Source organism: Parasteatoda tepidariorum, chromosome 9, assembly GCF_982258835.1.
Source record: "Parasteatoda tepidariorum strain Cologne lab strain chromosome 9, Ptep-v5.0, whole genome shotgun sequence".
Lineage (NCBI taxonomy): Eukaryota > Metazoa > Arthropoda > Arachnida > Araneae > Theridiidae > Parasteatoda > Parasteatoda tepidariorum.
The window spans coordinates 34,978,892-35,050,980 of NC_141763.1; the positions used below are offsets into that span (position 1 = coordinate 34,978,892).

A 72,089-nucleotide genomic window follows, 5' to 3' on the forward strand; every position below is an offset into this window, starting at 1 on the left:
AGGTTATTAAAAAAATTTTATGAGTTGCCAACTGAATTAAGTATTATAAAAAATTCGTGAATTTCTAGGTTGCTTTTATGTAAGCAAACATACATATTTAAAACTTTAGTTTAAAAAGTGACACTTGCAGTTATTTAAATGGAAGAAAAATCAATTATCTTAACAACAAAAAATAATTAATTACTAATAATAGATAAGATAAACAGTTATCTATCTATATATATCACAATTTTATTAATTATTATCACCGATTGGCATTCAGCATTTTATTTTTATCTTGATAAGTATTGCAGGTGGGAAACTGATATTTTTATTTGACAAGCATCGACAAAATCTAAAGATACAATTACATGCCGATCCATTTATTCTCTAACATGTGACGTAATTATTGTTTTTTTCCATTTGCTGTAACGAATCGTAATCACGCAATTAAGTATCGTATCGCTCGTGAAGAACTTGTTCAACGACTTGAGCTTTCATGACTTCAGATCTTTCAAATAAATTGAAAGGGGGCGGAGTGATAGAAATAATTACTTGCCGATGACCCAAACCAGTAATTTACACATTTATTTTAAAATAAGGTTATATTTTACAATCAATGAAAATGTATCATACATATTAATGTGAAAGCTTTCAAATCACCTAACGACATTTTTTTATTTGTCTAAAGGTTGCTTTGAAAAATAAATTAAAAAACATTTCAGAATTGATTAAAAGAAAATTTCAATTAAATAGGGCTCTATCAAGTAATTAATATTTCAAAATGGTTCTTTTAATAATCAGTCATGTGTTTTCTAACAAAACAGTATTTTAAAATCATATTAAAACTTTATTTTAAAGAAATTGTTATTAATCAATTAGTAACGATAGATCGTTGTCTTAATATAAATCAAAAGTTGTTTTCAATACCGAAATTTTAAGATAACTATTTTAAGTTGTCTCTTGAAATAGTTAAATAGCTTTATTATAGCTTGATTCATAATGCCATCAATAAATACATATCTACTTTATCTTGATGCAAGACCTCTGATCCATAATATATTGAATATTGGCACTACCGCCATGTTTAACTGTTCCAACTAGGTTCTAAGCCTTAGAACCTAGTAGATTAAAGTTCGTCCTTTTTTCTGCTCCATCCAAATTAAAACCTAATATGTTAAACTTACTTTTATCAGTCAATAATAAGACGCTTTTGATACGTTTGGTATTTATCTGTCATTGATTTTGTAAGATGAAGCCTACAATGTTAGACAATTATTTGTCTAAAAAAAGCAGGAAACGTAAGCTAATACTTTTTGCAATTAGTACGCCCATTTATTCCAGACTCTCTGAAAACTTGTCGAAAAGTTTTATGCGAAATTGACCACATAGAATAACTTTTGATCTAATGATTGGATTCTCACATCCCAGGACTCATTCTTAATGGCTTGAGCCGGTTACCTCCAATATGCTAATTAATAAGTGCAGGCGATATTTTAAGTTACGAAATCGGACAACAAAAACGTACTTTCTCTCAATAAATATACCTTTTTTTCTCAACGGATTCAGATTTTTGATCGACGGATTTGATTTTTGATAGGGGTAGCCACAATCTGGGAAATAAATTCCCAATAGTTTGGTCAGTAGAGGATCTCCAAAGTTTGGACCCCTTTATGTTAATTTTATTTTTGTAAGTTCCGCTTTTTAAGCGAATTGAAAATTTTTTACACACAAGTATGAAAATCGTTATAGCGAAGCTATAAGCCATTTGTCCATTATTGTGAAGCTTAGCAGAGGGGCTACAGCTTCTCAGCCCTCTCGTGACGTGTATGCAGCCACAGAAACCCGTGTATCAAGGGTGACTGTTTCCAAACGACTTCATGAGAGAGGTTGTTTGCAAGAACTGCTGTTCGCGTTCCGCTCACTTCTACGAAAGGAGAGTGCGTGCAGCATGGTGCAAAAAAAATAGAGATTGGAATAAGGATCAATGGGCGACCGTTCTCTTCACTGAAGAGTCCCGGTTCAGCCTAAACGCCGCTTCTCGCCGTAGAGAGAACCAGGGACCCTGCAATGTCCGTGAAATTGATTATTATGGCAGAGCAGGTTTAATGATCTGGGCAGACTTCATGTAGGTTGGCCGCACACCTCTCCATATCTTTGAAAGAGGCTCTCTGACTAGTGTGAAGTACAGGGATGAGGTCTTGGAGTCCTATGTTTGCTTTTTCAGGGGTGCAGTTGGTCCCGAGTTCATTTTAATGGATGATAACGCTGGGCCACATGAGCTCTTCTGGTCGACGAATTTCTAGAGAGTGAAGATATTCACCTTATGGATTGGAAAGCCCGATATCCAGACCTCAACCCTGTAGAGCATGGCTGAGACGCTCTAGGGAGTGCAATTGCAACTCGCTATTCACTCCGAAAACCATCCAGGTGATAAAAACAGCGTTGCTGAACGAATGGAACCGATTGCCACAAGAAATGATAAACTGCCTTATTCAAGTTTCAAGTATGAAATCATGCTACAAGGCCTGTATATCTGTAAGAAGGGACCATGCTAACATTTTGTTTTGTTTATTCTGCAAACGCTGTTTCATACCTTCCGACGCCAACGAGTATTACGCACGATCATGCTGGTGTATTACAATTGTTGAATGGTTATTTGTTTTGTATTGTATCAATGTATGTACATATCAAATTTCATTAAAATCAGTGCAGTAGTTCTAGAGATAATCACCCAAGTCTGAAAATTCTCTTAATTTCAAACACCAGTGTATATTCGTATTGAATTCTTTTTTGTTTTGCTTTGAGAAGGGAATTGGTTGCAGGTAAAATTCTATAAAACAATAAAACATTGATAATATTCCATTGATTTCATATACTGAGTATTATTTATTAATTTAATCATACAAGTAGTTTATTCAAGACGAAATCAAAGTGCGTTAAATATTTTATAGAATTAAAGTTTTATTACATAAGATACAGAATATATGACATTCTCGTAGAATTTAAATTTATTCTTTTCAAGTTTTTTCACATGGTTCTTATAATATAAGAGAAACTTCACAAAATTTTTTCTTTCTTTTATCGAAATAACAATGAGTGGATACATATTAAACTAAGTCAGTCACATTTATAAAAAGGAAAAGAAAATTCAAATCTTTTCGGAAAGACACGTTAAAATACTCACTATTCATAGAAATGTCAACTACAATAAAAAAGAGGAAAAAAATTTATCGAACCTTACAATTGAAATTCGAACAAATCTTAATTTTTGATTTAATTCGTTGCTATAGTAACTGTACGTACATTGTGTTCCGATAGAAATGTTTAAGAATGGAAAGAAGTAGAACATTAAAAAAAACTTGTTAGATGTTTAACTAAATCAAAATGTTACATTAAGAATAATTTTAAATGGAAATTTTACCATTCCAACATTTAATATAAAAAGAAACGTAGTTTCGTGATTCGTATGGAATAAAAAGTTCTTTCCAATTCGGAATTGATTATTTCTAGCAGCAAAAGTTTCGTATATTATTTTTTTTGTCTAATTACCATTTTCCATACTGTATTTTATGAAATTAAAAAACGAAGATGGAGCTGGCTCGGACATATCCTTAGAATGCCCAAAGAAAAAATTTCATCTGTTGCGCTTACATGGGCCCCTGATGGTAAGAGAACAAGAGGAAGACCCAGACTTACCATCCAGCGCATGTTTTTGGGCGAATTAAAAGAATGTGGAATATCTGGCTGGGAGGAAGCAAGATCTATTGCTAAAGACAGGAGGCGTTGGAGGGATATGCTGGAGGCCTTAAGTGCCCAAGGCACGTAGAGGATAAGTAAGTAAGTAAGTATACTGTATTTTAGTTGCCGATGCAACTTCCTTTAGAAAATGAGCTAAAAGTAATCCCTCTTGAAAAGATATGTGTAATGTTTACTAGTAAATGTAACGTTATTTTGAAAATATTGGTGTTCAAAAAAGTACTAAAGCTTTTGAACATCGGCTATTTTCCTTTACAGACTACTAATACCGGATCTGTTTGTATCGTTTTCGGTCTAGTTTGCTAGTAAAAAAATACGATCGTGAAGATTTTCCACGAGATCATGTGACCAGACATATTGCATTCGTAATATGGTAGGAAAGCACAACTTGCTGCCCGCTGGTGCTCTGAGCACGTTTTCTTTCTTCTTTTTTTTTGAAAATAAATTTTTATCGAATTTAAAAATTTACACACAAGTATTTGTAGTTGCTTCTCCTAAGTCCTTACCTATTATTTTAAAGGAAGTTTTAAACAAACTTTTAAGTTTTAAGCAATCTAATAAGCAGTCTGACCTCTACTATAAAGCTATAACCGCAGTATGTGAGTTAAATAAAATTAAATGTTATTGCTATCATTGCTTTTGTTTTCACACTAGAACAACATTGCAGCATGTTCTTTCTCTTTTAAGATCTGCTTCTATTAGAAATTAAATTCTCAAAAATGGAAACATGGTTAGATGAAGGTTTGCATGGTCGATAACTCCGCCCCCACATTGGTGACTTTCGGAAGTGATTTTGACAACTCAATTGCAACCGTTGAAAAAGCTATGCCGATTACTGGAGATACAGAGCTCGATAATCCAAGTACTTCTAAATATATTGAAGGTGTCTCAGTAAAGCCTCCTCCGTTTTGGAATGAAACTCCGAAATTATGGTTTGCGCATATTGAAGTTCAATTTAAGAATTGTCAAGTTTCGGCTGAAATCACAAAGTACAACATCACCGTTGCTGCCATGGAACAGAAAATTTTGAATACCGTAAGTGATATAGTTTTGTCACCTCCCGAAGAAAATCAATATACCGCATTAAAGGAAGCACTTATTGCTCGTTTGAGTGATTTCGAATTTTCAACTAAAAAAACTCTTCTCCGAACTAGATTTTGGCGATGGGTAAAATAAATGACAATGTCTTAAAACTACTTTGGTTACAACAATTGTCGCAGCAAGTTCAAGCCATTTTAGCTGTCAGCACTGAAGCTTTTGATGAACTAGCTGAAATGAGCGATAAAATCTTAGAAACTTGCGGCAGGTACCAGTGCGTTGGCGGATTACCTCTAAAAATAGGAATCATTTTAATCGCCAAAGTTCCAATTATGGGAACCGATCAAAATCTAGAGAAGGTATTTGTTGGTACCATCGTCGTTTTGGTAAAAAGTCAACCAGATGCACTAAACGCTGTTCATTTGTTGCTGATTTCGAAAAATCGGAAAACTAATTAGGCCATCGTAGACGATGGTAGCCAGAATTCAAGTCGCCTTTTTATTTATGATCACTCTAGTAAACGAAATTTTCTTATCGATACTGGAGCTAATGTATCTGTTTTACCCATTTCTTCAAAACAGAAAAAAATTCCTGATCCAAAACTTTACTTGTATGCTGCTAACGCTTCGCAAGTGCACACGTTTGGGACACAGCGAGTTTTCCTTGATCTGGGCTTACGAAGAAAATTTTGTTGGACCTTTATTGTTGCCGATGTTTCGAAAGCAATAATAGGTGCTGATTTTCTTAAAGAATACGGTCTTTTAGTTGATATTAAAAAAAGAAAGTTGATAGATCCTTCTACATCTTTAAAATCCTTTGGTCGACTTGTCCATGTTGACCATGTCCATGTCCCTAATTTGACTACTGTGTTTTCTAAAACTACTGATCTTAGAATTTACCAACTGTTGAATGAATTCAAAGATACTAGGAGGCTTTGCTCCCTGCTCGCTGGCGCTCGCCAATCCCCGGAACTGCTTTCGCAGTTCATTTCGGATTGCTTCGCAATCCGATGCTCGCTTTCCTCGCTCATTGGATACGTTCTTAACGTCTAGCTTTTGTATACTTTTTTGAACACTGAAGTTCCGAAAACTTTTCATTGCAGAAAATTCTAAACCTGAGCATTTCAATATTAATTTGAAATTGCAAACAGTTCACATATTTTTCTTAATCACACTATAATAAATTTCAGTTGTTGAGAAAAGTAACTGTTGTAAGTTTTGTTTTAAAGTCTTTCCCACCAGAGGGCTAAAACCATGTGTTGTAAAACAATATGAAATAATAGTGAACGCCGGATGTAAAGCATAGGCTTCGATGAAGATAATTTTGTGAGAATTTTTTTGATAATTCGGTGAGAATTCATCCGATTAGACATATGATATGCTCACTTCGTGCTCTTGCGCGCCGAAGCCTATCAATTAAAACGTATTAGCGTTTTATATAATATAGATTAGCCATATGATGCTCACTACGTGCTCTTGCATGCCGAAGCCTATCAATTAAAAATGAAAACTGTTGCCAGCGCGAGAAAAGAAATATCATCTGTTTTATTGATACATACGTACGTATTAGCGTTTTATATAATATAGATAACTATAGAACACGACGTCACCCATCATATTATAACAACTGGTCCACCAGTTTTTTCAAAACCTAGACGTTTGGCACCCGATAGATTAAAAATTGCACGAAAGGAATTTGAGTACATGATTGAGCAAGGAATCTGTCGGCCATCAAAGAGCGCTTGGGCCAGTCGTTTAGACATGGTACCAAAGAAAAATGGAAGCTACAGACCATGCGGGGATTACCGAAATTTAAATGCTGTCACTATACCTGATCGATATACATTGCCACATATTCAAGACTTCAACAACCAATTACATGGTTGTAAAATATTTTCGACAGTGGACTTAGTCAGAGCTTATCACCTGATACCGGTCGAACCTATTGACGTTGAGAAAACAGCAATCTGTACCCCATTTGGTTCCTTTGAATTCATAAGAATGAGTTTCTTCAAAATTTTCCGAGAAGAAAGTTGCTAAATTTTCACAAAAAAACCACAATTCTAAAACTATTCAAATTTCACCAAAAAACTTTTAAAAGTGTTTGAAGAAAAGAGACATTTTCAGAAATATAGAAAAAGATAATCAGCTATACAAAAAGCCAATGATAATACTTCATAATAAGCTAATGTAATCATCGTACTTGATTCGAGAAGTTCATGCTCTAGCGAACCTGAAAATTTCAACATACGCTCAAAGTATTTTTCGTAATCTCTTTGAACTGAACTGAGATTCAAGAAATAAAATGTGATCATCGTAAAACTTCGTTACCATCGAAACCGATACTTTGCTCTTTTCTTTTCTCTTTTCGCAATCTGCTTTACGTTTTTCTTAAGTTATTACTTGCTCGATTATTCTTGCATGTTTTTAATTTTGTTGTTAAGTTTTCATTAAAGTTATGTTTAAATTTAGCATTTCTCCTTTTTGTTATCTTTAGCGACAGACTTAACTAATCATGCAGACTTATAATAAACGCAACCGATTTCTCGCCAAACTTTTATTTCTAAATTAGACAATCTCTTTGATATCGCACTTGCCAATGCACTCAAAACAATAAAATTACCTGTAAATAGAGAATTTTTGCTTGCACAATGATAGAAAGGCAGAAGCGGTACAATGATAGGCATTGGCAAAATCTCTGCTAAAACAGAACAAAAATCAGCTATAAAAAATGTTGCAAGAAAATATTACAGAAGGAAAGTTGGCGAAAAAAAGTGAAGTAACTGTTACATTCATATAATCTGATAATGATACAAATGAAAGCTGTAGTAATCACAGGAAAAGTTCTTCAGAAACAGACATTTCTAAAAGGGGAGGATTTAATATCTTGACAGCGCAATTGTCCTCTGCACTAAATTGTACAAATATTAGATGGTTAAGCAGTATTTATCATCGCAGAAACTTCCAAGAGCCTGGATCACAACAATGAAAATTTGTCTGTAAATCGATCGTCTGTTCAAAGATTATCAAATTAGCAGAGTTTTACCTGAAATAACTGGGAAAGAAAATGTAGATGTGTAACCTATTTTAGTTTCTAAAGGCGAAGTTTTTAAACATCTCACTGAACTCGAAAAGCGTCTGCTGTTTAAGGAGCTATTCACGATTGGGGGATTACAAAAACGTTTAGACGCAACAAGCTCAAACACAGGTTAAAATAATGGCGTCTGTGCTCTCCTGGAGAAAGAAGTTCGGTCTTCGCATGTCACCATTTTGTTATAGAATTAGTTATTCGGTCACTTTTGGCGTAAGTTTGGGATCAGCCCTTGATGCTCCAATTTTTAAAATATTTCAAAAATCACGAAACTTTATTGATGAGATTTCCTAACTGTAATGGATAATGAAATAGTTACAGATTCTATACTTGACACCAAGCTGAAATTTTATTATGAACACTTAAAAATTATTCATTAAGAAGTAATTATAAGGAGTTTCTTGACTTAGTTATATTTCTTGGAGAAGTTTTTCCACAGGATGTAAGTTCATAGCACTATAAAGTTTAAAAATATTAAAAAATATCTGGCTAACAAAAGCACGAATAAAAGAAACAAATCATATGACGAGGTAAATAAAAAAACAAAAGCACGAGATTTTATGGAACATCAGAGAGTTGTTGAATTTTTTGAAGATAGTTTTTGGAATTTGAAGTTCATACTGACCCGTTTTTCTATATTTTTTTGCAAGATTGTTGCTAACCCGTTATAGTTGCTTTAATTTTGTTACTGTATGCGTTGTTTTTGAATAAAATTGTGTTTTATATATAAAAAAAAGAACTGTTCTTAATATGGCTTGATACGTTACAGCTTTTTAATTGGGGGCAGCGTCGGGATAAACTTACCATTTTATTTTAAAGAAATTGTATTACAAATATTATTAATTATGGGTTTTTTGGAACGAGCAAAGAAATGTGATTTAAAAAAATCATGTGAGGAATGTTAGTTTGGTTGATAATGGCGTATGAGTTGATAAATCTAATTAAAATCTCTAAAAATTATGAAATTGATCTGGTAAAAGAAATGCTAGAAGTAATTAAAGAAAATCGTATTGAAGAGGAAGAAAAACGTCTATTTGAGGTAGAGCAATTAAGACTTAGTGCCCAACCGAGTGGTCCTTCAAATCGAAATATTAGTACTACTCAGCAGAATATATTGAATATCCACAAGTTAATGCAGATTTTTTTTCCTGAGGAAGATGAAATTAGTCTCTATTTAGTTATTTTTGAGCGTCAAGTAAAGCGAGAAATCCCAAAAGAAGAGTGAGTTACTCATCTATTATCCTTTTTTTCACCTGATACAACAAACTTAATAGCAAGAGAATCGGAAGAACAAACTATGACCATGTTATGGAAATTTTAATGAAATGGTTTAAGCTAAGTCTAGAAAAATTTAGGATCACGTTTATTCAGCACCAAAAAATGTTCGATAATAGTTGGAAAGATTTCGTTGGAAAGATTTACTTCCCGATGGTGTTCCTGCCTTGACGGGGCGGTGAGGCTTGAGCGCACCAATGTCCCGGAGGGCTATGCCGGAGGTAGCTTGCTACTGGTAGGGTCTCCCAAGCCGGACAGGCCGAAGGGTAGGTGCCAGACTAAAAAGAACACCACCAGGAGCTAAGACAGTCTTCTACCTCACGGTGCTCCGGTCTTTGGACAACAGAAGCTGCATACTCCCTCCCATGAATCAGTTGACATATCAACGGATTCATTGATCTGGTCTGACCCCGTCAGACCAGATGGGAATAAGAAACAACACAAGATTTCGTTTTTTGAATTAAGGAACTACTTAAATGAATGGGTTCAAGGATTAGGAATAAAAGATTTTAAGACCTTGCTGGATCTAATGGTTACCGATCAATCTAAACGAAGAGTTTCCAATGAAGTGCGTGATCATTTTACAGATACTTGGTCAAAAATAACCTCATCCACAAATCTGGCAGAAAAACTTGACAAGTACGATTGATTGATTGATTGATTGAATGTAGGGTTTAATGGCACAAAGTCCAAGGAAGGACATGCTGCGCCAAACAAACGGTTTTAAAATGAGGTAAATGTATAATACAAATTTTTTTCATTAAAAGTCACACAGAATTTATAAAACTAGGTACAACGTGTCAGAGTTATTCAAAAGTGAGTAAAAGTAGATAAAAAGGATAAAACAGTTATATACAGTATAAAAGACCAATCGCGCGTAGAAACGCAAAACTGTTAGGATGATGAGAGTCACCTAACAAATCCTGTAGAGTTAAAATAGAACTACCAAAAAAGGTTAGACGATGACGGTTAAAACATGGGCAGATGATTAAAATATGATGAATAGTTAGTAAAACTTTACAGGTGTTGCATTGGGGTGGAGGTTCCCCAAATAACAAATGTAAGTGTGTCAGCCGAGTGTGGCCGATTCGGAGACGATTTAATTTTACATCTGCATGCCGCAGACTCAATACAGGATAAGGGTTAAAATCTGTTTTTATTGAGTGCAACTTGTTATAAATTTTTAGATCCCATTGTTGTTGCCAAACAGATGTGATGAACTGTCGAATATAAGTTTTTGTGTCCGAGAAAGGTATAGATAGAGTTAAAACAGAGGTAGCAGATCGTGCAGCCGAATCAGCCAAGTCGTTCCCTGGAATACCGACGTGACTCGGTATCCAACAGAATAAAATATGAAATCTATTTTTGTGAAGGGTTATCAACAAGTGATTAATAAAACATAAAATCGGGTGAGTGTCACTGTTAAAATTTTCCAACTGCCTCAAAACACTCATACTGTCGGAGTATATGCAATATTTCCTTGCAGAGCGAGTGGAAATCAGCCGCAGTGCCAAGAGGATGGCAGCAGCTTCAGCAGTAAAGACGGAGCAAATACTCGGGATTCTGTTACTATAGGTATCATCAGCTATAATGACGCCACAGCCCACATATCCCGCAGATTTTGATCCGTCAGTAAACACAGGTACATACTCTGAATATTGGTGACGATGAGAAATAAATAGTTTCTGGAAGATAATGGGTGCAACATTAGATTTATTATGCATCATAAAAGGGGAATAAAATTGATATGGTATAATGTTCCATGGAGGTATGAGAAGATGATCCACTGATTGCGATGGTGATTTGCAAATGTCAAAAGTTTGAATGAGTAAACGCATGCGAGCATGAAATGGACGGACGTGAGAAGATCTAGCTGCATATAATCTCTCCAAGCTTGATGAAATTACATAATGCTTGAAGGCCTGGTTTCTTAGGACAGGACGCCGTCAGCTGGAAATCAGCGCTAACCTCTGATTGGTCCATTTGTGAGTTTGAAAGTATACGTCATCGAACGCTCATCTTGAACTACAATTACCGTCCAACTCAACTGCAGTTGAATTACAACGTGACGTTAACCACAGAAGCAATGGCGGACAACATCCTGGTGCACATTGAAATCAGACAAGTTTTTGATTTTGACATTAAACATAGCTTCTTCATTAAACATAGCACTCTTCATTTAGCTCAGCTATAATGTCTTTTTTCTTGGACAAAGTCATTATTTGTTCTCTAAAACACTGGTCGACAATAACAAAATCAATTCAAATTCAAAATAAATATTTGTTTACGTTATTAACGCATGCGCAATGAGAGATAATGTCTGCGTTGGACCGACTGCTCACGCTGAGCTAACAAAAAAGTATTTTTTTTGGCGTCAGATCTACGTCAACTTTCCGCTGACGCCCAGATAAGGCGCTAGTTCTAAGAAACCAGGCCTTGAGCTAACAAACCAGTATTTTGTTGGCGTCAGCGTGACGTTGACGTCCCGCTGACGCCCAGATAAGGCGCTTGTCCTAAGAAACCAGACCTTTAGTGGATGATATCTAGAGGACATGATACGAAAGTAATAACTGAGAGATAGCTTCATGCGATGTAAATCTAATGGTATTTGATTGCAGACAACGTATAAACTTTCAACGGGGGATGTACGAAAAGCTCCCGAACAAATGCGAAGAGCTGCATGGTGTACGGTATCTAAGATACGTAGATTGGAGGCGGTTGCAGAGCCATAAACTGCACATGCATAGTTAAGCCGTGAAAGTATCAGCGCTTGATATATGCGTAGCAGGGCTAAGCGATCAGCTCCCCACAATGTATTACTCAGTACACGCAAAATGTTCAGTTTCTGTTCGCATTGTTTACGCAGTAGCCTGATATGAGGTATAAAAGTCAGCTTACTGTCGAAAATGACTCCTAAAAATTTCGTGTGTGGCACGACTGGTATATTAATGTTTCGGATGGAGATGTCAGGGTCATTATGAAGCGAGCGTTTACGACAGAAATGGATACAGCAACTTTTAGATGGTGAAAGCGTGTGACCATTCTGATCAAACCAGTCTAAGATCTTGTTCACAGCTAATTGCAATTGTCGCTCGATGACTCTCATGTCGGATCCTGAACACGAGATGTGTAGATCATCGACATAGAGAGAGCCAGAGACAGTAGGGGGCAAGAAGTTTAAAACTGGTGAAATATGCATGATGAATAATGTGACACTTAAAACGCTGCCTTGTGGGACGCCTTCCGCTTGAACGTAAAGATCAGAAAATGTAGATCCTAGTTTAACACGAAAATAACGCCTCAGCAAGAAATTTTTGATGAAAATTGGCAAATGACCCCGGAGTCCAATGTCAAACAGTGTCTGGAGAATTCCATAACGCCAAGTCCGATCGTATGCTTTCTCAATATCAAAAAAGACAGAGACAAGATGATTCCGCCGGACAAAGGCGTTACGAATTCTGGATTCCAGTTCAATAATATTGTCTAAAGTTGACCGGCCCTTACGGAAGCCACTTTGAAAATCTGGTATGACACGCTTTTTTTCGATGTAATACACAAGTCGAGAGTTAACCATCCGCTCAAATGTTTTACCAAGGCAGCTGGTCAAGGCTATCGAGCGATAGTTGACTGGATCGTTAGCGTCTTTACCTGGTTTTAGAATAGGTATTACAATTGCTTCACGCCAGACAGATGGGTACGTTTGTTCCGTCCATATTCTGTTAAATAGAACAAGGACATTTGACAAAGACGTCCGATCTAAGTGGCGGAGCATGTGATATGTAATACCATCAAAACCAGGGCTTGTGTTTTTACTTCGATATAGGGCTCTCTGTAATTCGGCAAAACTAAAATCACTGTTATATTGGCAGAGACGACGCGATGCAAAGTTTATATTATTCCTTTCGACGGTCTGCTTATGGTGTTGAAATGCTGGGCTGTAACTCTCTGGACAAGAGACAGCAGCAAATGCATCACCAAGCATATTACAAACGTCTGCAGGAGAAGAATACATGGTATCGTTTTTCTTAAATATCGGAAGTCGAAATTCGCGATATATGCCATTAGCTCTCTTAACTCTCGACCAGACTTGTCTGGGAGATGTCGAAGATGTTATGGACGAGACATAACGGGACCAAGATTCTCTTTGACTTTTGCGTCTGATCTTTCGTGCTATAGCTTTTGCCCGTTTAAAGGCCAAAAGGTTAACAGTATTAGGATAACGGCGGAAGATGTTCCACAAGCGTCTCTGCTCTTTGTAGGCAGCTGCACATTCCTCATTCCACCACGGCTTGCGGTGGCGAGGAAGCGAACTTGACGACTTAGGAATACTTTCTTCTGTCGCTTGGAGAATTACAGATGTTACATTATTAATAGCGGCACCTATAGTATTGCGAGTTATCATATCCTCCGTAATCTGAGCAAGCATTGTAAATAGAGGCCAGTTAGCGCGATGAAATATGAAAGTTGATGGTCGTGAACTCATGAGAACAGAAGTAAAATATGAAACAATGAGAGGAAAATGATCACTGTTGTGAAGATTATCACTCACAGAAAAGTTTATATAAGGTAAGATATCGGGTGAACATAATGCTAGATCAATGGAGTGAAAGGTTCGAGTAGGTGAATGAAAATAAGTTTCTTCGTCTTTATTAAGCAAACAGAGATTATGGTCGTGGATGAGTTGTTCAATTTTACGCCCCCGGTCATTGGAGGCGGAACTACCCCACAATTCACTATGACCATTAAAATCTCCGAGCAAAATAAAAGGCGAAGGTAATTGAACTATCAGTGAGTTTAAATCTGTTTGAGGAATGGATGCATGAGGGGGTAGGTAAACAGAGCAAACTGTAATGAGAATATTGATGTGAATTTGAACTATGGTAGTCTGTAATGAGGTTGATAATGAAAGGTGAGTAGATGGAAAAGCTGAAGAAGTTAAAATTGTTACGCCGCCATGAGGTTGATTTCCATCATTAAAATCCTGCCGATGGCAAGAATAGTTGCGCAGTTTAAAAGCATTGGATGATGTTAAATGCGTCTCCTGCAAGGCAATGCATGCAGGTTGATATTTTGAAATAATGTCCTTGACATCAGAGACTTTATTTCGCAAACCGCGACAGTTCCATGATATGAAACATATGGACATTATGGAATAAAAAAAAGATGATTGAAAGTTAACATAATTATCCAGAGGTTAATCGAGTAGGCAATCGTCGTCAGAAGGATGCAAAGACAATTCTACCTCACAATCCATCTTCTGTAAAGCAGAAGAAGTGGATTGATTGGCAAGTTGAATGTACTTTACATCTTTTTTCTTCCTGGAATAGCCAGGCTTTTGACTAGGGGGTAGTTTATTTGAAGGGATTTGTTTTGGAAAAGGTCGAGCCTTTTCGGAATTATCTATTTTAGATGTTTTGCTAGGTGGAGGTGAGGTGGTCCTATTAGATGTTGATGGTATGGTAAAGTTAAAGTTCGGTTTTTGCGTTGGTGGTTTAATCTGCTTATTTTTAGTAGATGTTTGAGTCGGGGAATCAGTTTGAGTACCAATAGAACAATATGAAGTCTTAACAGCCGTTGAATACGACACACCCAGACGGGGTGTGCGGGCAGTAACGATTCGACGGGCTTCATTAAAGGTTAGGTTCTGCATCACTTTAACTGATTGAATTTCTTTTTCCTCTGACAATCTAGGACAACTCCTTGAGTAAGCTTCATGAGCTCCCTTGCAGTTAATACAAAGGGGTTGTAGCTCACAAGAAGTGTCTGAATGGCCAGGAGTAGAGCATCGAGCACAAACAGGTGTACCACGGCAAGATGCTTTTGAGTGCCCAAACCTTTGGCACTAAAAGCACCTCAAAGGATTTGGGATATAGGGTCTAACTGGGCAATTATACCATGCAAGTTTAACAGCAGATGGTAACGTTGGAGAGGCAAATGTAAGGATAAGATGTTTCGTTGGAATGAGTTGTCCATTCCTTCGAATCTTAATCCAACGGACCTCAACAACATGCTGGTCTTGCAGGTTTTCTAAGATCGTATTTTCTTCGTCTTCTATGAATTCCGCTTGGGAGATTACTCCACGACAGGTATTCAGCGATTTGTGTGGAGTGACAGTTACATTAAAAGTGCATATATTTGTACACTTAGATAGGGCAGTGGCTTGTTTTTCAGATGTCGTCTGCACTAAAAGGTCGCCAGAACGTAGTTTTCTCACAGAGGCTACTTCTCCCAGTGCGGAGAGAAGAGCTTTGTGTATTAAGAATGGTGAAACTTTAGAAAATGATGTGTTTGGTAGGACAGGATTCGTCAATGTTATTATGAAATAACGAGCGTATACATGCGGTATAAGAGTTGTTCCGCTGTTTTTGCATTGGTGTGCGGAACTCAACACCGTACTATCTTCAGCCATATAAAATAAAAAAACAGTTCTACTACCAGCGGCATCACCCACCACGGAGTCCTACAAAGGGGATGCAAGTAACAAAATTTTGTCACTTAACACCGATGCTAACCAATAGCTATACGTCCAGGAGTCACCCCTGAAGCAGCCTCCACCCTTAACGAGGTGCCCAGTAAGTGACCCCGGACTTGACCCTAGTCGACAGATGACGATTGTGACCAGCCGATTGATGCACACAGGCCAATATGCACCTCCCGTTTACCTGAAGCACGGGCCAAAGCAGTGTATTGGGGTACCAAGATGCCCCTCAACTGCCAGGATCCCGTTTTCCAGGGACACGGGTCTCCACGCACGGCAAACACGCAGGTGGTCTCTTCCCATCTGGGTTCGATACAACAGGGTGGTAATCGAACACAGACAAAAAGCCCTTACCAGTGAATTCGGCAACCACGACAAGGGGGAAGAGAAAGGAGAAAGTAGGAGAAAAGGGAGAGGAAACGGAAGGGAGGACAGATCACTAGGGTACCCCGGGGCGTGACTCCCTGTGTTTACCTAAAGAAGGTAAACCCCCTCAGGGGACTTGACAAGTACGAGGATATACTTGAAAGTTGAGGAATTTTTAGTGCAAGTAGCCAGCGTTAATCTAAGTGAAAATGTTGGATATCGAAATTGGAAATCTAGGAAAAGAAAATAATCGCTAAGACATAAAAGGAAACTAAATTTCTAAAGAGAAAAAAATTATTGTAAATTATGATGAAAATTCTCGCATTATAAAGAAAAGAACATTCTAAATCTGGAACCCGATTCTAAAATCAAACCTTCATTTATAATAGCGAGAAAAAAAATGGTGAAAGAATATTAGCATCTAGAAATCAACAGAAGTCATGGTATCTCGAAATTCGCCAATTGCCTTAAATTTGACTAAAGTGTAAAAGTAAATCTTCTTCAATTTACTGAGCTGGGTCGCTCAGCTGCCCATATCGCATCCATCATGTTTATTTAAATAGTTGTAGTGGAACTTTATGCGGTCAACAGACTGTGTGGTAGCTGTTATTTTAGTTCAAGCGCCTTGGTTGAGTAAATAAAACTAATGAAAATTATAAGGAGGAACTTGCTCTAAACTATGTGGAGTTGAATTTAGTTTGATCAGGTTTTCAGTATTGCTATTGAATTTAATGCTTTGAATGGATCTGTAAATAATTATTTATGTTGATAATTGTGATACGAGGCGTCGGATGTGAAGTGAGCAGTTATTGGTCTTAATTTTACATCTTTTTTATAGTTTACATAGTTGAATATCTGATTGAAGTTAACTGCGTTGCATATTGTGGCCTTGTCATAGAAATTTGCTTTTAATTTGTATATCTATTCTGATAAGGTTGGAATCTTGAGATCTACGGATATTTGAATTTCTGATGAACCATCTGGCACGGGTGATTTTTCTGAGTATTTTGTTCTGACAGTGGTTGAGTTTTTTCATGAGATGTTCCAGAATGGTTGTCCAGGCAGGTGAGACATATGTGAGAATTGGTTTGATCATTGATGTATATATGTTGTGATTTCCGAGATATTTATTTTGTATTTCCATGACAACGAGATATATAATGTTTGGTAATCTGGCAATAAGAAAATAGTTGTGTTCTAAATTTACGTTGCGTTAAAGAATTACGTTAAAATTTGCTACTCTCTGGAAATATGTGTTTACGTTCTTTATAATATATTAATTCTTCTGTAAATAACATTTATGTGCCGTAATATAGGCTTTAATAAACCATTGGAAAACGTATATCAGCTTCTTAGTTAGAACATTTGGCGTCCGTGACAGGACCCATCACTATTATTATTATTACGAATTTGGATTCGATTGTTACGTTTACTAAAAACTGTTGTACGTTTATTAAAAATTGATAAAATGGAAGCATTAAAACTACAGCGAAAAACTTTAAGAACGGCGTTTACGAAGGTACGATACTTTGTAGAAAGTATCGCTTGCCAAAGCTGGAACTTCAAAAAATTCAATGGCGATATTAAATCTTTATTGGGATTTTAGAGCCAGTTTTCTGGAATACATGAAGATAAGGAAATGCCATCGGAAGACAAATTCCAATATTTAATACAAGCTATAACTCCTGGCTCTAGAGCAGATAGTTTAATAGAGAGTTTCCTTCCAACGGCTCAAAATTATCCCAAAGTGATTGAGCTCTAAAGAAAGATTTGGTACAGATTATCTGTTAGTGCAGGTTTACGTTCGAGAGTTTCTAAAATTAGTTGTTAAGAATGCTGTCTGTGGCAAGAAAAGTGACGATTTAACAAATTTGTACGATCAACTTGAGTCACACTTACGAGCCCTGGACACATTAGGTAGATCTAAAGAAAAATTTGCTGATTTTTTATCACCTTTAGTAGAATCTTGTCTTCCTGAAGATGTTTTAAGAGCCTAGGAGAGACAGAATGTTTTCCACACCAGGTACTAAAGATGGTGTTTCTGAGAGCAGCCAAAGATCTCTTGAACAACTTATGAACTTTTTACGACAGGAAGTCAATGGCGAAGAGATGATAAAATTAGCTAGATTAGGATTTGGAGTTCAAATAAAAACTAAGAAAGAAAATTCAGATTTTATCAAGAATGATATGGGCTATTCCACGGTAACTTATGTTATATTCGCAAAAGCTTTATTACACTGAGTACTTAGAAGCAAACAAATAATACTAATACACACATTAAAATAAAGTAATTTATTAAAATTACAATCAAAACCTAAAGGAACCTAATTAGAGTAATTAATATTTTTCAATTTATACAGTGTAAAAAACTAAAATTAGTCAGAAAAAGGAATGGCATAATTTTGCAATATGCTTGAATGCAAAATTCTGTTCTTATACAAATGTTAATTGATTTAGATTATATGTATCATTTTACTGACTTTCTTAAATATTCTTATGCCTATATTTAAGATTTTATTTCAAAAGATAAATTAAATATAATTTTTTAAATGGGTAACTTACGTTACGAAATTCACTTTGCATCAAACTTTGATTCAAATAATGTACAAATGCAAATTAAGATATTTAAACAGTATAGTGCAAGGGAGAAAGAGTGTACATGAAGTAAATTCAGAAACTTTTGATTTACACACTTGATTCACACATTACGATGCACACTTATAACGCCCTCTGTTATTAACTAGTACAGGGGCTTAATTCTTTTTATCATGCTTTCTTTCTGGTGGAATATTTCATCTCTTTTTGCCTGAAGCAATTTTCAATAGATTCCCACAGCAATCATTAAGGTCTGGTTTCTTAGGACAAGCACCTTATCGGGGAGTCAGCGGGACGTCAACGTCCCGCTGACGCCAACAAAATACTGGTTTGTTAGCTCAAGGCCTGGTTTCTTAGAAATAGCGCCTTATCTGGACGTCAGCGGAAAATTGACATAGAGCTCTGACGCCAAAAAAATACTTTTTTGTTAGCTCAGCGTGAGCAGTCGGTCCAACGCAGACATTATCTCTCATTGCGCATGCGTTAATAACGTAAACAAATAATGACTTTGTACAAGAAAAAACACATTATAGCTGAGCTAAATAAATGTTTAATGAAGAAGCTATGTTTAATGTCAAAATCTTGGCTGATTTCAATGTGCTGTTGGATGCTGTCCGCCATTACTTCTGTGGTTAACGTCACGTTGTAATCCAACTGAAGTTGATTTGGACGGCAATTGTAGTTCAAGATGAGCGTCCGATGACGTATAGTATCAAACTCACAAATGGACCAATAAGAGGTTAGCGCTGATTTCCAGTTGACGGCGTCCTGTCCTAAGAAACCAGGCCTTAACATTGATTTTAAACTCTTGCTCTTCAACAGACATAACCACACCAGGATATAACATGTCCTCGTATCTAACCATATACCAATATCCAGCTTTTATCTTGGATTCATCATTTTGTTTTTCAACATCTTTCACTAAAAAAACCCCTCTGGTATGCCTTCTTGTACTTCTAAATGGTGGATCTGCTTAATGTTTTTAATCTGTGGAGCTTTTGAGACTAGATAGATGTAACTTTTTCTGACGCTTCTTAATATCTTCTGGTGTGATTTCAAACACATTTAATTTTGTTGAATGCTCTTGTGTTGCTACCGCAAACTCAGAGACATTGGTGACAATATGTTTTCTTCTCAATACGGCATTTCTCACACTCCTTTCAATAGATCCACCTTTCCCATCAACAGAACCTTTGCTGTGTGACGGGGCAAAATAATTCCACATCAATATTTTCCCATAATGAAGCTCAAGAACAGGTAAGACCGAGCCTATATATCGATTCTTGAACTGGCATTCTGGATTTTTTTCTATAAAAATTTGGTGCATTTCTCGAGCTGAATGAAGAAGATGCAGTGCTTTCTTTCTGCCACCTTTAGCATCTCGAATTATAATCACATCCTAAACTCCTGGTGCTTGTCGAGAGATTTCGTCCAACTTTGAAAACATATGAATGCGAAAACCCAATTAAATAACTTAATGCAAAGATTTTCAATAAAATTAATATCTTAAGGCAGTGTTTAATTATTTAAACTTCGTTATTGCAACGGGATACATCTTATTTAGTTTCAAAAGGAAGATAATGTTAACTTACTGATTTTCAAAATCTGACCATGTTTTTCCCCCAAATCAGAGCAAGCAAATGCCAATGTTCAATGGGTTGCCAACACTAAAAAACTAAAGTCTCAAGAAAAAATTATTATAAATTATCAAACTTCAAACCTTTCTAATTCAGAAAAAATTCAAAATAATAACATTATTCTTATTTAAATTTTCCGAAACTTTTCCCCTTTTTCATGGAATTGCCCAAATACTATCCGCTTCATCTCTTATATCTTCGACATACGAAAAACGCCAATGTGTCTTCTGTGATAATTCACATCTCAGTCAAGATTGTGGAAGAGCCAGTAAACTGACGAGAGAAGACAAGAAGATGGTTTTAATACATAAGGGACTTTGCTTAGTTTGTTTGAAAGGTGGACATATAGCCTGAAAGTGCCGCAGTAAAGTTCAGTGTATAATATGTTCAAAGAGACATTACGCAGTTTTATGTCCTGAACTGCCACTTGTAAATAATAATGCATCTTTTAAACCAATTAAGAAAGAAGAAATAAGGTCCGCCAATAGAGTTCGGAAGGAAGAGAGCGCATCGACTCCAAAGACAATTGATTTGAAAACACTCCTTGTACGATTACGAAATAAAGGTCGAAGCCAATACGTACGCATTCTGTTAGATGACGGCTCTCAACGATCTTACATTGAAAAAAGTTTAGCTCAAGAACTTGGTCTCTCTTCTTCAGGGAAAGAAATACTTTCACAGGGTTTATTTGGAGGACGGCAAACTCCTGAAGCAGTACACGGCCGTTATAATGTCAGTGTAGAAAAAACTGATGGAACTTTTTCATGTACAGTCTCTGTTTTAGATCAGTCAAAAATATTCTCTCCGTTGCCCAGAGTACGTGACAAAAATTTATTAGCAGGATATTGTTGCAGTCATAATATTGTTTTAACTGACATTGGGAAAGAGACTTAGACTGTTATTGGGAGCTGACGAAATTGGAAAACTGCTGACTGGAAGAGTCGAAGTTCTTAAATCGGATATATCTGCCATTGAGACTAGACTTGGTTGGAGCGTTTAAGGCAGTGTAAGGAAGAGTACTGTAATTGGTATGGTCTCTGTTTTGCCTACAAAACTCAGAAATTGGGGACTCGGATTTGGGAACTCGAATGTTTAGGTATAAAGAATCCTATCGAACGCCAAAACAGAAACTTGTTGGAAGAGGAGACTTATGCACTTTCAAGAAACCGTGAAGATAGTTGAAGGAAGGTATGAAGGGGCCTTACCGTGGGTGACTGGTCATCCTCCTGTTTATGCTAGACAAGACATTGCCGAATCAAGATTACGATCTGTGACGAAACGCCTCCGAAAAGAAGGAAATTATAAACTGTATGAAGACGTTTTCAAACAATGGCAATCGGAAGGCATTATTTAAGCTGTCACAAGTGAAGAAGTTTTAAATATTAGTCACTATTTGCCACATAGGCCCGTAATTAATTTATCTAGCAGTACTGCAAAAATTCGTCCAGTATTTGAAGCTTCCTTCAAACGACTGGGATATGCATCTTTAAATGAATGCTTAAGTGTAGGGCCAAGTCTTTCGCAGCAGATTCCACCATTGCTGCTAAGATTCCGCTTGGGCGCAATGGAGGTGATAGCTGATATTAAACAAGCTTTTTTGCAACTAAGTGTACGCTGTAGAGACATAAAATTTAAATAATTTATTTGAACGTGTTTTGAAAAATAATAAGTTTTAGTTTTGAATTCGTTTTGGCAACGGAGTTAGATGTATGAAAAATGTTGTTGTGTTCTAAAATGTTTAAGAAATAAAATATGTTATTTTTTGATAAAATTATTTGTAGTATCGTACTTGTTCATTTAATTTAGTTGGCACAAAGACCCAACAAATTGGTGACCCGGACGTTGATGTTAATGAAAGCCGCAAGTTTAGATTATTTGTTAAGGATAAAAATTCAGGATTAAGATTTTTAGCTGATTCAGGAGCTAATGTTAGTCTAATACCTGCAACTCATTGAAATAAACAGTAGAAGATTTTAAACTTCACGCAGCAAATGGAACGGAAATTCCTACTTTCGGAATTAAAATTTTAAATTTAAATTTAGGACTTAGAAGAGAATTTAAATTTCCTTTTATCATAGCTAAAGTTGATAAACCTATAATAGGAGCTGACTTTTTGAATAAATTTAAACTTTTAATAGATATTCACAATAAACAAATTATCAATGGGATAACTAATTTGGCTGTTCGACACCACTTAATGACAGTATCCGTGGATGAGGTTATCAGTACTTTGGATAAAAATTCTAAATATGCTAATTTGTTACAACAATACCCAAATTTAACTAAGCCTAATTTGACAGCATCTAAATGTGAACTTGATACTGAACATTTTATTACAACTAAAGGACAACCTACTTATTCAAAAACTAGACAACTGGATTAGAAATAGCAAAACAGGAATTCCATTATATGTTAGAAAATGATATCATTCGACCATCTAAATCTCAGTGGTCCAGCTCTCTACACATGGTACCGAAGAAACATGGTTCCTTTCGACCATGTGGGGACTACCGACGCTTGAACGCTCAAACAATACCAGATCGTTATCCTATACCTCGGCTAGAAGATTTCAACCACATTTTAAAGGGTACTAAAATATTTTTTAAAATGGATTTACATAATAAAACCCTTTGGTTTATATCAATTTAATGTAATGAGTTTTGGCTTGCGCAACACTTTATCTACATTTCAAAGATTTATTAATGAAGTATTCAGAGGACTAAACTTTGTTTTCCCGTATTTGGATGATGTTTTAATTGCGTCAACTACGGACGAAGAACACGAAACACACCTAAAATTAATTTTTGACAGATTACAAAAGTATGGATTAAGACTAAATATTTCTAAATCTGTTTTTGGAGTTACGGAACTGGATTTTTTAGGTTTTCTAATAACAAATGAAGGATCAAAACCCCTTCCTGAAAAATGTAAAGCCATTAGCAATATTAAACTGCCTGAAACTGTTCATCAGCTACGAACCTTCCATGGAATGGTTAACTTCTACCGTCGTTTCTTGAAAAACGCCGTTAGTACTTATTGAGGATTTATAGTAACAGATGGCGCTGAGCGCAAACAATTTTTTTATTATTTTTTCTTCACTTCTTAAGTTTCAGTTTGGATTTAACCACTGAACCACAATGAAATAAAATCCTTTTTATTATAACAATTTGTGTAATTATTGTTGAATTCGAATCAAGGTGCTACACCGGCCGAAAATAGGCCACCTGCATGAAATGTAAGTTAACATTTGTTTTGTTTGGTCTCCCTTAAGTCGGTAATTTATTTTGATATTTTATTATATTAATTGTATTGTATTTAATATAGTAACGTGCGAGCTGTTTATAATGGATGATTTTGGAAAATTAAAGTCCAAAAGAGCTGTAATCAGACAGCTGATTACAAAATTAATAAATAAAATTGATAAATTGTTATTAGAAATACTTCCTGATGAGACCTTGTATGATTCACTAAATCAGTTAAATGAAAAAAACGAAGCTTTAAAGGATCTTGATTTGAAAATTGAAAACTATTTTGATAAAAGCGATGAATTAGAGAGTGAAATCATACAAAGTCAAGAGTATCAAGATCGAGTAGTGGCTTATAAAGGCAAAATTGAAAGATATTTACTGAAATGCCAGACTACAAGACAGGAAGTAACGATTAATAGTGGTAACAATAATTTACAAGAAAATATAACTTATAGAAATATCTCGCACGTTGCTAACGTTAAATTACCTAAATTGGAGATAAACAAATTTTTTGGTGATGCTTGTGAGTGGCACAGTTTCTGGAATAGCTATAACATAGCTATACATAGTAATGAGAGTCTTAAAAAAATTGATAAATTTAATTATCTTAAGATGTATTTAGGGGGAGTTGCTTTAAGTGCAATTTCTGGATTCTCATTAACTGAAAGTAATTATGATTCTTCTATTAAGTTGCTTACCGAAAGATTTGGTAGGCAAGATTTAATTATTAGTAGTCATATGAATAAACTTTTATCAATTAATTCTGTAACAAATGGTTACAGAATTAATTGATAAAAGTTTACCGAAAGATTTGGTAGGCAAGATTTAATTATTAGTAGTCATATGAATAAACTTTTATCAATTAATTCTGTAACAAATTCATATGACATTAAAGCTCTACGTAAGTTCTATGATGAATGTGAAATCCACATTCGCAGTTTGCAATCAATGAATGTAACAAAAGGTAGTTATGGTAATTTACTCTGTCCTGTTATTTTACAAAAGCTACCAGAGGATTTAAATTTAGATTATAATAAAAATAGAAAATCAAGTGTAGATTTTGACATTGATGAACTAATTTCATTTATTAGAAAAGAGGTAGAATGTAGAGAAGCCTCACATGTGCTGTCTAATAGTTCTAAAAAACTAAGTGTTCATTTCGAAACTCAGCAACGGTCGGAGAGCCATAGTAAACATAATTATAATCGGAAGTTCTCATCTTCCTCAGCATTAGTTTCGGCATCTAACAGCATATTTTGTTTGTTTTGTAATTCCAAAAATCACGAATCGAAAGATTGTTCTCTGACCATCGAAGAAAAAAACAAACGCTAATAGATCAATTTCGCTGTTTCCGGTGCTTAAAGAAATACCACACATCCAAAAAATGTTGGAATAAATGTATTTGCACATTATGTAAGAAACCGCATAGCGAATTAATTTGTGATAAATCAGCAATAAATAATGAGTCGAAAGAGAAAAACGATACTTTGGCATCCGTTACCGCTTCATGTGTTTCGAAACGAAAACAAAATGAAATGATCTATTTACAGACTTCTTTAGCGTATTTGATTTGTGGTAATGTAAAGAAGTTGGTTAGAATTTTATTTGACTCTGGTAGCCATCGCAGTTTTTTGAAACGGGATATTTGTAATGAGTTGAACCTCAAGACCATTAAAACTGAACGGTTGCATGTTTTCGGTTTTGGAGAAAAAATTTCCAAGGGGTGTTCTTATGATTTAGTGAAAGTGAATCTTCAGAACAAAAACGATAAAAAATTAAATGTGTGCATTGTAGCATTTGTAGTAGAAAAAATAACGTGTGGGAAAATAGTCGCACCCCATGAGAGAATTAAACAATTAGCAAGGAAAAATAATATTTTTCTTTCGGATACCGGAGAAATTGCTGATATAGACATTTTGATCGGCGCCGATTTCCTACATGACGTAATCTCTGATACGTCTTTGAGGCTGAGAAAAGGGCTCGTTTGCAACCGATAGTTTATTTGGTTTTGTGGTTCAAGGGAGATTCATGAATAATTGCCAATTAAGTAGGATTGTAAACAATACTATAATATCTGATGTTGATTATTCTTTGTTTTGGAACCTTGAAGGATTAGGAATAAATACTATGAACGGAAAAAATGTTGATAATAAAAGTGAATTGTTAAAAGGTTTTAATTCTGATTTGCATTTTGAAAATAATAGGTATAGTGTGCGACTTCTCTGGAGACCAAATACAAAACATTTGTTAAATGATAACTTTGAGCTGGCTTTAGAGAGGTTTGACAAATTAAAAAGGAGATTTAAAAATGATAAATCCTTGTTTGAAGAATATAAAAAAGTTATAAAAACTTACGAAAATGAAGGGATAATTGAGAAAGTTAAAAACACTGATCCCCAAATTATAAACAATGTTATTTGCCTCATAGGGCGGTTATAAGAAACGATAAACTAACTAGCAAATTAAGGATTGTATTTGACGGTTCCGCGCATAAGAAAAATGAATTGTTTCTTAACGATTGTTTGTATATTGGGCCAAATTTATACCCTGATATATATGAACTTATGCTAGCGTTTCGGGAAAACAAGATTGCTTTTATAGGGGACGTTCAACAAGCTTTTTTACAAATAGGGATTAATGTAGAAGATCGAGATGTCACAAGATTTCTTTGGTCAGATGACCCCGATAATGATTCGTCTACAGTAATTTATAGATTTTGCCGCGTTCTATTTGGTATCAACTGTAACCCTTTTCTCTTAGCGGCTACTATTAAAGAGCATATTAAAAAGTTTGCAAAATCAAAGCCTCTTGCGTATGAATTACTAAATGAAAGGGTATATGTCGATGACGTCATAGGGGGAAGTGACAGTACAGATACAGCATTTCAAATAAGTTCTGTTTGTGTTGAAATATTTCGGGATGCGGGCATGGTATTGAGAAAGTTTCAAACAAATGATAAAAAACTACGTGAATTATGGAAGAATGCAGGTATAGATGTTCAGAATGAAAAGGAATCGTTAGGTCAATCAGGCTTTCCATTTAAAGTTTTGGGAGTTTGTTGGGATCCTGAAAAAGATCTATTTTACTTTGAGTCCAAATATCTGTTAAAATTGATAGACACAGGGCAAATAACAAAACGATTTATTTTGAAAATCATTGGGCGTATTTTTGATCCAGTAGGATTTTTGGGACCCTTTACAATGCTTCTAAAATCTCTAGTTCAAAGCATTTGGAAAAGCGGATTGGAGTGGGATCAAGAGCTACCCTTAGATATGGAAAATCAGTGGCGCGAAATATGTAAACAATTCGGTGAACTTAATGATATGAAAATACCGCGTTATTATTTTTTCGAAGCAGGTAACAAAGAAATTATAAGTTCACAGTTACATATCTTCTCTGACGCTAGCTTAAAGGGTTATGGTACAGTTGCATATATTAGATCAGAAACTAGTGATGGGCATATTTCTACATGTTTTGTTTCAGCTAAAAGTAGAATTGCGCCCCTCAAAATGATTACATTAACACGACTTGAGCTACTAGGTGCCCTCCTCTCTGCTAGATTATTTCGAACTATTACTAGAGCCATAAAAATTCCGTGTGACAGTTTCTTTTGGTGCGATTCCTCTATTGTGTGTTGTTGGATAAAAACTCCTGCCATTCGTTTTAAACAATTTGTGCGTAACCGATTGGAAGAAATTCAAGAAATTACTCAACCTAAGGACTGGTTCCACTGCCCCGGAATTGACAATCCTGCCGATCTTATTAGCAGAGGTGCTTCCATGAGTATATTGAAGAATTCCGACATTTGGTGGAAGGGGCCACCTTGGTTCTCGCTTCCGACCGAAATGTGGCCAGAATTGAAACTCTTCAAAGAAAATGAACAAATTGAGTATCGTAAAAATGAAATCACCGTTATGAAATGTGTAGATGGTGAAGAGCTTGAGTTGATAAATATCGCTGACTTTAGCAACCTCGAAAAAGTTGTTAGAATCATAGCGTGGGTAGTGCGATATTTGAACTGTTTAAAGAAAGTTAAGCCGAATATGGACACTTTGACTGCAGAAGAGCTCCGAAATTCTGAAGATATACTAGTAAAGCTTACTCAAGCAAAATTCTTTGAAAGTGAGATACGAGCTCTCCAATCTAGTTTGCCTATTCCAGCTTCTTCTACTATTTTCAATTTAGCTCCTTATCTTGATGAAAAAGGTATCCTGAGAATCACAGGAAGATTGGATGAAGGAGATTATTCTTTTGATGAGAAAAAGCCTATAATCATACCAAGACAGTCTAAATTTGCAGAGTTGCTTGTCAAGCGAGAACACGAAAATGTATTTCATTCTGGAGTAGAGAGCACTCTAGTACAAATTCGGAGAAGATTTTGGGTGCCTAAAGGAAGACAATTAGTAAAAAAGGTTGTCTCGAAATGTTTGATTTGTCGCAGATACACAGCCAAGCCTTCTACCCAAATGACTGGACAGCTTCCAAAAGATCGAATTAGTGAAACTCCTGCTTTTACTGTATGCGGAATTGATTTTGCCGGACCAATCTACATCAAGGGTGAAAATGGAATAAAGAAATCATATATAGCCTTGTTCACATGCGCAGTCACGAGAGCAATACATCTTGAATTAGTCACAGACATGTCTACTTCAAATTTTCTGCTCGCATTCAGAAGATTTCTCTCTAGAAGAGGTGGTTGTCATACAATCTACTCCGACAACGCCAAGACTTTTAAATGTACCGATAAAGAGCTTCAAAGATTATTTGATATTTTGGAAAATTCCGAGTTCAAAAACTTTCTTGCTGCTAAAAGAATATCCTGGAAATTCATCGTCCAACTTGCCCCTTGGTGGGGAGGATTTTATGAAAGATTGGTAAAAAGTGTCAAAGAAAGCCTCTAAAGAAAATACTTCGAAAAGCTCTCTTAAATTTTGAAGAGATGACCACTATATTGACTGAAATCGAAACCATCGTTAATCTTCGACCCTTGTCCTACGTCACTAACGAAATTGGTGAACCGGAAATTCTTACCCCTTCGCAATTTTTAACCCCTGGTAAAGAAAAGGCAGAGTATCCAGCCCATTTCATAGAAACCATCCATAGAGAATCCACCAAAAAGATTCTTATAAAAAGAAAAGAATACCAAGCTACATTATTGGCTAATTTATGGAAGCGCTGGAAGGAGCGCTATTTGTTTAATTTGAGATCTGCACACAACTTTACTTCTCCTAACCAAACAAAATGTTTGAAAGTGGGAGATGTGGTTATGATGGAGGGCACCACAAAATCAAAACTATTATGGGACATAGGTATCATAACAAAAGTATTTCAAGGGCGTGATGGACTTGTAAGATCTTGCCTTATTCGCAAATCCAACGGCGAGTATAAACGCCCTGTACAACTTATTTATCCTTTAGAACTCAATGACTGAAATGAACAATGATAATGTTTTTATTTTAATTTTCTTATTAGATTATGTTTTTTTTTATTTTCTTTCAAGTGAATATTTGCATCTCATTTCAAATTTATTTGCATTTAAATGTTATTTTTTTAAATATGTTTATGTTATTTTTTGTCTAATTTTTATGTTTAAAATTTTAGTGAACTCGGAGGAGTTCAAGTGGGGAGTGTTGAGGATTTATAGTAACAGATGGCGCTGAGCGCAAACAATTTTTTTATTATTTTTTCTTCACTTCTTAAGTTTCAGTTTGGATTTAACCACTGAACCACAATAAAATAAAATCCTTTTTATTATTACAATTTGTGTAATTATTGTTGAATTCGAATCAGTACTCAAGTCATTTTACATGAATACTTGAAAGGATCAAAGAAAAAAGACAATCGGAAAATAACTCGGAATAAGGAAGCTATTGAGCAGTTTGAAAAATGTAAAAATGATTTGGCAAATGTTGCTGTTCTGCCTCATCCAAATTCTAAATTACCACTTTTACAAATTCTGAATTACCACACGCAGTCGGACCAGTTGATTGACTCCACCAACTTTAAACATGCACCGAAATTTAGTAAATCTGGAAGAAGACTGAAGATTCCAGAGAAACTGAACTTGTAAACTATTTTTTAATTTAAAATCATTCTAGTTTTGATCATGCCTCATAATCAAAAGGTGGGAGGATTATAAAGAGCGATGAAAGATCATTTAATTGAAAACGACAATAAATTAAAAAGCGATGGGCGATCTAGTTACGCCACTGATGTTTTTTCTGTTTTGTTCTTTGGTATGATGTTCTTTTCTGTTAACAACTTTTAATTATTTTAAACGCAACAGTGCTAAGTTTTTTAACGTTGGTATTGGCAGTTTTTTTAAAAATAGAGTTGCGTTTTATTCAGTTCTACTTCGTGTTTTAACACCAGGGTCAGTTCTCTATGCCCGGCTAAGATGTCTTAAGTACTTTATTATGAAAATATGGATGTGTAGGAATGTCACATGTCTGTTCATCTTATTTTTTAAAGAGTTGCAAATGGCAACGAGTGAGAAAAACAGGTAAAAAATAATAATAAAAATGGTTGTTCTAAAAAATGTCTTCTGATTATTTGACTAGCCCTTGATTCCCACATTGGATCTGATTGAGACTGGATCATTCCATTTATTTCAAAGGTGGGGAAAGTAGAAATTGCTACGCATCACTTCGGCGCACGTGCTATACAGTAAATCCGATTGCAATATCTTCTTTGAAGACACATAAGCTCCTATTCTGTCTGTAAGCAGATTTTTAAAATTAAAATGACGGCGCCATTTACCAATTTCGGACTTAAATATACATTAACTTATACATTTCTGATAAGTTTTAAATTAATCTGATGTTTTTAAATATCATATTTTTTACACTCTGATAACATTTTTTTAAATCGTAACTAATTTTATATAGTGTCTGAAATATTATTTTATATATCTTCTTGTATTTTTATGAAGTTGAGGTAAGAAAATCTAAGTAAAATATAGAAAGAGAGCTTAATGAAATTAAAGATTTATCATAATATAGAATTTTTTAAAAATAAAGATGATAAAAACGCATGGGCGGAAATTATTTTATTTTATAAGCATATTTGTATATTTCTCTGTTTGCATTTGATGTATTTTATTTTTTTATATATATTTCAATCTCTACGAATGGATAATCGTGACTATTTTACAAAAAAATAAATAAATAAATAATCAAAATTTATTCTTTAAAATTTAATTTCTTATGCAATTAACAGATATATTTAATTACATAAAAATGCTAAATTAAACGTTATTTCTATCTTCATTTTGTTCAGAAGAAGTTATAAATACATATTATTGCATTGCCATGTGCTAATAATGTAGAGAACCACCAACAGGAATAAGGTAAATAAAACATGAAATCCCATTATCCTTATGTGCATACAAAGTGTAAAGCCCATAAGTTATTTTGGTACTAATTGATTTTAGGAACTATGTGTTGGCGACTTTTCTTTCACATATTTTCGTCTATATGAACATTGATATATATATATATATATATATATATATATATATATATATATATATATATATATATATATATATATATATATATATATATATATATATATATATATATATATATGGAAAACATCTCAGCTGTCCAGTTTGTGAGGAAACAAAAATTTAAAAACGCAGAACAGTTCTTTAATTTTACGAATAAAAAAATTATTTTTTAAAAACACCTTTTAATTAGCTATTAAATATCACAATTTCTATTTAGAGGGAAATAAAACCACACACACCGTGATGGCGAACATGGCTACACGGTCCCTTTAATTGATAAGTACCTTTATAAAATAATAATTTTATCTTATGAAAGAAATTATATTATAATTTTATTTTATGAAAGAAAAATATCAAAAGAGTTCAAATACATTTATTTAATGAGATTACCTCAAGAAAATGAAAATAACGCCACAAAAGTTTATAAATGGATAATTTTCACCAACAATCTGAAATGATAAAGTAAATATGAAGAATATTATAATTTTCCAATAGAAACAATAAGTTATTTGTTTGACACACATATTAAAGATGGCACTATCACATTAAATTATGAATTTGAAGCGTAAGTAAAATAAATATTTTGACTTGTAACTAAAATGCATAACATATACCTTTCTGATCTAAGTTTTAAAATTTGAAGTTTTCACTTAATTATTCTAATGCACCAAGTTTTGAAAAAAAAAGATCAGGGAAAAAAATCATAACCATTCATGGAATATATGAGTTTTAAAACATATTAAAATTATTTCACCAGGAGCAAAAAAGAGCCATAATTACTTTTATGCATTATCGGCCAACGATTTTCGCCAATTTAAAAAAATAATTTTGTCTGTCGTTCAAATTTAAATATTTTCTCATTTTTTGTATGAATAAGTTATATTTGTATTTTCTTTGTGATCAATTACTATGAAAAATAAATTTGAAAGATAGCGAAATAATGGCGAATAAGTATCTTTTTTTGGCAGAATTTCCGCAATAGCACTGATACTAAAATGGCTGGCTGTTTCCTATTGTCAACAGCTGAACCGTGTCATGTTAGAAACTAAAAAAATAATCGCAAAAATTGGTTAACTTAAAGACTACAAGGAGGAAACAGCTATTTTTTTTTTTTAAAATTAATTGCCAGTACAAAAACTGTGCAGTTTCGCTTGGTAATTGGCCAATTTCACTGACTTACTGAATTATACTGAAATTATATATTTCATATTATATGAATGAAAATCATAAATACCGAAATGAAAATATTCTCATCTTTTGTTTGAAAGATGAAAGTAATAGGCTATGTGCTAAATGAAAAAAAAATGTATTGCAAGAAATAAGCCAAGAATAAAAAAAGATTAAGCATGAATGCTACATTAAATTTGCATTAAAAATTTCGAACCAAAATATTTACTTCAAAAATTGAGAAATGTGTGTAGGGATTTCATTTCTTTTTACTATCATAAGAAAATAGCCTATTTGCAGAAAATTCGGGGAGAGTTTCATCAGGATACAAGCTTGAAGAAATTAAGGTTTAAGATTAAGGTCATACAATTGTTTAATGATGAGTATTATAAAAGTAGTTTAAATGTATGCAAATAAAATTAAGCATATAGTAGAAAGGAATTGCTTTGAAAATATTGAATTCTGAGTTCATTTGTCCTTTTATCTATTTTTGTTGTTGTTTTCTTTTAGGAATTTTGAATTCCCTTTGAGGATATATTTTTTTATTGGAAGGAATAGCTTTCCATTCTTCAGAAGTGGGTAATTCTGAATTGTTAAACGCTTGCATTAGAGCACGAATATTTTTTAAACCATCTTCAATTTGCTGTAAATTTTCAAATGACTGAATGGATTGGGCATCACTAGATATATCCTTGCAATATTGTTCTATAGCTAATTTTTTCTCATTCATGTCTTTCCGAGGTTTTTTATTCATCTGCTTTAAAATAATGTTCTTTTCAGTATTCTTAGAAATTTCGTCATCAGTAACCAGCATATTCTCCTCGGATGTACTAGGGCAAATATCCTCTTCGACTTTTTTGCACACGTTTTTAAATTTTTGGCATACGAAGTGAATATGCTTGCAGATTACGTATCTTATACTAAAGTCTACACAGCTGCACGACATAGTGCGATTGCATATATTGCAATCTATGCATGCAGTAGTGCAACTACAGCTACTGCTCTCTTTTTCCACTTCATATGTAAAAATTTTTCCATCTTCCTCTTTTGATACAATATATTGTCCATCATTCATCTGCATAGCTGAATACATACTGGCATCCATTTTAGTGCTTTCCAAATGGCGTTTCATAATAAGTTTGACGCGGTTCGTCAGCTTACCGCGTTCAATAGCGATAACCCTATTGATAAGTTTTTTTGCCATTGCCTTCATTACTGTCTGTAAGAATTTGTCCAGTCTTTTCATAACAACACCGCCAGATTCCTCATATTTGATTTGGCGGTGCCACCGTTCTAACTTCATATTCGTATTTATTTTTAAACCCTTTCTAAAGCAATATGCCCATTTTTCTGCTCTGTACATGTAATACTCCTGAAAATAGCTGAGAAAAGCTTCTTCCTCTTCGTATTGTACAAAAAAGTTTTCAGCTAACTTTGAAAAAGTAATTTCATCCAATTCATGTATTATCAGCTTCATGTCTTTTTTCATGTTTTCTCGAACCACTTCATTTTTTACTTTGGAGTTGAGGTTTTTATTTAAACTTTTCATAACATGCCAGGAACATAGCAAATGTCGCGGTTCGTCTTTAAAAGATTTCACCCAGGCATTCAAAAATTTTGTTGTGTCATCGGTCATCATGACACGGGTTACAAAACTTGACAATCTTTGTTTAACAGCTTCAAAAAATGGTTCTAAACTGTCAGAAGCAATTCTCTTAGAGAAGAAAATCGGTCATCATGACAATTTTCTTCTTTAAGAGAATTGCTACTGGCAAACCCTCGTGGTTTTCCCCATGGACTAAAATTGTAGTTAGGTGAAACCCATACTGGTTAGTGCCATGGGTGTCATCTAACATGATGCACTCTTTTCCATAAAAATTCATTAACTCAATTTGAGATTCAGTGGCTATTCCTAGCAAAAATTCTTCTTCTTCAATTCCTGGATATGGATTTAGTTTTTCACCGATCGGCTTGTATATTAGAACAGGATTACTTTCTTCCTGCATCATTTTCTTCACAGTTATATCAACTGCCATAGCATCATTGTTATGCATAATATTGCTAACATTAAAACCTTGAACAACATTGTAAATATCCTGACGTGTAGTAAGTCCTAATCGCTTCGTTGGCGAGAACTGGGCTTGAATTTTGTCCATCACAACACTTATTGGTATCCCAACATCTAGCATATTAGCCAACGTTGCACGGTCTTCTTTTTGCAAGGGAAGTTTTCCTACTTCGCATTTATGACCTGCATGAGTTGATTGATATTGCACAGTTATTTGAGTAGCTTCGTGAACAGTTTCTTTAGTAGCGATCATTGCTGGACAAGTGATGCTAGTTTTTATAGATCCTGTATATTTCGAACGTCTTTTCCTTTCTATTTCACAAAGTTTGTAAATACCACTTCTGTGACATCTGTAATACCGAGTTTCTGAATTTTCCTTTAGTAATGAGTTTTTTAAGATAAAAGAAGAGACAGTTTGCTGCTCGATGTCACTTTTCCACTGGTCAAAATCAGATTGACAAAAAAATACCTTATCATGAAAAGTTAATTTAATTTCAGGATGTTCCGTTTTTATATGCTTATGGAGATCTATAATTGTTCGGATTTTTAAACTGCATAGACCACAAACTTGGTTGCAAGTTGCATTATTTATAGAGTGAACATTTCTTTCATGCCGGCGTAGATTACTGTTTTTGGAAAAAGTTTGAACACAACGTGCACAGGAAAATTTATTCACTTTTTGCGAGTTCATGTTGTCAATATTTTATCCTTATCCATGTGATCATTAACCAAGTTCTGTTCCGAGTCGTCAACATTATTTTCCAAAATCAATACTTTATCCGTATCCATAAATTCATTACCTAAGTTCTGTTCCGTGTAGTCAACATAGTTTTCCGAAGGTGGCACTAAAAAGGGCCTCTTTGTTTTGAAATCATTGGACATAGCACAATGTTAGCAATCAAAACAACGCGTTATGTATAAACTTGATAGCCAAGGATGAGAACATGAGAGTCAAGGTTGCCAGACTTTGAAATTAAAAAGTACTACAACTTTATCTGAAAAAATACCATAAAATACTACATATTTTTGAACGCTATCTGCTGCAGTAATTTGGAAGTATAAATAATATTAAAAGGATAAAATGCTATTAAATGGATAATAATACTATTAGAAAGATAAAATAAAAGGATATTTTACTAAGAATAAAATAATTTTAAAATAGAAAAACAATTGTATTTTCCCTTTTGTGCACTTTAACTTCAGGTGAACGCGTAGTAACAAAGATTTAAATCAACAATTTTGTCTAAAAAGAATTGTGTGTATCATAAATGTCTCTTGTGCATTGTAAATGATTTATAACAAATTTATAGAAAATCAAACATTAAAAAAAATCCCATTTTCATAACATATTCTACATAGGAAGAAAAAGCGTAAAGTCTGTTTTGGTTGCACAAAAAGCAAGTTATATTAATAATCTACAAACAAGGAATAAATCAACTTTTATTTCTTACAATCATCACTAGATAAAGTGACTAGTACAAAACGAACGGTTAGAGGTACAGCTTGATTTCCACGGCGACTGCTATTTAAAACATCGCCAAGCTCGAATAATTTGCATTTAGTTTGTGGCTTCCATATCTAACAGTTTATCATGGTCACTGTATCCAGTAGTCTTATTTCAAAAATCGCTTTTTACTTCAAAAAACTAGAGTGGCACTTCTCTTTGATATAAAAATTAATTTAAAAAAAACATATGTACAACACTTTTAAAAAAAATACTATATAGAAATGTTATTTTATATTTTATTATTAAAATTATTTATCTTTAATTTTTAGTGAAACAATACTTGGCATACGTATTATTGAAAATACTACTTATGGCAACCCTGGTGAGAGTAAATCCGGCGCATGCGTAGCAATTTCTACTTTCCCCACCTTTGAAATAAATGGAATGATCCAGTCTCAATCAGATCCAATGTGGTGGGAATCAAGGGCTAGTGATTATTTGTCCTGTATTATTCCTGCCGCGTACAACTGGTGACCCGGATAACTACTGATACTAATATAAAAAGTATTCACAAAAAACCTAGCATTTTCTAAAGTAAATGATGGAGGAGACCACATCATCTCTAACATCCGATGAAAAGGAAGAAGTCAGTAAAGTTGGCGTTAAAATTCTACCGTTCTGGCCCGAAAAACTCGAGATTTGGTTTTATCAAGTAGAAGCGCAATTTTCTATCAGTGGAATTTCAGTATAAGAAACTAAATTTAATTACCTGGTCTCGCAGTTGGCGCCTAAATATGTAGAAACAATATGGGACATTATTATTGCCAAAAGTACCACTAAATACAGCAACGCAAAAGAGAGACTACTGAATATTTTCAAGGAAAGTGACAACAAAAAGATCAAACGTCTCGTATCTGGAATCGAGATTGGCGATATGAAACCCAGCCAATTACTTCAAACGATGAAATCTCTAGCAACAGATTACATATCGGAAAAAGTATTGAAAACACTCTGGCTAGACAAGTTTCCTGATGCAATTAAAAAAAATTTAATTGTCAGTGAAGAAAGTCTTGAAAAACAAGCTGTAATGGCCGATAGAATCGCTGAAATAAATCCGAGAACGGAAATATACAGCATTAATCAAGCGTGTTCTACAGAAAATCTCATCACCAAAATTTCTTCCCTTAAAGAACAGATAGCAAATTTGACGGTATGAAAACCTCACGATATGTATCGAATTTACAATAGAATAAATTACAGAAGTAGAAGCCGTTCACGAAATCGATATAAACCAACAGGTTAATATTGTTTTTATCATGTTCGATTTGGTTCAAAATATTTACCTGGTAAATGCCGCCAACCATGTTATTATGATTCTGATGCGGAAAACAAGCAAAAGCAGTAGACTTGGCGACAGATTCTGCTGCTGAGGAAATAAATGATTGCCGTAAATTCCGATTGCATGTTCGAGATAGAAATACAGGAATAAACTTCCTTATCGACAGTGGAGCCGATGTCAGTTTATTACCATTACCCGCCAATAAAAGTTATCAAAGTGAAAGCGAATACAAACTGCCGTACTTCTGTCGCATACAGATGTTTAAATCTCACTAAAGAAGAGAAGGGTTCACGATATTTGTAGCTTGAGTAATGTTAAAGTCTAGAAAACTGCTTCGATAGCATCCGATGCACCTTATAAGGATTTTCAGCTGCTGAAAATACTTCTAGATTATTTAGCTATAAATACCAGCATTTTCGAGGATACATCTCAAAATATAGCAAAGCATGTCTGAAGATGTTTTAGAATTAGCTGTATTTGACAGTAAAGTGCCTATTTTTATGGAACGACTTATGGTGAAGGCTATGAAAGAAGTAAAAAATCAAAATAACCCTCCTACCATTATACTTAAATATTTCAGAGAAAAAACGCTTGAATATTTTGAGACTGAAAGAACAACTCTTTTTTAAATAATTGAAACTTCCGTGTGAAATCCTTGATGTTGATCCCAATTGTATGTAAAGACGGAGATTTCCATAAAGCTTACAAAATTGTAAAATCTATGGCAAATATAAAAAAAAAAATTTGGACGTGGTATTGAAAGATTTCTGATTCAAGAGGTCAGTGGATTATAAGCGAAATACGAGTCTCAATTTAAAACTCCTGATGCAAGTGGTTGATCCATACAATGCAATCCAGACCGTAAGCATACATCGATGTCCCAACAAGTCCGTCAATGGAAGAACATAGTTTGCTTTTCAATAAATAATATTTTACGTACTCTTTAATAGACTTAAACCATATACAACTTTTTTCACTTTTTGTAAGAACAGTATTACGTAACATGATATTAAAATTGCTTTGTTTTGATTTTTGAATGCTATTATTAATCACTTGCATTACACAAGTTAAAATTTGAGGTGCTTGATCTACCTCTAAATTTTAATATTTTTAACTGAAATTTGACGAACATGATGGTAAGACTGAAATATTTTTATCGCATAAATTCAAAATTAAAATTATCGCTTGCCTTTTTTATTATTATTATTAATTTTTTTTATTATGATGACATTTAAAATATCGTTTGGCTAGTTGATGTAATTGTGAAAGACCGGGAGAGAGAGTCGCCGGAGTTTTGAGTGCTGAATGAATGTGAGAGGTGTATTAACTTCACAGCTACAACTGTTTTTAGCTCATTTAGTAATATTCAAAATACAGAACTTTATAGGCTTTTCTATTTTACATTTAAAATATACTTTTCTATAATATAAAATATAAAAATCTTCGCAATATTTATAATAAAATGGTTCGGTGTCGTAAAGGAACAACGATCTGCACTCAAAAATTGATTATTTCTCCTAGTACTAACTAGTGGTAAATCAGTTTGGAATATCGCAAAATTTGTTAATTCATCCTGCAACAATTTCACCTGAAATTATTCGAAAAGTTCTCAAAGCAGCTGTATTAAAATAGAATTTCTGCCCGTATAAAAGTTTTTGTTAGAACAAAAAACAGGAAGCTTAGGCTTTCCCAGGGCTGGCTCACTCATTTGGAGAAACTCTTGCCGCACCAAACCTCCGATTTTCGCTGGTGACGTCACGGTGGCGAAAACCTTGAACTTTCACTTCAAGAATGGATCTTTCAGTCCTAACTAGCTCCAACTAATATTGGAGCATTCCTTTTTGTGACATATTCCAAGACATTCGTTGTCTCGCAGAATCGTTGGTACTAGGATTGAAATGGAATCGCCAATCAGATACATTGAGAGCTAATATGAGCTGGCTGAAAGAAGTTGATTTAGGAAAAATCACAAAAAGAGTAATTTTATCTGTAGCACATAGAGTTTTTGACCCGATTGGCTATATTTCGCCATTAATGCTTTATCCAAAAATTTTGCTACAAAAAGCATGGAAACTAGATATCACTTGGGATGAAGAAATTAAAGACGACCTTCGAAGAGAATTTTTACAGTGGTTCAATCAACTAACTGAAATCGGAGAAATCTCTGTTCCTAGGTGAACTGGAGTGACAGCAGAAAACTTACCAAATTGCTCCATTCACACCTTTTGCGATTCAAGCCAAGATGCATACGCAGCTGCTGTCTTTTTGCCTATCAAAGAAAAGTCGTACTTCTAGCTAAAGTCGTACTTCTAGCTTCGTACTAAAGTCGTACTTCTAGCTGCCAAATCTCGAATTACTCCTATTAAAAGTGCAACCATTCCCAGGTTAGAATTATTGGCTGCATTGATAAAAGCTCCCTTAGCAAACTCGGTAATAGGAGCGTTAGAGTGGCGAGAAGTACCAAGCTATTATTGGAGTGATTCTACGACAGTCATTACCTGGATATCCAGATCAGAAAACTGGGCAGTATTTGTGCGGAATCGTGTAGAGGAAATTAGAAAATTAAGTAATCCTTCATCTTGGCATCATATACCAGGTGAGCAAAATCCGGCTGATATCTTAACTAGAGAAGTGTAAAAGTGTGAACATGAACATTAATTATATTCTTATTGCATATTTATTATTCCATGTTTTGGCAACAGCAGTTCTTGTGTACGATATAGATTTTGAGTTTTTAGAATAACGGTGTGCGTAAATTTTAATAAAAGTAAACAGTAAATGAACTGCGTTAGTTTTGATTTTCTTTTAAAAGTTGTTTCTTACATTATCAGAAGTGGGATAAACAGGCAACTGTAATTAATTTTGAGTTTAAAATGGCATTTTTATTGCGACTTCGCAAAGATCAGTTGCGTTACGTAGCTAATGAGTTATCTGAAGATGTTTCGTCTACTACTTTGAAAATCCCTGACTTGAGAAAGTTAATATTAAATAGCGAAAAATACGATGAAGTTCGAGGAATGGTCGAAAATTTGGTTGAAGAAGCCGATCGCGAACATGCATTAGAAGAAAAAAAAAGATTGTCCATATGATAATGAGAGAACCAAAAGAACAGTCAGAAAATTATGACTATGTTAAATCTCTTTTGCTTAAGTGTTACAGACTAAGTCCTGAAAAATTTTGACAACTTTTTTATTCTCATGAGAATACTGATGGAAAGTCATGGAAAGAATATTGCCACGAGCTTGAAACGTATTTTAATGGGTGGACTGCAGGACTTACAATAAGTAGTTTTGAGAGTTTAAAATACCTGATCATCACAGATCGAATGAAAGCTCGGATGCTACCAGATATACGAGAACGTTACTTGGATCAGTGGACCCATATAATTTCACCTTATACATTAGCTGAAAAGGTAGATGAATTTATTGAACACAAAGATTTTTTTAAGAATCATATTCAGTATAATAATAAATCTAGTAACAATAAGTTTTTGAAAGAAGAAAATATCTCCAAAGGCAAACAGAGCCAAGTCGAAGTACAACTAATAATCAAACTGTTTGCTACAATTGTTATGATACCGGCCATTTTGCCCGTGATTGTGTAAAGCCCAAACGTCCAAAGTTTTGTACTGCCTGCAAAACAGAAGGACATGGTACAAAGGAATGTCCAAAGAGAGCGTCTTTCTCATTAGTCAATGCAGTTTCGTTTTTACCCAGTTCCAGTAATAGTACAACGAAGAATATTATCATAGAAGTAAATACTAGTGCTCTTATGGATAACGCTGCTGATATATCTATGTTAAAATATAGTTTTGCACAAACGTTTAATAAAAATAAACATAAAAATATAGTTACACGAATTCGAGGTATTGGAGGTGTAAGGAAGTCACTAGAAATTATCATACTTAATGTGACTATAGACAGGGTAAAGCTGAAGGAAGTTCTGTTTTATGTAGTGACTGATGATACATTTGAAGGCCCTGATCTCATTGGAAACGACATCATTGACTCTCCCGAGATAATAATGGTTAGAAATCAAGGCAGGTCCAAGTTAGTTCATGTGGAAGAGCTGGATTTTTTGCATGATTTCCAGATTAATGAAATACCTGATAGGGTTGTGTTGAAGACCCTCGAAAAGTTTGTGATTGAACCACGTACAGTTCAATTGGTAACTGTCTTCAGTGCATGTAAATCTCAAAACGGATTTATTTCCTGCAGTGGTCGAGATGATCTAAGCAAGGATGTTGCGTTTGCTATCCACGATGGCAAATCCCAAGTGCCAGTCGTGAATCCTAGTTGCGTAAAATTACAATTAAAGAAAAATCGTGTTATCTTGAGAGGAAATTGGGTATCTGAAAATAGTTACAATTCAATGGTTAAAGAAGATGCGGTTTAGCCAGCCGTTTTATTAGCAAAAGAAATTGTGCGAAATCCTATCGATAGAGAATGTGTTAAAATTGGACCATCAATATATAAAGAATAACAGCAAATTTTATGCGATTTGTTAAATGAATTTAGGTTGTGCTTTGGTTTAAAACAAGATGAATTAGGATGCATTAATAATACTATAATTCGTATCGTTGAGACACCGGGTAGTAAACCTGTTTCTCGTTCACCCTATCGAGCTTCGAACTACGAGAGACAAGTTTTAAGAGAACAGGGTGTTATTCGTGACAGTTCTTCTGAATACAGTAGCCCCTTTTTTGCTTGTATCTAAGAAAACTGGTGATCATCGTATGGTAATTGATTACAAGCATTTAAATTCACAAACTATTAAGGATAAATTTCTATTACCCTGCATCGATGATTTGCTTGAAAGACTGTCTGGTTTTAGTTTATTCTGCATCCTTGATGCATGTCAAGGATTTAATCAGATAGCAATAGATGAAGAATCCTCACGAAAGGCAGCGTTTACAACTCCTGATGGACATTATGAGCCTACACGTTTGTTTTTTGGCTTATCGAATGGACCACCTGTTTTTCAGCGAGCGATGTCATTAGCTTTGGGTGATTTCCTTTGGAAAGGTGTATCATGTTTTATTGACGATATATTCTTCGGTTCGATCGGCTTTGATGATATGATAGTGAAGCTTCGACAAGTGCTTAAAAAGTTGCTAAAAGCTGGGGTAACACTGAAGCTATCTAAATGTGAATTCGGAATGTCAGACATTGAGTATTTGGGATTTGTAATTAATAAAAATGGAGTACGACCAGGTCCAAGAAAACTTGCCGCCATTGCTGAATACCCCGTTCCTAAGACCAAAGATGAATTGCGTCGTTTTCTTGGCTTAACAAGTTTCTTTCGCCGATTTATAACACGATATGCTTCAATTGCTGAACCCTTCACAAGGATACTAAAGAAAAATTCATCGTTTACATGGACTGATGATCAAAATGATGCTTTTGAAAACTTACGTTCTAAATTAGTATCGAGACCAGTGTTGAAACTATTTGATTCACGCGCTGAAACTGAATTACACACTGGTGCAAGCTCTGTTGGATTAGCTGGAATGCTCTTGCAACGAAATAAGTCTATTCCGTAAGTCGCCGTACAACTCCTGAAAAAAAATATCATTCAAGTCGTTTGGAACTGATAGCTGCGGTATGGTCAATGACTAGACTTCGTCCTTTGTTGTTGGGTTTGCAATTTACATTAGTCACCGATTTTTCAGCAATAACATACTTGAATACGCAAAAGAACATTTAACCCCAGGTAGCGAGGTGGACTGGACTGTTGAGCGAATTTAATTATAATGTTAAACATCGAGATGGTACTAAAATGGTTCATGTAGATGCCCTTAGTCGTTCACCAGTCGCAGAAAGAATTTGCACACCATTGCATGAATAGACATTGCGAGTCTTGTAGTACTAACAAGAGAGCCTACAGTATTTTCATTCCTACTAAGTGGTGGGAAGGACCAGAATGCTTAAGGGAAATTGACGATATATTTGAAGAACCAGTTCAACGTTATGACGAGGAAGAAATTTCAAAAGAAGGATCAAAATCTGTTAGTTTGACAGCGATCGAAGACACTATAAATCGAAAATGGTACTACGAATATTTGAAGTCATATTTGGCGGGTTGGCAAGGGCATGAAGTTGGGACATGTTGTGTTGGTGGTTTGCGTTTGTTTTTAGTGAGAATTTGTGGAACAGTTTTTTACTTCCTTTTAGTTGAACTTTCTTATGTTTTTCTCACTAGGTGAGATTTGTTTTGTTAAATTAAACATTCAAAATTTAATTATTTTGCTCCGCAATATTTTTGCCTTCTGTTTTGGTAACTACAACATGTCTAACTACAACAGCGTATCTCTCAGAAAAGTTGGACGGTGTGTTTAAAACATATTTTTATTGAGAAAGTCTGTAAGTCGTAATAAGCTGTAGAATGGCTAGTTTTCTGCATGGGAAAAATCTTATTTTAGTCTATTCAAAAGAATTTTTTTTTTTTACATGGCAGTTTAAAGAATTGGATATTAAACCTGATAATCGCATTCGAAGTTCTGAATTTCAATTAGCAAAGGGAGATAATTCGTTTCTTGAGATGAAAGTTACTGGAGACTTAATACTTTACTTGAATTTAAGGAATCCGTCAATTGGTATCAAAATTGGATTGTTCACTATCATTGTAACAGAAGAGACCTCTACAATTTACAGCAAAACAGCAGCGAAGAATTATTTTAAAGATGAAAAAAAACGAAATAGATTTACTTAAAGGCTTCAGGGGCGGATTACCACCATCTGCTAAATATCCATTAGTCGTCACCTGTAGTTCTATCGACTGGAATTATGCTGATGAGTGGGTCAAATATTCAGAGAATTTATCACATTTGAATAATTTGCGAGAGCTTTTCTTGCATTTTAAAAAAGTTCTGAACTTAAACCATTTACTCAGACATTGTTCTTAATGTGGATGGAGACAAAATCAAAGCTCATAAATTGATATTGAAAGCTCGTTCCCCTGTCTTCCACAAGATGTTCACTCATGAAGCTGCGGAGAATCTGATTGTTTCTGATCCAATGTCTGAGATAGCAATGAAAAGGCTCCTAAATTTTCTCTACTCTGGTACAACGGATGGAGATGGCTTTGAAAAATTTTTAGAACTGCACTATGCTGCTGACAAATACAAAGTGATTTCTTTACGAAATAGTTGCAAAACAAAATTGTTGGACTTTCTTCAAGCGAATAATGTGTGCCTTTTATTTTCCTTAGCAAACCGACGCAAAGACGAAGCTTTCAAAAATGAAGTGGTGCAACTCATAAGTGCTAATTTAAACCGAGACGGCTAGCGCCAGATCGTCTTAAAAGTGCCAAGCATGAATTTCAATGCATGATAGAATTAGGTCATATGAGACCATCCAAAAGCCAATATGCTTCACCTTTGCTCAATGGTACCCAAACAAGGCACTATTCAATGGTGACCTATCGGGGATTATCGTGCTCTTAATGCACAAACAATAAAAGAGAAATATCTAATCCCTCACATAACTGATTTCACAGCTGAATTACATGGTAAACGGTTGTATAGCCATATTGATCTTGTCAAAGCGTTTCATCAAATTCCATTTAATCCTGCAGATGGGCATAGAACTGTTATCTGCACACCATGCTATTAAAGCTGATATTAATGCATCGTGAGCTGAATTGGTGTACGGCACTACTCTTCGCTTGCCATCTGACATTTTTAATTGTGCAAATGATTTGTCATCACCAACAGAAAATTATGTTGCACAACTTAAACACACGATGAATAGTTTAAGTCCTATTTCACCTCAGTATCATGCCAAACAATGTTTCATCAGTCCTTACAAACTTGTTCGCATGTTTACTTAAGAATTGATGCTGTCAAACCACCTTTAACACCACCATACACCGGACCTCATCTGGTGATAGAAAGGTCTAATGAAACATTTGTAATTGAATTTAACCGAAAAAAGACAACGGTTTCTATAGATAGGCTTAAACCTGCATTCCAAATATAATTCAACAAAATTCCACACCATTAAGGATTACTCAGTTGTCAAAAACACAAGAGCAACAACCTACTCTCACCAGATCTGGTCGGCATGTACGGTTTCCCAAACATTTAACTGATGAATGTGTCATTTAAAAATCTATCCTATTGTACATATATACATTTCTGCAGGAATCTTTATGAAAACATTTATGCATTTATCCGTTTATATTTCATTTGTATATATTTATACATCTATTTCCATTTATCAAAATGTCATAAAACATGTTATATATAGCATATTAATTGCAGAAATGCAAATTTCTTGTACCGTGACTAAGTCACTGGGGGGATACTCTGTAGTGATTTCCTTCTGGAAAATCTATTTTTAGAACAAACCCCCAAATTGTGCCTCTTCAGCCTACCCTGAGAGGGCGGGATTAAGGATTTTTTTTATTCATTTCCAGAGAGTATACTGTCCGCGAACAGTCGCACAAACTTGTTAAGTTTCAATAAATTTATGTTAAGTTTTAGAATCGTCATCATCCTTGCTCTTTTCATACCTTGGAGTCCTCATAATATATTTAGTGATTAGTTGAAAATCTCTCGTATGCCCTTAAATAGGGCGGGTCGAGATAGAAATAAACATTTTTTTTCCAGAACCTGTATTTTACAGCAGGAAATTTAACAAGCCAACACCAGACAGTAGCGATAAGCCAACACCAGACAGTCAACACTACACCAGTGAACCGTCAAAGAAACAGAAACAGCATGATTTTCCAGATGGGTTTCTTAATCGCTTTTATCTCTGTAAGTACTTTCACCCTTTCGCGACGAGAAGAGCGAAAGAGTGCTTACCGCTGAGGCCGACTGTCTCTCTCGCGTGTGTCTCTGCAGAGGGCCGGAGGGTTTTAGAATTTCCTTCCAATAATGTTATACCCTAGACCGGGGATATCCTGGTTGGTAGGGCACTGGGCCCATGTCCAAGAGTTCGATCTCCGCCGGCCGAAGACTCCTCGTGTAGACTGATGCACTTTAAATCTGTCGAATCACAAAGTCCTCCATGTTCCCATAATAAATCATACTTCTGGGGGTACTGATCCAGGAGTTTCCTTGTCTTCTGGATTGGTTCAAAATTACAAGACTACACTACGGAGTTGAACATTAGTTGTCGTAAACCCCAAAATAGGGTCGGCTGTTCAACTTCGGTTATAAAATAAAATATTAAAAAAATTATTATACCATTATGTTTTTTAATTTAATTATTTTAATTAGCTTCTTGGTTTTGAAAATTATTTCTTATTTTATTTGAGGATTGGTTAGCATCTCATTTTTTTAAAAATGCTTTATTTTACATGCATTGAGTTTTTGGGTTGATAAAAATGTGTTTAGTTAGTTAAAATTATTGCATATCTTTTAAATGCTTTGTTTTATGAATGTAAAGTTTTTTATTTCGATTTTAAACAGTATGAAATGTAATAGGGGCCCAAAACATTTCTGTGTCCAGGGGACCTGCTTGCTATTAAGATGCCCTGATACCATCAACCTTCACCAGTGGGCCATACCATCTACTTTTCGTGGGGTGTCCCGTCACTTGGTACAAGAATTTTAAAAAATTTAATATTCAGGGACATTTTCCCCGCTTTTTTATTACCAAGTAATAGATTATAAGTTTCACTTTTTTAAAAATAATTAATACTAATTTTAGGACATACTTTTTTAGACCAAAATAGTCATTGCCTAGCAACCGGCCTAGCCAGTGTGCCTAGCAGCTACTTAGTCTCCACAAAGCGGCATCTTCAAAGCGTCATTGAAAATATTTATGAAGAAGTCATGAAAAAAATAAAATGCTTTATACATTTAATAGATGCCTCGAAGGAAGAAACCTCGAAGGAAGATGCCTAGAAGGAAACGATTCAACAAAACTACCAGCTCTCAGGATTAAAAAAAGGCAGGACATGTGTCCAAGGAAAAAAAAACGTTGTAACGTAAAAATTCTTAGTGGTCAACAAAATTTGCTAAAAATCTAAATTCAGAGAACAAATTTGTTGTTTTTCAATCTTCTGCAAAACTATTTAAATTTTAAAATGTATAATCAGTAAATGTTAGCATAAGTAATTTATAAAATTGTTTGAAAAATTACCTTCGAAAAAAATTCGTTTGATTGTTTGTAAAATTACCTTCTTTTCATATATATGCAATTCTAAGATTATTATTTGTTTCGCTTTTTAGTTAAATGTAACATTTAATAAATCTTTATTGTAATAAAAGTTAGAAGTTTGGAATCAATTCTTTATTTACTAATGTAAAAATTTTCTTTATACATTGTTTGCGCGGGGACTGGCCTGTCCATCTTAGGATTTTCCAACCTGAAGGTGTATTGTTATGAATAGATCTTTGAAGCGGGGACTCTTGAATTTTAACAAATGTCCATCGCCAAACATTTGGCGAATGAAACATATCCTTAGCAACCCCTAAAGATTATACCACCACGTGTTGTCAATATAGTATTTTTAGCAATCAAGATGGAGATACTTTTTCATAATTCAAAATTTGGAAAAAAATCCTGGAACATGAAAAGTACTTCTATTATTTTCATGGGGAATTGAACAACAAGACAGCTTGGTCTTGTATCAGAAAAGAAAACGGGTGTAGAGCATTAAACAGCACTTTTTCTGTTAATTACTTGAAGTTTCATTAACTATCGCTTCGTTTAACAACTCCTATACATCTATCTCAATCATTTTAGTTTTGTTTCTTCCTAAAAATCGATTAAAAAATATATTTTGTTTTTTAAATTCTAGTTACTCTTTTAAGGACATTTTGTTAAGATTTAATTTTATTTGTTAAAAATTTATAATTATAACTTTCTATCATATAGCTGTTAAAATTTGAAAATTTTTAAATTTCTTTTGAACCGTTTATATTTTTAAGAGTTTCGATAAAAATATTAACTTCTAACAGTATCAAATCAGTGTTTTATTAAAATGTTTCAGTTTTTGCAGCTTTTGACATGAAGTCAAGTGTTAGTACAAGAGTCTAAAATGAAAATTTCGAGAAAAAGAAATAGAAAAAAAAGAATGGTTTAATAGGAATTATTCAACGTAAAAGAAGTTTAAGAAAGTCAATTTTAGTAGTAAAGTCAAAGTAATTCCCTCTACAGAGGATCAAAATTTAAAGCTTTCAGAAGTTTTGGAAACCTATAGTAAGTAATGAAAAATAACAAGTTTTTTAACACTCTATGCCAGAAAATCAAGCAATAAACTTGGAACTTGTAGCAATTACTTGAGTTGTTGTTTTAATAACTGCATAACATTTCGTAAACCTAGCGTAAATAGTACTGGAGATATGATGGGTTTTTTTAATTGAAAAATAGCTAATTTTTTGTTTTATGGCTTTTTGCTATAACTTTAAAAATATTCAATGAAATTAAAGACACTTTTTGTTGCAACTTAAAATTAATTACAAAAGTATTGATTTAAAATTTTTAAAAAAAATTGCAAAAAAACTGCGCAAGATATGAGTAGTTCAAGTAGCTCTTTTATGCTGCGCATGCGCTAAAAAAGAATTTAAAAAAACTTTATCTGATTTTAAAAATTCAAAAAATTTCAAGCAATTCAGACCTCGTAGTCCATCAACAAAAAAAAGATCGCGTCATATTTTTTTTGAAACAGTATACATACACCATACTATTTTTAAAAATGGCAAACGTTCAACTTTATATATATATGTATAGAGAGAGAGATAATTGTCTCTAAAAATAAAAAATATATAATATTTTTCATTTCTAAACTATTTTATTCAGATCGTAAAGTCGTAAAACTTTCTAGCGCAATTTATATAATTGAGTGCTGAACAATTCCTAATAGTTTAATATCAATATATAATATATATTAAGATATTTGAAAGTTGTATTAAGATCATAAATAGCATAAGTTAGTTAATAATTTTTCTATATATATATATATATATAAATAATTTTAAAGTTTAAGAAAGTATTTTTTATAAATAAATTAGAGCGTAATACTATGCTTCACCCTGTCTCAATTTAAAGAATAACTTGTAATGGTAAACATTTTACGACATTTAGACTTATTAATTAATTCACCATAGCTAATTAGATTGAAGTTTGTTTAAACGTTTAATTCAATCTTGTCGATCCGCATTTGCAAATCTTGTCAAAGAGTGCGTAAATTTTTACTTATTTGTTTTGCACAAAAAAAGTACTTTTTTCATCCACAAAAAAAAAACCGTTACCATAAAAACGGAAAAATTAACAAATAAATGATTAAAATACCAAATATTTTAGTTTTATTAACCAAAATCATGTTTTTATCTTCATTAGAAATTTTATTATCATACTAGTGCGGTAATTTTACAAAAAACTTGTCCTTTTCTACCTGTTTTGGGAAGTGCAAGGTAAAACAATTTTTTTTAAATCTTATACAACTATTAGAGTTGCATGCAAGAAGACCGTTTCATTGGCTCATAAGTCAGAGGTAAGCCAAAAAGTTAACTTTCTATAATAACACTACGTTTACCATTCAACCTAAAGTAGAGGGTAAGAGAAACTATTTCAGAGTTTAAGGGTAAAATCAATTCATTGTTTGCTTTGCTAAATCATAGCAAAATAATCCAGAATTAATCAAAGGGAGTAGACTGCATTCAAATTCCATCCAAGCGCCGACCCAACCTTCCAAACAAATATGGACTTAAGTTTTTTGCTATGAATCAATCTGTATATTTTGCCACAAGGTTATGAAACAGTATAAGGTTAGCTTTTCCCGGGTTATTTTTTCTCCTTTATCAAAAAGGCGAAATTATGTCGTCACATACTCATACAATTCTTTTCAAGCTATATTTTCTCTAATGTTATTCGTAATACTAACAACTATTTTAAAGGTTAAGAGTGAATAGTTAATATCAACAAAGTGTTCCATATTGTTCTTTAATTATACTTACGCTGGTTCAATAATAATTTCCTTTATTGCTATTGTTATTAATTTAAAAATGAGATATGAGCTGCTACGCTTTTTAAGTATGATTAGAACGAAATTGTGTTTGACTTCATGTTCATAATTAGATGAGTACTACTTGGAATATCGATCTACAGTTGAGTTTTGAAATCGGTTGCGTTTTATCCAAACTCGTGGGACTGTAATAAAATAGAATAAATAATGAATCAATATGTAAATTTTTTGTGAAAATGCCATAAAGTTCTTAATGTATTCTTTAACAAACGATAACAGCACAGATACTTTTAAATAACATCAATTGCTTCAAATTTCTACTATATCATTGAGTTAAATGTTCTATAATTGCAAATAAATTTGCACCATTTTGTACAGCCAAAAATTTCCATTTAACAAATTAAAATGTCCTCATTTATTAACACTACTCAGCTTTGTAATAAAAAGTTTTGCTACATACAGTATTCTTTAGCAGGTCAGAAAAGATAAATATTGAAGATCTGTTTTTAGTATTTAAAAGAAATAAAAATGGAACCAATCAACCTTTTAAGCAAAATTTTCAATAATAAAATTTTAATGGTTTACTGATAAATACATGGTGAAGACACGGGTGAAGTATCAGAATGATTAATTTGTGAGCTCTGAAGTATAAGTAATTAAAAATCAAAGACATATGTTTTTGGTAAATCAATGATGTCACTTGCCGCAAGTAAATTAAGAAATATTTTAGCCTCAATATTAAAAAAAACGTCAACCTCTTCCCAAGTTAGAATAAATGGCAATAAAAGACGATAAAGCCGCGAAAGGTCGAGGTGCGAGAAAGTCAAATTAATTTCCATTAGTTTACTTTCGATCCGGCCTCGACGAGGGGGGGTCAAGGCTGCTCACGCGTACCGAATTCGGAATGGGGCCTCGTGACTACAGGCCCGTGGGAACACAGATTATGACAAAGATAACACATATCTACCAGATCGAAAAATCCTTGAATCAACGTCCCCTAAATATAACGTTAATTGTTTTAACTTGCTCATATATTAATGACTTAAGCATTTGTGATAGGAGCAAAGTATTTTCGTTCGAATTTTCATATATCCATATCATTCAATTAGTCAGTTGCCCACTAGTATCCAAGACACCATTTCTGTCGTACATAATAATCGGCACACCCTCAAAAGTAAAAGGTTACTTTTGAATAAGCCACTTTAAACTGTTTTATTTATTTTGCTATTGTTTACTCGTATCTAGTAAATATGTAATCTTACAAAAAGTGGAAAAATTATAAGGAATTCATCAAAACTTAAAGGCCATAAATTATAAACTTTATCATTTATTTATATTTTCTTCTAATCATAAATAATAAAAAATCTAATTACATATAATATTGCCAAAATTAAAACAAAACTAAGCATTGAATTCTACCTTTAGAATAGTTTTTATTAATATGAGCTGATTTAGCAAGTTTCATTTTTGTGGATGGCAACAGTCTGCATAATTTAATTTCTTAACTTTAATTTCTGGATGGGCAACAGTCTGCATAAACTTTAATCGGTGTTCCCATGAGTTGAAAATTTTTATATAGGTTTATCGTAAACTTTGTAGGCTTTGATGCATGGATTAACCAGTCGAGTGACTTATCTTCGTATCTTAACCCTATGTCAGAATGAACGCAAAAGAGAAATTTCAGAGTTAAAATCTACGCAGCCACAGGGACTGCCCAATATGCTATCACACCATACAACTTGGATAACAGTGAGTTTGGACAGTATTTAATATTATATTCACTATTCATTTTAATATCGCAGAGTGTATTTTGAATCTCCCTGCTCTTTGAACTTTATTGTATTTTTTAAGGCAAATAAAATATTTGTTTCTAATTAAAAGATATTTTCATGGTTATATAAATAAATAGACACATATTTCAATCAATAAAGCAAATTCATAGTCTAAAGTTCCAAGCAATCCAGTTAAGTTACAATTAAGGAAACATGGTTCTGGCAGGTGAAAGCAATCTATGAACCAACTATATATCAATAACTAGTGTTGCTGCAAATTTTCATATTTACAATCATCAATGTGTTAATAAAGTGACTTTTGAATGGTGCATATCCTAATATGTTTATAAATAAACAGTCATACCGAATTTCATTAAAATCTAATAGTTTTTTCAGAAATTCCACTTAATGTGATGCAAATTCATTTAGTTATGAAAACTAATTCAGCACGCAAGCAAATAGTTAAGACTGCATATGTTAACAATTATTGAAAACGTTGCTCGTGTTACCTTATTGAGCATCTTTAAAAACCAAGTATTGAATGCATTGAATATTATGATTATTCTAAATATTTTTCTAGTGCTTGAGTTAAAGAGCCATAAGGAATAAAAGAAATATGTTTTCTTTTAACTTCAATTTTTATATTTTAGTTAGGTTCAAAGAAGAGAAACAGAAAATGAAAAAAATAAGGAGAAAATGTTTGTTAAGACTCGTGTTTCAGAAATTAAGTGTTTCATACAATCTAGACTAGTTTTGAAGTAATACTTTGTCGACTTGGACAGCATTATTATTTGTAGTACACCACATTTCAAAGTTTGAATTATGATAGTGAAACTTTTTCAATAATGATCTGGGAATATATGTGGTAAAATGCAAACTGCATACAGGGCAATAAAATGATTTACTTTTTTTTCAATAGAAAATCAAGCATATGTTAGGAGGTATAGGACAAGCCATACTGGCAACGTCAAGAATTTGTGGTGAGGTAAATATAGCCTTGGCTTTTATTCAATAATTCAAGAGACAGATACGGCGCCAAACCATTTTTTAACTTTAAATAATGACCTATTTTTGAGTCCTTTTCAAATTTTGCTTATATTTGCCATCACAGTTTAGAAAAAAGAAAAGAAATGGGACAAAGTTTAATAATATAATTCAATCTAAGCATAGCATTATGTTGAAAAACTGACTTACGCTACTAGAATAAAAATTATGTATAGTTTTTGATTAAAAAAAGCCTGGTTTTAAAATGAAGAATAATTATCTAATTTTTGATCGTGATAACATTTGAACGGCTACTGCTCGCAAAAAGAAAACAGTAACCAAGAAGAAAAAGAAGATACAAAAGCTTTTGCTTTCGAAATTCTAAATCTTTAGCGTCCTATTTAATCTCAGTGCTGCGGCAGGAATACACGAATCTCACTCAAATTTTAAGTTAAAATTTTAAAAGTCGTTTAATTCAAAAGATCTCAATTTATTTTACTCATCAACAGTTTGTTGTTAGTAACATGGATTGCACGTGTGGTAACTGCATACACTGCTCTGTTAAGAAAATTTAAATGAATATCGTTGATAAATATTGATAACCTAAACTGGTATTCATGGTAGAAAAGAAAGGAAAAAATTGTTGGAAGGGAAAAAAATAAATCTGCTTAAAAAATCACCATAGAGAAAATTGAATGTTCTGTTGATTGAAAAGTTTGGAGCAGGATTAAAATGTTCCAAAAAACATGTTTTTAACATCAATCAACTATTACCAGCCAGGGAAATGTGTAAAAACAACTTTTAGCTCAATAAAGCTCTTTTGAAACTCGATTCTGACAATTATGCATTTAAATTTGCTGAGGAAACACAATCTTTTTACCATAGTGCTCAAGCTACACTTCACACAGATGTATTATATATTGATGAGAAATGTGTATCCATTTCCTTTTACACAATCTCAATCAGTTATCATCACAATCCTGCCCACTTAAATCCATTTCTGGGGTTACTTAAATTCACGATACCCAAAACCTCAGTGCTTCATTTCTTTTCGGAAGATGATCCTTGTATACCACTGTTTCCCAATGTGTACGCCGCGATCCAAGAAAAGCCGCTAAGTGTCTTCATAATTTACAATAAGCACATAGTATTTAAAAAGGATAGAGTATAATTTGTGCGGTGCAAGCTAAATTAAAGAGGAAAAAAAAGTCTATGAAGCACATATAAAAAACGCAGTAATTGGCATACTGTAGTTTCGATTCTATAAACAAAAATCTTCCTCAGTATCAGATGCAAACACCTAAATATTGCGGCAATCAAATTTAAAAAATAGCTGTTTTATAGCAATAAAAGTACTCCTTCACTTTCTGTCTCAACTCCTCTTGTTGTGTTTTGGTCTTGGTTTTGCGACATTTCATGTGTTTGATACATATTTTAAAAATGTTTATAAGCGTTGAGGCTGGTCTTTTTGATATTTTCCAAGAAGGAAAATATGGAGCTGGCAAGCTCGAGTGGCTTGAAAACTATCGAGAACTTAATATGAGTTCATTGAAGAATGCAATGAAAAAGAAGTCGCATTTTATTGTAAATTGGCCAGATAAGAAACACTCGTTTCTGCCATTACCAGGTGTTTTACTAGAAATTGGAAGTAATTTATTTACTTCACAGTAATGCGTTGCTTAAAATACTTAGAATTAAATAAGCATACTAATGTACATATGGGGCAATCCATACAAAATTTACACCCATGATACAAAAATGATATAATTAATTTTTTTATTGTTCTTAATTTTTGCGTTTTTGTTTAAATTTTTGGAATGGTAAGACACTTTGTTCAAAAAATATAAACAAGACAGAGACGGCGCGCGCCGTACCCAGCGCCGCTCGTTACTCGTTACGAAAAGTTTGTAGCCTGACGTTTTGCAACAGCAGATCACAACATTATTCTTAATATAAAAGTGTTCCTTTTTCTAATCTTTAATCAATATAAGATGTCATCATCTAGTTTTAAAGACCGTTGCTGTAATCCTTTTAAAATAGTATCCCATACAATAATAAAAGGTTTGCGAAAACTAAGTGCTAGTTTGTTAGCCAAAAATTCATCACTGATTGAAATTGATTTATTATGTACAGCTTGTAGACTAAAAATGTCAAAGTCAAATTTGGAAAGTAAGTTTAATTATCTTTATTGTGAATATAGAAAAAATTTTTTAATCATATTAAAAGTAATTTCTTGGAATGGTCAAAGTCAAATTTGGAAAGTAAGTTTAATTATCTTTATTGTGAATATAGAAAAAATTTTTTAATCATATTAAAAGTAATTTCTTAATTTTGTATTTATTTGCGTTTTATTTGCCAACATTAAAAGATGCTGATCCTGAATCTTGTGCAAGCAATTCAAGTTCGGATGAAGATTTATATTCAGATTTTGATTCAGGTTCTTCTGACGAATCTGAAAATGATGATCCGAATTAGATTCTGGAGGTGATTATTTGTCAAATATTTGTTTGTTATACATAAAATTTATACACGACTTAGTCATTCATACGTGAATAAACTAATGGAAATACGACTCTAAATCGAGTAAACAAGAAAAAATTGACATTTTGATATCTTTGCTTATAATGTTCTGGAGTGTTTCAAAAGCTGCTAACAAAATAGGAACGAGTAGGCATTTAGTTAAAAAAGCCAGACAATTATTGCCAGCAGGCAGCGTTGAGAAAAAAAATTAGTATTTACTAAGCAGTATTACAATTGAATTTCTTATGATATGGCTGTTTTAAATAATATTAAATTTTCTTTTGAAATAGGACACACATTGCCGAAGAAGACTATTGATAAAGTTATTCAATTTTACGAAAGCGATTACGATGTTAGTTCTCTTATCCCAGGTAAAAAAGACACTGTATCAGTGAAAGACAGTGCAGGTAAACGGGATTTGCTTCAAAAACGATTATTGATGGGAAACCTAAAAGAATTGCACGTGACATTTAAATCAGAAAATCCCGACATCATCGTAGGTTTATCTAAATTTGCACCACTTCGTCCGAAGCATTGTGTTTTAGTAGGCTCTAGTGGTACGCACTGTGTGTGTGTTTGTTCTACGCATGAAAACATGAGACTAATGATTCTTGGTATGTTAACTTAAACAAAACTTTTCTTTGCTTTTAAGTTTAATACATTCGATGAATAAAATTTTTTATATGTATTAGGAAAATAATATAAAATTTCTTATAGGAACTCAGTTGAAACAACTGATGCATGAGGAAAACATCAAAATTGTGCATCATCATGATTTTTTTGTCAAGAATACTGTGTGCTCACCCAAAACCAGAATGTTATCTTCAGCAGTGTGTAAATTGTCCAGACTCGTCAACTCTTCAAAATTTGTTGCTGCAAAGTTTTGAAAGAAAAGGTGTTGAAAATGTGCACTACAGAAAGTGGGTTTCAAAACCTCGAACTTCATTAGAAAATATAGAACAACCAACAGAACAATTCGTAACTGACTCTGTACAATCTTCTGAGTCATTTTTACACCACGCTTTTCTCGCGACACAGCAAGCAAAGTTTTACCAGAATAATATTAATGACCCAGAAACTAATGAGTGCGTTATTGTCTGTGATTTTGCAGAAAACTATGCTTTTGTTATATAAAATGCTGTGCCTGGGTTCCACTAGAACAATAACCAGGCTATCGTTTTTACAGTTGTAATCGATATATATATAAAAGTGAATGTGTGTTTGTTTGTTTGTCCTCTATAGACTCCTAAACCACCCGACAGAAAGCTGTGAAACTTAGCATACAGATAGCTCAAAGCACGAGGAAGGTTTCTGTCGACATTAAAACATTCTGCGACGAACCGTTCCAACGGTATGAGTGAAAATCGAAATGATATTTTCTGATTGGTTAAAAGTTAGCCATTGTTTTAAATGTTGCTATAAACGATTCAGTTTTCAAATATATTGAAGATAACAAGAGGGATATTTTAGCTCTATTCTTTTAGAAAAGTAAATTACATATACATTAATATTTAATTATAATTCGCTCGAGTTTCTTTATATCAGGTGAGCACAAGCAAGTAAAATCAACGAGAATAGATTTCTCAATTATTGGTCGTATCACGGATTTAGTATTGTGAAAACTGTTTAATAAATATCAAGGCAAAAGCAAATTTCATTCAAAAAATATCAAAATAACATTTAATTGGTAATGTAATATGACGTAATGTAATATTTGCTAGATTGTTTGTATTATTGTTATAATTTGTATTATTCGCGTGATATCAAATTCTGTATTATTCCTACTTTACAATGACTGAAGATGGCAACTTCTATTATTTTTTATAGGATGTAATACGTTTGTAGGTTGTTTTTTAAGATATCAAAAAACTTTTGCAATTATTGATACGAGAATAAATTATTAATACGTGAAAATTATTAATATTTTTTGGAAATACGTTTTATTTAACCCCTCAATTATGCCACCAAAGCAAAGTGCCATTGGTCGATCTACAAATCATGCAAAAAGGAGAAGAGAAGAACGAGCTTCAGAAACAAGTGAGCAGAGACAAGCTAGGCAAGAAAGAGAGCGAGATCACACTGCTCTTGCTCGATCATTAGAAACAAGTGAGCAGAGACAAGCTAGGCAAGAAAGAGAGCGAGATCACACTGCTCTAGCTCGATCATTAGAAACGAGTGAACAGAGGCAAGCAAGGCAGCAAAGGAATCGAATTCGTGGGACACAGACGAGACGAACGATACATACTGATTTGAATTTGTGTGGTTTCAATTACAATCCCCTTTACAATTACAGTCTTCATCCAAGTGTAATTATTGGAAAAATGGACAAAAAGTGTACGTATTGTGGTGCTCAAAAATTTAAAAATGAAACACCAGGTATGTGCTGTGCAGGTGGAAAAGTAAAGTTGCCAAACTTGCGTACACCACCTGAACCATTACTAACTTTAGTATCAGGTGAAACAAGTCAATCAAAAATTTTTTTGAAAAATATACGCAAGTACAATTCATGCTTCCCAATGACATCGTTCGGAGCAACGAACATCGTTAGCGCAAATTATATGCCAACATTTAAAGTACAAGGGCAAATTTATCACCATGCTGGATCACTACTACCCTTGCCAAATGCTGATCACAAATATCTTCAGATATATTTTATGGGAAATACTGACGAACAAATCAACAGACGGTGTCAACTGAATATGAGTACTAAACGAGAGGTTGTCGCTGAATTACAAAATTTGTTTGAACAACAGAATGAATTAATTAAATTATTTAAAACCGCCATTGAACAAATGCCATCTGACGATTACAAAGTAATAATAAAAGCAGATAAAACACCTATTGGTCAACATCGAAGACAATTCAACGCACAAACGATTGACGAAGTGGCAATTGTCATAGTTGGTGAAGAATTTACTTCTCGCGACATAATTCTTTATCGTAGAAATGGTGAAGTCCATAAAATATCAGAAACGCATCGTTCATATGATGCATTACAATATCCCATTCTATTTTGGCAAGGAGAGGATGGATATCATTTTAATATTAATATGAGAAATCCTACAACTAATGTGGACATTAACAAAAAGGTCAGTGCTATGCATTATTATGCATATCGAATGATGATTCGTGAGAATGCTGATAATCATATATTGAAATGCAGACAATTATTTCATCAATACATTGTTGACATGTATGCAAAAATAGAAAGTGAAAGACTCCTCTACATACGACTAAATCAAGTCAAATTACGTTCTGAAGAGTACATCCATTTACGTGATGCAGTTGTAAATGATGGTAATCTCAGTGAATTTGGAAAAATGGTCATTTTACCATCCGCATATACAGGCAGCCCAAGACACATGCATGAATATGCACAAGATGCAATGACGTATGTGCGTGCATATGGTCTTCCAGATTTTTTCATCACATTTACATACAACCCAGCATGGGATGAAATAAAGCAGCTTTTATTAACTGGACAATCGCCATAATATTTCTGCACGTGTATTTAAACAAAAGTTATTTTAAAGGATTTTATTGTCAAACACCACGTATTTGAAGAGACGCGCTGTTGGATGTATTCCATTGAATGGCAAAAAAGAGGTTTACCACATGCGCATATTTTAATATGGATGATGGAAAAGATAACACCTAACAGAATTGATGAAATCATCTCTGCAGAAATACCAGACATTGAAATTGATAAAGATTTGCATGATATTTTCTCAAAAAATATGATTTCTGGTCCATGTGGCTCACTAAATACTAATTCACCATGCATGTCAGATGAAAAGTGCACAAAGCGGTATCCTAGAGACTTACTTGCTGAAACTATTACAGGCAATGATGGATATCCTCTCTATCGACGACGATCTACCGAAGATGGTGGAAAATCCATTAAACTAAAAGTTCTCAACAATACTATTGATGTTGATAATCGTTGGGTAGTACCATATTCTCCATTGCTACTAAAAACGTATAACGTGCACATAAATGTTGAGTACTGCAATTCAGTGAAAGCTATAAGATATATTTGCAAATATGTGAACAAAGGAAGCGATATGGCAATGTATGCACTGGAAAATACAACTGCTTCTAACCATGAAGTCACCCAATAACAACTGGGACGCTACATAAGTAGCAATGAGGCTGTATGGCGTATTTTATCATTTTCCATTCATGAGCGATATCCAACGGTTGTTCATTTAGCAGTACATCTGGAAAATGGACAGCGTGGCGGTAGCACATAGTTTGCAAAAAAAATGCCGACCCAATTACAACTCCACTAGAATTGTACAGTTGGGCTTCGAAATCTTCATCGTTACCTAATATAACCGTTAAATATGTTGATACAGAAGCTTATGAATCATCCAAACTTCTTCTGAAACCTCGATTTGAGAAAACAGAGCCAGTAGCAAACACTCACAAGCTACATTGCATTATACCCGACAAAGACAACTGGCTGGATAGACATGTGCGACAGACAGAAAACGCTTTTGAAATATGGCTCGACCAACCCTTATAAATAAGATCGTCGACACATTTGTAAACTAAATGGGGTCGAACCGGGAAAGCGAAACAACAAATTGAAGTATGTAAAATTTAATATTCTCTTTGGAAAAAACAATTGTCAGTATCATAATATGGAGATGTTAATTAGTATCTCAAAATTGAAATATTTTAAAATTTGTCGAAAAAAAATTGCTGTATTGTCAAATTAATGAAAATATTAGTTTTTCCTTCTGCTTACCGTTTATTGTGTTTATTAGTTACTAGCCGCAAAGGCGGCCAGCTGTCCGCCACGCTAAAGGTTTCCACAAATAAAGTTTTTTAAAACATAGCAGGAAATCTGAAGATTAGTGGACAATTAAAGTGTTTCTGTCCTGCAATTTTGTCTTCATATCCAGTTCTGCTGCAGATGTGTTATAGCTCTTGAGGATGTTTGAAGATGTAACTTTGCTATGGTAACCTAACCTATAATATAACTATCAGGTGGAGACTTGTTTTTTTTTCTTAAAAAAAGGCCTCAGAAATTGTAAAAGCATACAAAAGTTGCTTTAAATACATGAAAAGAACACGAAAACGAATAAATTTTTTATGGTATCTATTTCTCTATAATTTTTTTATGGTATCAATTTCTATTTCTATATCGCTACAAAAATTAACGTCGGGTAGACTATATTTGAGGGTGCCCCTTGATTCTCGCCAAGTTGTGATCGCCAAGCTGGGTGATGTTGAAACCCAATCGTGATTCTCAACGGTTTAGATTTTAGCGTTATTAATGTTCAACGGTATACGTAATTTCAGAGGTCCATTAGTTCTTCGTTAGATACCGGCTGGTAAGGTTACTTTTACTTCTGGTCAATAAGATCGAAGGTATGTGGGCAGTCATAAAAAGGGACTTTATAAAAAAATGTCATCACCAGTTCGGTACCACAAACGCCATTTTCGATTCATATTTCGCCGAATTTATGTGACGATGGAGGTACACAGATTCTATTCACGATAAATTTAGACAGTATCTAACTGTTATTAGATAATTCTGTGCGCCTAAATCTGAGAATATTCAAGCTTAATGAAGAAGTGAGTTGTTGTTTTTTTCCTTTTCTTTCTGCACCTACTCCATTAATTTTTGCTTCGATTCAAAATCCTTTTTATTGGATTTATTAATTTTGCTTATATTGGGTTCATTGCAAGCTTTATCCGATGTTTTGTTGAAATTTTCCAATGTTTTTTGAAATATCATTATGTTTTGGCCGTTATTTCTGTTACCACGGTGTTCCGCGCATACAGGAATAGCGCCAAACATAAGTCACCAATTTCGCCAAGGGGCATCCTCAAGTATAATTTTCCCTTATCGTCTTCGCTTAAGAAAAAAAAAAAGAGCGTGGAAAGAAGAAGAAAAACTTATTATAACAATTATGAGCAGCGATAAATATATCAAAGCGTAGCGTTCTATTTACGTATCTAATATGTTGCCACATTTTTAGTACAAAAGTTAAAGTTTTATCCACTTTGATAAATGTAAACTAATGCGAACCTTACAATTAAATTATTAATTCCTTCGTATATTATTGGTTTAAGTTGTCGAAAATTAATGTTTCATTTGTAAGGTTCGCATTAGCATACATTTATAAGAGATATGCATTTTTTAATAGTTTTTTGAATATGGCTCTTTGAAGACGAAAAAGCATAGATTTTCTTACAAAATGACTGATAACTAAAAAACTAATCCAAATTTTTGAAAAAGAAAAAAAATACTTCTTCATTATGTCAAAACACAATTATGTGTCGAGTTTCGAGCCCGGGCGAGGCTTCTGGGGCGATATATTGTGATTACAGACACACACACACACACAGCCGCTTTTATTATTATGTATAGATTGTCTTTGTGGATATTTCCGTATTGTCACGCCAACTACAATCGCCAAGGTGCCAAACAAATTTTAAACTTGCAATTTTTTTTACAATTCAATTCATTCAAATCAATTATATTACATTTAATTGTATTATTATTTTTTTTCTTTAGTTTGAAATTGAAATGAGTGTCAATGTTGACTTTATGTTGAGCTAAAACTTTATTCCCATGCAAATTGACTAATGAACTGCTAATTCTAGTTTTTTCAGTAGAAGAACTGGCATCATCGTCTTTAACAGGCAAGGCCTCTAATGTACATTCAAGTCAGAATGTTAAGGCGAAACCAGCACTAAACACTTTGAAAGTCAAAGCAGTCATCGGTAATATATTAATAATTTAATTGTTTTTAGATATAGAACTAAGGTCAAGAAAACTGAGGTGGGCACAGTAGGCCTTGGCCCTCTAGGACTGTCGCGCCGCTGAGTTTAGTTTAGTTTTTAGATATAGAACTTTTATAATTTCATTTTTATTTATAAATCATTTGCCTACATTTAAAATTATTACAAGCCGACCAGTCTGTGTAGGGGGCAGGGAACTGTCCTTGCATCAGAAAGGTTCTGGGTTCGAATCCCGGGCAAGGCATGGATGTTTCTTTCCCTCTATCTGTGTTCTATGTCCTTTCTCCTTTGTGTGTGAATGTGACCCGCCCTATAAACGGGTTGTGGTAGTGTGACGTGGGCGACGCTGTTCCACCGCCGTGGCTTCGCCACAGGTGCCCACTGGGTAACGAAAAGAGAATTAGCAGTTCTGGCACTTTCTGTGGCCAATGGACAATAGCTCCAAGTGCCCGCCATTAAAAAAAAATTATTACAATCATTTTCCATCTGTTAATTTCGAAAATAATTTTTAGTTAAAGCCACCTTTTAACATTGAGTCTGGGCTGGTGCTTCACAATTAGACAACGTAGAAATAAAGATTCAATTGAAACTTGGTATTACAATTCTTTGGTATTCTTACATTAAGAGTAACAAAAATTTAAAACTTTTCTCTGATTTAAGTGATGATCTACTATCATATTTTAGGCCTGAGTTTCAGACTTCTGTATCTAATCTCAGGACCTTAGGCCGCCGGTTTATTTTCTCTGGCTTTGAGTTTTTTTTCTTTCTTTTTTTAGGAATCTTATTCTAATTCATACTAAAAATAATAATTTGAGTAAAATTTCATTTATTTCTTTATTGAGCAACATAGTTTTTTGTTTATAATTTTTCTGTGGTTTGCAAGAGTTTTAGAAAATCTCGTTTCTTGATAATCACGAAACACAGCTTCGTGCTTTACAGTGCAAAGACATTTCAGAACAAAAGTTTTTTCATTCTTTAAACTAACTTATAAGATCCATGTAAAATGATATAAAGTTACTGGGAAAGTAATGCCCAAATTGTATTGGCCAAGTTAAAAGCTGCTGGCATGAATCATTCCTTTCTTCTCTGAGATAATATTCAGCCATATAATAAAAATTCACGCCTAGTTATTTTACTTCAAGACCAACTTAAGCAAAAAATTTTACTGGGAAGGCAATAAACCAGAAAGAGCTTCAGTGAAATTTTTATATAAAATTATCTATTTATGAAAGAAATATCAACCTGTTTTTCTTTTTTCTAAATAGAATATAATTTTCAGGGTTGACAAAGCTAATTATTTCGATTTACTTTGAAAAATGCTTGAATTGTTATGGGTAAAATTGTTATCATTCGCAATTTTAAAGCAAAATAGAATAGTGTGAACAAGAGTTTCCTTTAATATAAGCACTGTAATAAAAATAATTGCAAATCAAAAACTATTTTGTTCCTTGCTATCAAGCCAAAATAAAAAAATTTCTTTATATTTCCCTTTGCATCTGCCTAGAATGTGTCTAAATACCATCAATCTTTGCAGTGAAAATTTTTCATTCGGCCTTTCCGCGATTGAGAAAAAGATTCAAGCAGAAAGTTGAATAATTTCCTTACTTGTGTTCTAGTTTTTCAATTAAATTGTTTCAAGAATACTTATAAAATAAGTTTATATTTTTAAGTAGTAATTTTTTATTTTGTCTATTTATTCAGACTATGTCCAAAGCAAATTTTCCGATGTAACTGAAAAGAGTATCAAGAAGTGCATAGCATACAAACTAAAGTATGAGTTGATGAAAAGGAATGGAAAATGCTATGGGGGAAAAAAAGCAAAATCTTTAGATAATGTTGAAATTTTTTTTAAAGTTTCTTTTTATTTAAGCCTAAATTATTATAATTTTGCTTAGCCTATTTTTATTCTCTAGACAATTAAACAATGTATTTTCTTTAGCACTTTACTAATTTTTTTCAGGATTGATTTATTTTTGATTTTGTAATTTATTTTATGATGTATAACTCTATGGTAAAATACTGATGGAGAAATGTTGCAACAGCTGTATGGCAAAGGTGTACCCTAGCCTATGGAAAAATTTCTTCATACGCTATAGGACACCTTAGATTTAAGGTAAAAATTTGCAGTATAAAAAAAAATTCCATGTAAATAAAATTTTGCCATACGTATATGGCGAATTCTACCATAGGCAAAACCCCATAGGAATATCCTATGGCATTTTTTAATGAAAAACTTATGTCAAATTGTCTAAGGGGTAGTAGACAGATCATGGGTTAGAGTCTCTTTTCCGACAGGTTAACTGTGAGAGGTTTTCCTCTTCATGTATGTAACGCAAATGTCAATTAGTTCCATCGAAAATTCCTCCATGAAGGCAAAATTTATTCCAATACTTGATCCTGAAGTTCCCTTGTCTTCTGGATTGTGTTCAAAAATACAAGGCTACAGAGTTGAACATTGGTGGTGGTCGTAAACTCAAAATTAGGTCGGCTGTTCAATAACGGTTAATATATATATATATATTAAAAGGGAACAAATAAACTAAAAATTAGATAATCTTTTTTTTTATAAAAAGTTAACTTCTGATGTATTTTTCACTATTGTCGCTGTTATTATGGAATACTGGACGATAGAAAACTTATCCAAAGCTTCGGTAGTTTTATTCAATTGATACCTCAAGGGTTTTAAAGCATTAACTGCTCAATTTAATATGCATCTTTAAAACATTCTATCTATGAGGTGATACCGAAAAAAAGTTATATAAATGCTGCACAACTTTATAAAAATGTAACAGCTTCAACACACACAAAAATTAAAAGTATCATTCACTACTAAATTTAATGAATGTGTAACGCAGGTTAAGAAATGCTCTTAGATATTAAGTCGGAATGAGACTTTGAACTTCGGTGTGCTTTCCACGCATACAAGAGCCATTGTCATACCCTTGATTTCGCTAGTCTTTTGAAGATATAGAATGAGAAATTTTATATAGATGAGATATCGTAAATAATTCATTTTTGTAGAAATTTCCCATTTCGTGAGCATGATGCCATGTTTTCTTTATAGCACCCTGAGGTTTTGCCTTATGGACATCTTGGATTGAAATAGAAAAATCAAATGTTTGCACTAACATCTGTACTATAGTATGTGTATTCTTAATGAAATGACAGGCAAAATAAATTTTAAAAAAACACTAGGGAACCTCGTATTTGCCTAGAGTAGGTAAATCCCTTGAGGAACCTTACATAGAAAATTCGTACAAGTTGCGTGTTATGCACCTCAATTTATTAAATTTTATCGTTTTAAAACCTTACACTTTCAAAACGATTCGTTAGGATATCAGGGTACTGATTTGTTTCGAGTGGTCGCAAAAATATAGCATAACTAATTTACACCAGTGATGCTTAATTAATTAGGAAAATTGGTACAAAATATACAGTGTGGTTACGGGATTAGTATCGATATCAGCTATCAATTTTGTAACAGTACACTTTATAAATTAAACTATGCCGTTCTATGTTAAATTCAGAATAAATCACTAACTGATTACACCTCAGTAGTAGAAGTGGCGAATTCTGAAAAAGGGGGAGTGAAAGTAATATAAAATACCAGAACAGGGAATAAAGCATATTTTAGCCAAATATTGATAGAATCAACCAATCAAGGTTATTGCAAGCAATCTAAATGATGTATTGCATTATTTTTGTTCATCTCCTTTTGGCAGCAGTTGTCGTTTTAATTTTGAAAATATCAATAGAAGTGGATTTTTCTTTTTTCGACGAAGTTTGTCTCATGTTATAATCTTTATGAAAATTTTTCTTTTTCTCAAAATGATCCGTTTATTTACAATTATAATTTAATTTCAACATATCTTGGATTGAAATAGAAAAATCAAATGTTTGTACTAACATCTGTACTATAGTACGTGTATTCTTAATGAAAAGACAAGCGAAATAAATAAATAAAAAAACTGAAAAAACACTAGGGAACCTCGGGGTTGTGAATCCCGTATTTACCTAGAGTAGGTAAATCCCTTGAGGAACCTTACATAGAAAATTCGTACAAGTTGCGTGTTATGCATCTCAATTTATTCATCTCAATTCATCGTTTTAAAACCTTACACTTTCAAAAAGATTCGTTAGGATATCAAGGTACTGATTCATTTCGAGTGCTTGCAAAAATATAGCATAACTAATTGACACCAGTGATGCTTAATTAATTATGAAAATTGGTATACAAAATACACAGTGTGGTTACGGGATTAGTCTCGATATCAGCTATCAATTTTGTAACAGAACACTATATAAATTCAACTATGCCTTTCTATGTTAAATTCATAATAAAATAAAATTTTAAATGAAAGACGAACTTCTATACACCTTGTTCTATTACAACACCAATTATTATTAAAAGCTTAAACCAACTTTAATTATTAAAACAATTATCCATATTTAGCTAGAAAAAGAAATTATAAAATTTTTAAGCACTTTAACAAAACTAATAACAGAATTAGAGCATTAATCAGACTTGAGTTATACACAAAGTGTTACGCATTCTACTTCGATAGAAATAAGATTATAAAAATTTGTGAAGTTATTGATATTCTTTCTATAACAGACAATGATATTCCATGTGGTGTCACACAAGATGTATAGGACGAGTTTTACTGCCAAACATACAATTTTAAAACTTATCATCTTATTCACAGTCAATCATATTCCTTATTGTTCCAAATTACATATATCAATCTATACCGATAGAGTAACGGATTATAACACCATCGAAACAAAGTCATAAGAACTTTTGAAGTCACTGATATTCCAAAATGAATTAAATTCTGCCTCCTTAGAATTCAAAATAACATTTTTTTAACAGCCAATATTCTATGTTGTTCCATATTGGACATCCCAATAAACGTATTTTTCTTAGACGGAAGATAGACAGATACATTTTCTATTATAAAAAGAAAATGGTTGCATTAAAAACAATAACTCTGAAGATCAAGTAGTAAAATCCTTTCTCAAATCGACGCGAACTTGTCCATGCACAGAATATTTTTCTTCTTTCACAGAACATACAGTATGAAACAAATAATTTCCATCCATAGGTTTTCACCAATATTTAATCAGAAGATGTGTATTACACGACAGAACATCGGGAAAGCTTAGAACAGAAAGTAAAATTAAAAATCGTTTTCTTTTTAGAAAAAATTAACTCTGGTTGCTAGGTAACCAAAAAATATAGTTGCCATTTTCGTACCGCGAATTTAAAAATAAATAAATAACGTTTTTAATATTTCTGTAGACTGGTGTTCCAATTTTAAAAATAAGATATTTTTTCTTCGAAATTAATTATTTTTTCTCTTTCGATCCAAGTAACGGTGGAATAAATAAATTTTAATCTAAAATTTTTTACTTATTTGGTAGAATTCATTTTTTTCTTCACCAGCGCGTCACCGATCGAATTAGTTAAATAAAAATAATAGTTTTAAAAAGTGATTTTTACTGTTGCTTTATTTTTAATTTAGTGTTACTTTCAATTTTTAATGTATCTTTAGATATTTATAAACGATAAAAACTGAGGGACCAGCTACGAATTTGCTAAACCAACCTCCACAATGGGATACCTGCAAGTGACATAATGTGGGAATCTCGATCCTGATTGGTTGTTGAGAGGTGGCATTTGTTTACGTTAGCAACTGCTCTTTCCATTCTATTTCGAGTAAGCAGAGCCCGTCAAGTGGCAATTCTCTTATGTAATTTCTATTCTTTCTCAAAAATTTCAAGTCTTTCACTATAACAAGAACAACTTAACTCAAAGACATGCTCGAAGCCATGCGGAACACAAACAAACTAATTATGCATCGAAGTTGCCAGGTACACAAAACAAAAATATATCATGGTTACAATAAAATACATAAACAAATAATAGTTAAGTAAAAGAAATAGATGAGAAAGAATTATATTTAAACTAATTCGATACAACTAAGTGCGATACGACTCTGCCTTTACGTTAATTAACATTCTAAGTTATGTAAAGAAACTTATCTCAACTTTAATACGCCATTTTGCTGATAAAGATTAGCTGGCGCTGACGTCATAGGTCACGTGTTGGTACGGCAGGTCTCCTTGAGGTGCAAATACCCAATTATTTTAATTTCCTCTGACAACAAACAGATTAATTAAAATTAAAAATCATTCACTTAAAAATTTCAAAAATATTTTATCAATTCTGATATTGTTCTCGATTCTATTGTTATAAAAATCAGAACCATTATCTTTTACATCATAATATAACATTGTTTTCGGAATTTTTACCCCTTACAGCTATTGTTCATTTTATTTTATTTTATATCCATCGTTGAACAGCCGAACCAATTTTCGGGTTTACGACTACTAATGTTCAACTCCGCAGCCTTGTAATTTTGAACCAATCCAGAAGACAAGAAAACTCCTGAATCAGTACCCCCAGAGGTTTTGATTTGTTATGGGAACATGGACTTTGCGACTCGACAGATTTAACGTGCAGCAGTCACCATTTACTACACGGGGAGTCTTCGGCCGGCGGGGATCGAACCCACGAACAGCTATTGTTCATTAATCATTACGTTCAGAATATGTAACGACTGCCCTTAATATTTATTTATGAAATTTTAATAGTGTTTGAAATTCTAATAAAATATAATAACTAATAACTTGGCAAACAGTGCGTTTGATTTTAAAGCCAGTACACTCAATTTTTAGAAAAATATTAAAAAAGACAAAATTAAGTGCATTCAAGTATTGATTGTAATTTTTTTTAATATTTTTGATAAGTACTACTGATAAAATTGACAAGTACTGTTTTAAGCTTTTAGAAAACTTACTGTTGATAAAAAACAAAAGTAGACCTGCGTACAATGTTCAAAACAACAGGAAAACCCAACGAAAATAAAAAGTGCAACTAGCCCAGTCATTCTCGTGGATATTTTACAGCAAAATAAAGACCTAGAAGAGTTAATAACTAACAAATTCAATGATTCAACCTGTTCAATTGAATTCAATAGTGAAGTAATTCAAGAGTTGAAAAATTCTATCACAGAGCTACAAAATGTAAACAAAACTTTACAAGTAAAGAACGATCAGCTAACTAGAGAAAAAGCAGAAATAAAGAAGGAAATAAATGAATTAAAAGAAGCAGTTATTGAACTCAAGCAATATTCCCGAAGATCCAACTTTGAAATAAATAACTTACCCGAATGTGAAAATGAAGACATACAACAAGTAATATCCCAGATTGATAATGTTGCGAATACTAATATATCTGAAAATCTGATCACCGCTCACTGAGTCCCCAGCTTTAATAAAGATAAACCTAAACCCGTCATCGTTCAAATTAAATCCAAATCTGTACGTGATGAGCTCTTAAAGAAACTGAGAAATCGTTAACTTACAACCTGCGAAGTCAACTCCAGGTTCACAGAAATGCCTGTTTACTTCAATGAACATTTGACTCCCGAACTGAAGCATCTATTTTATCTTTCACGTAAGGCTAAATCTGAAAAGGGATTAAGTTTTGTTGGGTTCGCGATGGTAAAATATTCCTGAGAAAAGATGAATCATCCAAAATAATACGTGTGAAATCATCTCAATATTCCATCCAACTGATGAAACATTTTTGTCTGAGCCGGACTGCCTAAAAATTGAAAATTTGGACCATTTAAATTACTTAATTACCTCAACCTGTAAGTTAAACAATAATATTTTACATATAAATATTAGAAGTTTAAGAGCCAACTTTGATAATTTTATTTCACATATTTCTGGCATGATTGAAAATATAAGTGTGATAATTATGTCAGAAATTTGGATTTACCAAAATGTAACTAATTTTTACTCAATAGATGGTTATAATTAATTCTTTAATTGCAGAAATAATAATCGTTTGTTCGAGGTGTTTAATAGATCGAGGTGTTTGTGTTTTTATTAAAAGATGTCTTGATATTTCAGAGTTAGCTATACATTTTGTTTCCGCAGAATCTATATTACTTTATTGCAAACCTTTAGATTTATTATTTCTATATTTATATAAATCTCATGATTTTAGTGTTGATTTTTTTTAATACTGAACTTAAAGTAATAATCTCTAAACTTAAATATCCTAATATAATACTGATGGGTGATATAAATATTGATATTCTAAGTGATGATTTTATTACTCATGAATATATTAATTTATTATGCCAATTTGGATTTCAAAATTACATAGACAAACCAACTAGAGTAAATTCCTCGTCAACTTGCATTGATCATGACGTTGTAAAAACAAATAAATTTTCAGTCAAATCCGGAATATTCATAAATGACATAAGTGATCACTATCCATCTTTCTGCAGTATTTATAACGATAAGGTAAATAAAATTAAGGAAACTGAAAATAAAATTTCAACCAACTATAATAAGCTCTATAATTATCTGTCAAATTACAAATTTAATTACAATCCTCAAGATTCTCTTGATCAACAATATCAAAGTTTTGTTTTTTAACTCAATAATTTAAAAAACAATTTTAAATGTACGCATGAATCAAACAAAAGAGCCAAAAATAACTGGATGACTAGTAATATCTGGATTTTAATTCGAAGAAAGGAAAAACTATTAAAAAAAACTAGAAAATATCCATGGGATATTATTTACAAAACAGCATACAACACTATAGTTTCTGAGCTTAAGAACTTAATTAAAACAGCAAAATCAAAATACTTCAAAAACAAATTTTTAAATTGTGATTCAAATAAACAAAAATGGGATCTTGTAAATAGTATTATTGGTAATCAGAGCAAATCACCTACTTTACCTGATATTTTAAACGACTATGAATCTTCTGATAAATTTAATAAATCATTCGCAAATGCTAACAGTACCTCAAACCCAAACAGTTTTCAAATATATATTTCACCAAGTTTAACCTCGTTTGTTTTCCTAGAATTGAATGATTGTGATGTACTTTACTTAATAAATTCTCTTTCTAATAAAAACTCCTTTGACTATGGCGGTATTAATGTAAAATTAATTAAACTATTTGCTTTCAATAATATGAATTTTATAACTAATTTCATCAATACCTCAATCAAGTCATCCATTTTTCCAACTTCTTTAAAAAGAGCAACCATAACTCCGATTTTTAAAACCGGCGATAAAAATTGCTTATCAAACTATAGACCAATTTCAATATTACCTGTTTTTTCCAAAATCATTGAAAAAACTCTAGCTGATAAAATATACAATTATTTAAAACATACAAATTTTTTCTCTGAAAATCAACATGGATTTATTAAAGGCAAAAGTACAGAAAAAGCTCTTTTGGAATTTTCAAAATTTATTCATAATAGTATTTCTGAAAATAAGATAACAGTAGCCGTATTTCTTGATATATCAAAAGCTTTCGATAATGTCAATCACAATCTTTTAATCAAAAAATTAGAATTTGCTGGCTTCAGCGGAATTATTTTAAATTGGTTCATTTCATATCTTTCAAACAGAGAACATAGAGTTAAAATCCGAAGTAATTTTAGAAATTATATTTTTTCAAACCGTGGTGTTCCTCCAGGATCTATACTACGACACTTATTGTTTATTATATTCATCAATGACTTTCGTCAACTCAAACTTTTTGGTAAGATAATAACATATGCTGATGATTCCGTAATTTTGTATTCTTGCACTGATTTAAATCAACTAATTTTTCAAATTGAATCTGATTTACGCGTAATTTCAAAATGGTTTACAGTAAATGACTTAAATTTAAATCTAAATATATTTATTTCAGTTTAAGAAAAATCAGAATTTAACTTAAATTTAAAATTTCACTCTCTCTCCTGTAAAAGTACTAATGAAAATCGTCAATGCTACATTCTACAATCTGTAAATAATATCAAATATTTAGGACTATATATCGATTCTAATTTGAAATGGAAAACACATTAACAATTTAGTTGAAAAATTGCGTTTTGTTTTAGTTGCGAAAGCACTCTATTACTCTTGGTTTTATTCTTTAATTAATCATGGTGCAATAATATATGGCGGTGAATATAAAGCTAATTTACTTCCTTTAATCTCAGTTCAGAATAAATGCTTCAAGATTATTAATTCCCTAAATAT

At 33.2% G+C, this 72,089-nt stretch overlaps 4 protein-coding genes across 4 annotated transcripts; 3 read left to right on the forward strand and 1 right to left on the reverse strand.

The window, feature by feature from the left end:
• Positions 1 to 21,367: 21,367 nt before the first annotated feature.
• On the forward strand, positions 21,368 to 28,366 carry LOC147803955 (uncharacterized). The gene is made up of 5 exons (XM_087151347.1): positions 21,368 to 21,525; positions 21,622 to 21,787; positions 22,588 to 22,804; positions 23,653 to 23,886; positions 26,097 to 28,366. Exons 1-5 carry the CDS (start codon positions 21,368 to 21,370, stop codon positions 28,364 to 28,366), a joined length of 3,045 nt encoding a protein of 1,014 aa, XP_087007473.1.
• Positions 28,367 to 28,404: 38 nt separating this feature from the next.
• On the forward strand, positions 28,405 to 28,896 carry LOC147803956 (uncharacterized). The gene has a single exon (XM_087151348.1). It carries the CDS (start codon positions 28,405 to 28,407, stop codon positions 28,894 to 28,896), a length of 492 nt encoding a protein of 163 aa, XP_087007474.1.
• A 4,961-nt stretch (positions 28,897 to 33,857) lies between these two features.
• LOC122270734 (uncharacterized) lies at positions 33,858 to 34,901 on the reverse strand. Its single transcript, XM_043049241.3, has one exon. The coding sequence runs from the start codon at positions 34,899 to 34,901 to the stop codon at positions 33,858 to 33,860; it is 1,044 nt and encodes a 347-aa protein (XP_042905175.2).
• Positions 34,902 to 57,151: 22,250 nt separating this feature from the next.
• On the forward strand, positions 57,152 to 58,687 carry LOC122270735 (uncharacterized). Its single transcript, XM_087151349.1, has 2 exons — positions 57,152 to 57,896; positions 58,023 to 58,687. Exons 1-2 carry the CDS (start codon positions 57,152 to 57,154, stop codon positions 58,685 to 58,687), a joined length of 1,410 nt encoding a protein of 469 aa, XP_087007475.1.
• The last annotated feature ends 13,402 nt before the right edge of the window (positions 58,688 to 72,089 follow it).

Bases quoted from the DNA above. Each gene is read 5' to 3' on its own strand.
- LOC122270734 (XM_043049241.3), bottom strand. From the start codon at position 34,901: ATGAACTCGCAAAAAGTGAATAAATTTTCCTGTGCACGTTGTGTTCAA.
- LOC147803956 (XM_087151348.1), top strand. From the start codon at position 28,405: ATGACCACTATATTGACTGAAATCGAAACCATCGTTAATCTTCGACCC.
- LOC122270735 (XM_087151349.1), top strand. From the start codon at position 57,152: ATGCCACCAAAGCAAAGTGCCATTGGTCGATCTACAAATCATGCAAAA. The intron at 57,897-58,022 runs GTACTAAACGAG...TAATAAAAGCAG, and splicing joins ACGGTGTCAACTGAATATGA to ATAAAACACCTATTGGTCAA.
- LOC147803955 (XM_087151347.1), top strand. From the start codon at position 21,368: ATGCACTTTCAAGAAACCGTGAAGATAGTTGAAGGAAGGTATGAAGGG. The intron at 21,526-21,621 runs GTATGAAGACGT...TTTGCCACATAG, and splicing joins AAAGAAGGAAATTATAAACT to GCCCGTAATTAATTTATCTA. The intron at 23,887-26,096 runs GTAACAATAATT...TTTTACAAATAG, and splicing joins GGAAGTAACGATTAATAGTG to GGATTAATGTAGAAGATCGA.